A 60,753-nucleotide genomic window follows, 5' to 3' on the forward strand; every position below is an offset into this window, starting at 1 on the left:
ACGGAGCTCGTGAAGAGAAAAAAAAAACCTCTCAAGCCTACTGATGTTTGCCACCGGCGGTGATTATGAGCGACAGACAATAACACCATAAATCTCCCATTGTTTGCTAATACAATCACGACTCTCGTAAAGTTTAATGGCACTTTTTGTTGATAATACCTCTAGATAATGTTCCACTCCGTCCGCGGGACTGAAGAGTGATAAAAAGATGCTGAGTAACATTGTTCATTTTGAATTTTTCATGTTTCGGTGAGTGGCTCTGCGGTAAACGTCCTGCTGGTGTAAGGCGACTCATCGACCCCCCCCCCCCCCCAACCTGACCCTGTGGTCAGTGACAAACACTCCCAATAACTGTTTTCAACCAAACATCTCCCCTCCAGGTGGAAGCCTGGAGCTCCCCCCCCCCCCCCCCCCCCCCAGAACTGTTCCTCCCGTTCAGTAACTGTTCTCGTGACCTGCCAGGATGTAGAGGTTGCTCAGCGCCGTGGGGTTGTCGGTCGGCCGGCTCTCCAGGACCACCACCCTGCAGAGAGAAAGCGATGGGGGGGTTAAGGCTCCGTGCAAGGCGGAGGCGGAAGTGGAGGGGCAGACGGAGCTCTCAGTTCGGGGTCAATCGGGTCACCGGGGACTATTTTCTTCAGCTCGGCTGCTTGAGGTTCACTGAACTGAGCTCCTCTCCTCTTTTTAAAACTACACTGGCTGCAGATCATGATCTCTAAGTGTCATCATGAACGACAGACGACCACGTCGACACAGCAAATTGCGACTGTGTTACAATTATACAAAAAGCACGGCTCCACTTCAGTTTGTACGTCGCCTGATGAGCCGGGAAACTTTCTACTAAGTGAGCTGCTCTGACAGATAACGACACGGCTCGCGGCGTCGGGAGTCGTGCACGTCAAATGTCAAATGTCACGTTGTTGCGACGGTCGGATCGGGACGGCGGCGGCGGCGGCGGGAGCGTCTTCCGACGGCGTCCTGGACCGTCTGGTGGCGGTGACAGGTGAGCCGGGAAGCTGCAGTCTACACTGTCCGTTCCATCAGATGAAATTACAGAGGTGCGGAGAGACACTCAAACCAGGCTGGCAGTGCCTGGGCGGCGGTGAATAAAACATGGAGGAGGTGGGGGGGGTGGGGGTGGGGGGGAGGTGGCCTCGCTCCGGTGCCACAGGCGGGACGGCGACCATCAGGAGTCATCGCCCGGCCGGTGGCACCGCCGGAACACGCTCTGTGTGGGAAGATCCTCCAGTCACTGCATGTTTGTTGAGTTTTTTTTACGAATAAAGTGGCCCCCTGCTCGCCGTTCACTACCAACAGTTAAACTGTCCAATGTGTACCCATCTATACTTAAGAGTAATTTCGCGCTTATTCTATTTATTTATTTATATATATATATACACACATATATTTATATATATACTTGTCTATACACCCGTTTAATTATTATTGTCATTATTATTACTTAGACATTGTTGTGGTTACTGTTATTTTCTAAAATCATTATTGCTATTACTTATCCTATTCATGTTTAATTTAATTTAATTATTATAATTTGTATGTGTACACTATTGTATTTTTCAACCAAAAAAAAGATACATAAAAAATTTAAAAATAAATAAACTGTCCAATGTGGTGTTTCTAGTGTGATTTTCTAACGTTACAGTAATCTATTTGTCTACGACAGCGGTGTACAGCCATTCCTTCTGGAATAAAAGGCTCTGATTTATAAAAAACATTACAGCGGAGGAATAAAGGAGGATATTTCCAGAAGTTTTTTTTTTGACATGTGTAAATCTAATTTAGCAAACAGCAGAGCAGGTGAAGGCTGGAGCCCTGGCGCTCTGCCAAACGAATCCCCGATGTTTGAAAACACTGGCCTATACCGGAGAAATAATCTTTTACTATTAGCTTTAAAAAAAATCAAAAAAAAAATCAAGTATTTCATGTTATTAACTCACAACAGAAAAAGTATCAGATACGCCGTCGTTCTCATTCCAAAGTAATTTCAGGGAAAGTATTATTGGGGCTTCTCATCACTCAAGCAGTACATAATGATTTGTTTTTTTGTTAAATTGTGTGTATATTTGTGGACATGAGTAATTAGTGAATCTCGCCCTTCATTCTGATGCCACCGTTTCGAGTTGGGAGACGGTTGGGAGGGTTTCACAGGACCACGTTCTGAAGCGTTCGCAACGGCAGCACGAGAAAACTGAAATTGGAACCCAGAACCAGACGACGGCGTGGAAAGCCAGCGAGAGGAGGAGGAGAACGTGGCTGCAGGTGGAGGAGAAGCGGAGCGCAGTGAGAGCCCAGAGCTCGGAGCCCAGCGGGTTGCTAGGCGGTTTCCAGGTAATGGCGAAACACCGGAGACATGGAGGGAGGACGGTCACGGTGGAGAGGGGAAGGCTGTCATGGAGATCACGCAACCATATAGTGGTGAGAAGATGAAAAATTTGCCATAAGCTCTAATTTCTCTCTGGAAAGTAATCCTTTGAGATTTGGACGTTCACTCCACCTGCGCCGACGGAGCAGAAATGTACCGACCTGTCGGATCCCAGCAGGCGGAAGACTCTGCTCGGATCAGAAATCTCCTGGGTCACCTGGAAATGAGGAAAACAACGAGTTTTAATAGATGGTTTTTCTATTTCTGTATGTGTGCTGGAGATTGAGGGCACATATATAATAATAATCAGCCTTTAAGACACAGTTTTTTTATTAAGCGGTGCTAAATGACACCAGCTGTCTTCACACTGTGTGGATCATTAACAAGGTCGATCAGGTTTGATCTGGTGCCTTTCCTTTAAAAAAAAAAAAAAAAAAAAAAGTAGATTTCTTCGTGTAATACCAAGAATGACATGATCCGTCCATCTTCCTTTCAGAAAAGTTACGTTTGATAATGACCACAGTAAAGTCAGACAGGCTGTAGTTTTCATGCCAGGTCACAAGTGGCTGTGATTTTTTTGTATTGCGACCGCAGAGAAGAGCAAGTGAACTTCTCAGCTTCTTCTCCGTTGTACAGGCCTGCTCAGGATCAAGTGTCTGTTAGAAGAATTATCTGTGTCTTCGTGTCGGCCATGATGGACCGGTGACTTTTAGGAGCCTTAATTAGGATTTAACAGTAAAAAAGTGAATGAGCGGACAAACACCAAACAAACTGTTGGTTTTGATTCTGATAGATTCTCATTTGACATTAAGTTCAAGCACAAATCTTCATCAGCGTGAATATTATGAATGTTTGGGGCTTTATAAAGTCATTTTCTAACTGGTTTAATTATGGGGAAGGTTAAAACTGTTTACACGGGTTTCTAAATTTGTTGACCATCCAAATGCAAGAAAGTGTTGGAGAGGATGTGGAATGGTTGGCGATCATTCACATATATTCTGGGATTGCCCAGTTTTGACTCCTTTCTGGAGGGGCGTGAAGATAAAAGTTAGATAAGGTTCTGGGAGTCGAGGTACCGTACACGCCAGGCCAGTTTCTTCTTGATGTGACTCCCGAGAACAAGTCTACGAAAAATCAACATACTATTGATGACTGCAAGGAAAATGGTGACAATACAGTGGAGGAATCCACAGCCACCAGCAGTGGGACAATGGAAACACAAAGTGAGAGAGGCGTATGGAATGGAGGCTTTAACGGCAAAACTACAGTGGAAGTCTGAGATCTTCATGAGAAAATGGTTCCCGATAGAAAAACACCTGTCGAACTGAATGGTCACCTACACGACACGGTAATGTCTTAATTGCTCATCTTTTTATGTATTTGTCTCATATCGGTTCAGTTGTCATAGTATTATTATTGTTATTTTTCTTACATTGTCATGTATATGCTGTCTTGCTGTCGAGGAAGGTTCTGTAACGTGATTTCTCAGGTTCATTATTAAAAAATAAATAAAAATAAAGTAAAAAAAAAACAAAAAACTGTTTACACAAGGCTCAATTGCCCCTTGAACCACTAAACCTAACCTGTGGTTTTGTTTTGTTTTGTTTTTTTGAGCGACTGTCTCCGGGGACTTTGTGTGACTGTGTACCGTCACACTGAGGATCGACCCGGCTCTGCTCACAGGGTGTCGCCTGACACTTTGCCGCGTAAAAATCCTCGGGGAAAAAAACCAAACCTCCCCGGCTGACATGTCTTGACGACCTGCTGTTGACAGATGTGAGACAGTCGGTGGGCGACACCTGCGAGGTGTAAGTCCTTGGCCCCCGCGGGAGATCCGATCCGCTTAAGTCTAAACGAGAACAAGGTCTCGGGTGTTCGGGGGGGAGCGCCCACCGAGGCGCGTCAACTCCCCCCCCCCCCTCCCCCCTCCCCCCGTTGAATGCCTCACGCTTTTGAGGGGAATCATAACGAGACAAAGGCTGAATTATTTAGTGCCGATCCCTGTTGTGTGACGGGTTTCGTTTATGATTGAGCATGAATTTTGCATGACCGCTGACATTTCAAAAAAAAAAAAAAAATCCTCGCCACGGCGGTGACTGTCAGGCTGGGCTGGGCACAGACGCCGCAAGCAGACCTTCGGTTCCACCCGAGTGCTGCGGGGGGGGGGGGGCAGAGTCCGACACGGCCCCCCGCTTTCAAAAAGGGCGCCCCCCCCCCCCTGTCGCCATATCACTTTTCGTTCAAACAGAACAGCTTCACCTCCCGGCGATCTCTTGAACTTTTATTGTGTCGCCGCGCGCGACTCGTGATCGGGCGAGCGTGGAATCCCTCCCTGAACGGCGGACAAATTCATTACCTCGGCCCCGACACAAAGACACTTTGTCCGGCTCCACCTGAGGGCTAATCTCCTGAGATCACCGACAGCGTGTAGCAACACACACACACACACACGCGCACATAAACGCACAGGATTTGAGGGGCTTTGTTGACGAGACAGAGGTGTTTGTTCACGTGCGCGGCAAACGTGCGTGCGTTCAGGGAGGCGACACAAAAAACACACTGGCGGTTTCCACTTCAGCGTGTCACGGAGGAACCAGGAGGAACCGACACGGAAATGTTGAGACAAATTTAGCTTCCAGGACGTTTCAGAATGCAGAAGCCAGACAATCACCACGTACGAGTACAAAACCACTCAAACCTGTGTTTAAATGAACATTCACAAACGGTAATTCACACGTTGTCAAGCCGATCAAAGACTTTTTTGTTTGTTCCAACCTGGATAAAACACAACCACACAACCTGCAGCCGTGTTGTTATGTAGATGTGGATGTGTTTCAGTGGAAAGCACTGCCGCCTCGCAGCAAAAACAAGTCGTTTGATTTGGGACTTGGACGTTCCCCCCGTGCCTGTGTGGGTTTTCTCGGTTACTCCAGCGCCTTCTCACCATCCAAAGATATGCTTGGTGCATTAGCTGCAGACTGTAATTCAGAGGGTTTGCTGGTGGGGGGGGGGGGTGAAACCCTCTGCTCTGCATTTCCTCTCATCTGCTAAACTGCTTTAAAGCTTCTTCACTAAATAGTCCAGTCGAGTCCAATGAATGTCTTATAAAGTATAAGGAAAGCAAAGGCGTCACATCTCTAGAGGGACGTTTATGTGATCGTCTCTAAACTCACAAGCAACTCTAAATCCAAGTCGTGGATTTTGTTTTAAACGCCAGATTCTCCGCCAGCTGCTGATCCACATGTTGCACATGACATCTGTTCAGATATCAGTTAGAGGCTGATAGTGTGGAACCCAAGACGACTACATGGTCGTACATTATATTTTTTTCTTAATTACCGCCTTTTGACGTCATCAAATGCCCCCCCCCCTGCGTTCATCACAAATCACACACCCTGTGGTTGTGTCTCTATAATGTCGTGGGTTACAGCGACCTGACCCGGCCTCAGCAACAGCAAATCTTTTTTTCTCCCTTCTTTTTTTTAAACATCTACTCTGAACATGTGCGTTTATGAACCTGACCTGGCAACCATGAACTGGGTGAAGCCGGATATAAGATGGATGTGAACATATGTGTAACAATGGCAAAAAATAAATAATAAATAAATATGAATGGTTCTGATTCGGTCTTTAATGTTAAGGAATGATTTACCTCGTTCGACTTGAAGCTCTTTCCCTGCATGCCATGTTTCCAGAAGGCCAGGACGCTGTCCTGAAGGCACACTGTGACGGGAAAAAGGTGCTGGTGTTACTGCACAGAGCCGTTTATACACACTGCTCAAGGAAATCGACACGATCCAGAGAGCTAAAATAAGACGAACTAACAGTCACAAGTCAGCCCCATTAATCAAGGAAAAGCACTTTGTGAGTCATTGACGGATTACGCATCGCGTTTCCCGCCAGCCTGTTCAGCTGAGGTCTGAGTGCGAACGCGTAGAGCGGCATGTACTGCAGGAGCGCCGGAAGCCTCACCAACGGACGCGATGCAGAAGTCGAAGCTGAGCTCAGAGGCCAGCTTCTTGTTGGACTTCAGTCTGCCCTGGAGGTTAACGATCTTCAGATTTTCTGTGGGAGACATTTGAGAGAGAAACGTGTTGTTCGGAGTGCCGGTAGAGTTTTTTATCTGAACTTGGGGGTGGAAAAGAAGGTTTACGGCTAAACTCACGGTCCAAACACACCAGCACCGTGTCTCTCTCCAGCTGGGTGACATGGATTGCATCCACCTGCTGGTTACCTGCAGGAAGGAGGGGGCAACATCAACGCCTCTGTACATGATCTCATACATACATCGACATTTCATAGTCATTTCTTGTGTAAATTTCAATCTGGGCAATAATCCTCATTTTGACAGTGAAAAATTTAAATGTCAGCTCAATCGCAACAATCCAAAACTAAACGTTTGACTCACTTGTTCCTATTTCCGTGAACCAGGAGGAGCAGGAGTTGAGGTTGATGGTCTCGAAGCGGACCACCTGACCGGGCTCACTGCCTTGGCTGATGGCGACGCACACCAGAGGATACTCCTGCTCCGGCACCACCAGCATCTCGAACACTTTCAGCGGGCTGGGGAGGGGGAAGTCAAAGTGCTGGGGAGGGAGAGCGAGAGACGCTGTGGATTAATGCCTGGTGTTCGGTGAGTCTCGGTTTTGTGTGATGGTGTAAAGCTTCTGGCTCCTTGTTACCAATTCTAAGAGCTCCTAGTAGACTCTTCACATAAAGTGCTTAACAATGAAGAAATAAAAACACTGCATGCATTTGAACTACGTTAGTAGTAGAACAGTGAGGTGAAAACCTCCAACAATACAAAAGTAACAAAAGTGGGTTCATTTAAGCAAGTACATATTCCGTGTGGCACAACTTTTGTCAGAGTCGTCGATATGATCAAATGATGCGTGAGACTAAAGTGGTCCGACTGACCTTGATGAGCATGAACCTCTGCATGGGCTCATACCACTGCAACAGGACGATCCCGGACTGAAGCGCTCCACACAGGTACTTGTGACCCGTGTACGGGTTTCGCACTGGCGGGTGATCAGAGACAAAATCATCCACATGAGTCGCCAGTGTGTTCATGTAGTCAGGTGAAAAACAAAGTAGTAGTTAAAAAAGAAAAAAAAAAAACTAATCCACATTGTAACGATAGAACAAAAGCTTGTCAGTAAAAAAACTTGGCGTAATCTTCGTGTGTTTACACAAACTATTCTGACTGAAGGGTGGGTAAATAAGCCCGAGTCGGTTGGGAGGGAGCGTTCACTCACCGATGCAGCATTTGTGGCAGCCCTTTGTGTCGGGGATTTTAGTCGTCAGGGCAAATCTCCTAAGGAGGAAAAAAAAAAAAAAAACACAGTCAAGCCGTTGTGACGACCGTCTCATTAAGAGGTGATGACGTCCAGAATGAGGGAAGCTGGCCAGTGGTGGTTGTTTTTTATTTCTGTACCACTGCAGCCATTTGTCAGGACGGCGGACAGAGGAGGACGACTAAAGGACTGCACAGCGTGAGCTGGACAGGCTGAGGTGAGACGTTACTACTGGGACATGTGGGACATGCTGAACAATGCAGTCACTACATTTTACACATTCACAATGAGGAATGTAATGAAAAGTACATTTCATGATCAACTTTACCAACATAATGTCAATCATTCATCAACAATACAATGAAATAAATCATTTCAATGATGATTAAAGAGATCAGAGCCTTGTATGTCTATTGCTCCTCACATTAAATGTTTACATTTTACACTGCACCAAATCATGTATCTCTCAACAGCTGCTAAATCGTTGGGAAAAGGCTCTGTGACAAGTCAAGTCTTCGACCCGGGGCTTTATGCAGGAGCCACTTGAAGCCCAGTTTGAGCTTAATGCAGCCGGAGTTTTGGGTGTTAGCGTGTCACAGTACCGTCAAATGTTTCACAAAGAGTTTAAATAATGCAAAGTGAAACACGCTGCTAAAAATGGAGGTATTAACTTTTAAATCCAATATCCCATAGTTCTTTACACGTACAATCAGTCTTTGTACCCTCAGAGAACTCTCATAATGGCTATATAATTAAGCTCATTGTACTGCTGGAACCATTTGATTAGTCATACTTCATGTTTAGTCATATTTCTTTCAGCCATGCCGAAATCTTTTGCACCACTCCCCCCGTGGTGTCGTGGTTAACATTACAGTGTTGTGGTTAACATTATAGTGTTGTGGTTAACATTGTCACTTCATAATGGGAAATGTCTCATTTTGGTGTCCGAGGCCATTTGGGGTGAAATTTTCCATATTTTTCTCTGGGCACTCCACTTTCCTCCCACGAGAGACGGAAACATGAATTTCAAGTGATCTGTGAATCCAAACCGCCCACAAGTATGAATGTGAGTGCATGTGAGAAGTTCGTTTCTCTGGGTGGTATAGAGGATGGAGGGAAACGGAACTTACATTGATTGAGAAACTACAGTTTTTTTTTATATTATTGTGATTTTCAAGCCATCCAAGCCTGGAGTTTGCAGCTTGCTGGTTTTGGTCCAGGAGCCAAAATGTTTGATATCTGCGGTGTATTAGAGTAAAGTCTGACAAATAACTGGGTTAGTTCTAGACAACAACACCATGTGGCTCGAAGAAATATAGATTTATATCGGCAGAACTTGTATTTATCTATTTATTATGTTAATGATAATTTTTTTGTTTGTTTTTGAGGACCACAATGGAAAAAAGTATCTTTTATGACTTCTCTGTGTCACCCTTATGTTGTATATTATGTCATCATCATGGATAATATATATTTGTATGTGTACGTGTGGAAAATCCCAACTAGAGATGTGTTGATCTCACCTGGGTAGAATCTTGTCTGGGAAGCGATGCGTCTGGAACTGGGCGGCGAGGCCGGGCTTCTTCAGCTGCTCAAACAGCCCGATGAGGTTATGAGAGTACAGCTGGAAGGTTTTCCCTAAACCAGAACAGGACGTTCAATCACCCACTTCGTGAAATGAACCAGGAAGTACACGCTGGTCAACAAATTAAAGCTCACTCCTCTCACGAACGGTCGAGCCAAAAATATAATTCAAACAATATTAGAACATTTCTCCATATCCTGGACCCCATGAAGCCGTTTCCCCCCCCCCCTCTCTCCCACAATTGGAAGGGTTAGATGTGAAAAAGCGATAAAACCAGAGGTGTGATGATGATGATGTGAGGCATGATTACCTTCTGATGAAGCCAGTTAGTAGAATGTCAAATCAAGCCAGGCGAGAGGAGGATGGACAGTGTCCAAGGGAAGAGGAGAAGAGAAACAGAGGTTAGGTATATCAGGGAGCAAACTGCCGAGGGTAAAACCGAAAGTAGACCTCTCGCTTTGTAACCCCATCCTCAACCGTTAAACCGAGAAAAGGATAGGACTCTCAGAACAGCCAAATGAAGACGGTCGGGTTTCAAATGGGGGATGATTTGAGTTTTCTGACCACAGGCGACACGGCAAACATCGTAACCTCCGCAGATCAATACATCAGCGGCTCTTCTGCAGTAAAAACGGGCTGTAAAAGCCAGATGTGCCAGTCGTGAATCACTTGAGCTCTTACAGAGGCTCTCTGATGGCAAACAGAAGAGATGTCTATTTTAGGGCTGCAGATATGGAGTGACTGTGTGGCCTTCAGGTGCAGCCAGATAACGCGGGACAAAAGAAGCAGCAGGTTATGACAGTGGGGCGCCGAAACGGGAGGCCGAGGGGTCCGTCACTTACCTGATAGAGACATCAGGTTGTTGTTGATAACGTACAGCCACGTACACTTCCTGGGAAAAAGCTGGACAGGGAATTTAAAGGGAGGGGGAAAAAAATTGATTGGTAAGAAAGACACAAATTCGATTTTTTTCAAAGTATTTTCCAATTGTTTTATTGGCTTTATTTATCAAAACGCTTTCAGCGACGTCCCCTGCCAATCAGTTGATATTGCATCCAGACTGAAGTTGTTGGAGAAGCTTAACAATGAGCTCATGCATGTCGGCTTTATCCTTTGGTTGCCGGGACATTCCCTTCATGAAGGAGATTAATTCAGACTCTCAAGAGTCTGGGAGCCTCAAGACACACGTGGGTCTTTAAATCCCACAACTAAAGTTTGCAGGACAACGGCTAAAGGACTAAGGTTTTCTTAAAAGCGGTTAAAATCACGTGTCTCGTAAAAAGAGGCTACGTGTGCTAACGGCTACCTGTTCCATTGTGGCTTCGTGCAGCTCATTAAGATTCAGCGTGTAGATGCCATCCTCCGTTCCAAAGATTAAGTATTGATCTACAAGAGAAAAAAAAAAAAAATATTAGTCCCAATAAAACCAATAAGTTCTGTGTGTTTTTTTTTCACATGGTAATTCTACCTTTGGTGTCTGGATGAATCCATGACGTGGCACAGTTGATCTTCAGTGGGCAGCCATCGAAGACTTTGGAGAAGCAGGCGCCCATCTAAAGAATCATCACAAGAAAGCAGCACAGCTCTTTAGCGGCCGCCGCTGGCCCAGTGGAAGTGTAAGATGTCAGCCAGACTTTTAATGAGCTGGAGCGGAGCGGGACCACAGAGCACAAAAAGGCTCTGCGGACCCCAAATATCTCCAGAATGTACAGCAACCGCTCACAGGAGCGTTTTAATAACAGCGTCCATGACGGGAGGAGTGAAGGGCCGTGAGAGACGACTCAGACGATTGACTCACCAGCACTTTGGGGGTGGGGGGCAGGCCGTTGATAGCGGGTTTCTGGAGAGGAGCAGAGGAAATGAAAAGCCATTGTTGAAGGCAGGAGAGACAAATCCACAACGGTCGTTTCAAACTCAACGACGAGCTAAACGGACTGGTTTCTCTGTGTCCTGTCAAAGTCCATTACACGACAGGCCGGAATGGATTCCAGGCTTTTCTGGACCGTCGGCGTTTGGATGTGGGAGGTGGAAAACGGCATATTTGAGGTTTTGAGTTGTGGAGTCAGCGAGAAACAATGCAAGCACCACATAGAGGCTCACGACCGCATGATCATTTTTATCCGGAGAAACAAAGTAAAAGATGAGAAGGAGGACTCGTCTCCTGTCGTACGAAATGATTCGATGGATTCTCTTGCGAAATGCGCCGAAACTTACGGGGTACTCCTTCTTCTCCTTCCGGTGCTGCCGGTTGGGCGGCGGTTTGGGGCTGTCTCCATTCACACTGTCGTCTGAGTCGTTATCTGTCACAGAGGAGACGCACAAATCAAAACACACACTTCAACTGGAAACACCAAACACGATTCAGAAACTCAGTTCTCCCAACGTCTGGCGAGGTGGCTACAGTCAATACTGTCGTTTTATTTGATCGTCATTATGGTTGCATCTTTCAAAGAGAACTCTCATTTGCAGTTTAAGGCTTGAAAAAAGAATCATCTTTTTTTTTTAAACGGTGTAGCAAAAGATATTTGTGTCAGATTGTTCTATAGGCCTATATCCCCGCTCCTCCTGCTAGCGTCAGTAGCTTCTAATTCTATAGGTCTAAGGCCTGCGCCGCCTGCTAGCGTCTCTAGCTTCTAGTTCTATGGGTCTATGACCCCGCTCTACTTGCTGCTAGGGTCAGTAGCTTCTAGTTCTATAGGTCTATGACCCCGCTCTACTTGCTGCTAGGGTCAGTAGCTTCTAGTTCTATAGGTCTATGGCCTCGCTACACCTGCTGCTAGCGTTCTGTACCACCATGCCACTAATTAACCTTGACTTTCTGATATTTATTTTCATACTCCTTTTTCTGTCGAAGCTGATTTGATTCAGCATTCGAACATTTCATAACCACAACGACTAGATCTTTGACGATCTGTAGAAAATCCCCAAAAGACCAGAAAGCAGAAATGAGAAGCTGTAGCAACGTTCAGAGGCTTCAAGGACCACAAAAGATTTGTAGACTGCTGTTTTTTTGGCAATTAACTTCAAATTACTGATGTGAAACTAAAGTTTTGGTCTATTTGACAAAAAAACTATACCAAAAAAATGTGACGGGTTTCGGTCGTTATCGTCTTTGAGGAGGTTAAATATTTTGAGGCTTCATCCAAATTTGACTTGGTCGGGACAAAACTATCTGACCTGGATCTACATCCAAAGACCACAAACATTAACGATCAGCGCCTTACCTTTGGGTTTAGCTTTACTGAGAGCTTGCAAAAAGTAAAACACGTGCTCACTTTACAGAACAGAATAACGTGGAAGTCTTAATAAACGTTGAGCTGGGAGGAGGCGCCGAGGCTCACCGGGGTCGGAGGCGTGTGACAAGAGTCCCGGGCTGCTGACGCTGGCGGAGAGATAGTCCGGGGAGGAGCGCTCCGCCTTGTTGCCCTGCTCCGGGGTGCTCTGCCTGCGGACCGCCTGGCTCGGGCCGTTCTCCGAGTTGGGAAACCTCCGGACCGTCAGGCACCTCTCGTCGTTAAGGCCCAGCTCCTCTGACGAGCTGTTCAGTCGAGGCTGAGAGGGAAACAAAAATTTAAAAAAATGCAAAAAAAAAATGTATCTGCACAGATACAAAAAACCCAAAAAGGGTATGAAAGTCTTATTTCACCTTTGGAGGAAGAGGGGGAGGAACACCCGGCTTGAGAGTCGACCTGCAGCGGAAGATGTTTTTTTTAATAATTTAAGGATATTTTACAGGCGTGAGTCGTTTTTACGTTTCACAATTTTAATCAGCTGAACTCACAGCTCCACTTCTTCAAACGCGTCCTCGAGATGAGCGATGTGTCCCCTGCAAGGACACAAACATCACAGTGGGAAGGTGAGACTCGTCGGGGAAAGAGGACGGAGCAAATGTTTTCCTCAAATCTCCCCTTCGAGTAAAAGTCTCACGGGAAGACCGACGGTGGAAACAAGACATGAAATCATCGCTAAATTTATATCAGCCAGTCGATTGTGTTTTGATTTTCCATATAACGCTTAACATTACTCAACACTGACACATATATTTTAGAGATGAAGTAATTTTTTTTAAAGGTTTGCAGCACATTGATTGCAAGAAAAAAATCAATAACAAAAGAAAATCGATGACAATGACAATAAATAATGAGAAAGCAGAATGAAGGGCCCAGATACAAAGGCTTTATAGATAAGAGATTATTGTGGATAATAATTTGTTGCTAACAGATTCTAGAAGAGTTTTAGAGTACGAGTACTGTACCGGTCAGAATATAAAACAACCTAATTTTCACTAGACTCGTGTTTGTATAAATGGTTGTATTGTTCAAATCTTGCATTTATAAATAAAAAATTATGGTGACAACCGTGTGACACTTAATGGCCAAACTTCTCAGACTTTTCCGTGTTTACACAGTTTTGTATTCAGTGTCCGGTGCCGTCGGTTTATCGCAGCATTTTAAAGCCTCTGAGCAGCTTTTAAACAACGCAGTGCAGAACCTTCGCTGGTTTGTCATCCCTGCTATGGACGATCACCGTCCTGCATGCAGAAGTTGGCATAACAGCGGGAGCTTTTCAGTCCTGCTTCCAAAACAAAACTGTGTATTGTGACTAATGTGTCAGATAAATTCCTGGTTTGAACCGACTGTTCTCTCAAATAACTGAGTGTGTGTGGGGGTGACTTGTCCGTCTCGCTGTAACAGACCCTACGACGGCCAGGAAGCACATCCACATCCACCCGTCACCTAATAACAGCAGAGATCTGCTCTGACGCCACTATAATGGGATCGATGGTTCAAATTAATTGTATCCGACGTCACTTGTTTGTGTTTTTGTTCACATATTAAGCGTCACACCTCCGTCCACCCAGACCTAAAGGTTTGATTTAGTCGTCAACGTCACTGACTGTAGGTTTTCACACATCTGTCAGTGGTTCTTCAAACGTTACGTGTGATTTTTCTGTCTGCGTGACGTTGCAGCTGTTAACGTGCCACACGGGGAGAACGGAGGGACGTCAGAGGGGGGTGATCGCTGCAGGACTGGTAGTGAACGAGTGCGAGGTGCATGAGGATGGTGTGGGGTTCTACAGCACACACACACACACACACACACACACACACACACACGCGCACACACACACACACACACACAGTGTTAGGGTTACCGTTGGAACAATTCATCCTCAACGCTTTTGAGAAGGCTCCTTCAGCAGGACAAGACGAGACAAGAGACGAACGGCCATAACAGCACGAAGATAAGTGAGAGAGGGAGAAAGAAAAAAAAACAAACAAAAAGAAAAACAAACAACAAAAACAAACAAAGCACGTCGTGAGGCGGAGCGTAAAGGCTGAAGCAACTTTTTTTTTTTTTCTTTTAAACTGCATTCAGGGGAGAGGGAGTTTTCATGCAGGGGCACAGATTAGATGCACTGAGCGAGCGGGTCAACGTGAGCAACGGTGACAAACGTTCACAAGAATTTCTACACGGGTGATCGAGAGCAGATTGTTAAACTACAGAGTAGCACTAAGGGTGGTTTCACACCTGCGAGTGAGGACCAGTGGGCACAATTTTTGGTGAAAAGCCAAATGTAGATTTGGTCTGCGTGGATATGACTGTAACCATGGTGTCCTTTGCTTCCTGTAGAATTATGTGCATAAAGGTACTTCTATATGCTCTGGGGTGTTTTCATTAAGGTGTTTAATACACAGCATATAACATCCCAGTTTTTATGAGCTGTTGATGCAAACCTTGGTCGGTGGATTACCCCTCCCTACCCTTCAAATTCAACCTTTTTTTTTTTTTTACATGATCTTATCTGGATTATATATTTAGAAGTCAGAAGATGGAGGCATATTCCTTCTTCATCTCTATTATTTTACTGATTATTTTCTCATGGTCAAGCTTTATTTGGTCCCATGTTGCCTTAAAAAAAAAAAGAAAATAGCTTGTGCAATATGGCCATAACCAAGTCGAAGTAAGGTAACTGCTGCACCGAGCGAGCCGCTTGAAAACCAGTTCCTGAAAGCAGCAGACCAAATATAGGGGAAGGGTTTAATGTGTGTTTGCTCGCACGTTTGATTTCTTCTTTTGCTGGTTATGTTTAGGAAATAAGAACACCCACATCTCATTGTGCTACGGGAGACGTGTTGACGGTCCACCTTGTGATTTTAATTAAAGAAGCAGTGAGTTTGGTGTCGACGTCTTACTGGTCGGCCTGAAACCTGCAGGTGTGAAAGCATCCTCAACTTTCTTTGCGACAAAACTTTAGCATCCAGTCTTGACAGATGAGGTTGTTTTTTTTAATAAAAACCAGGTGAAGAGCAACAGACAGGCAGAGAGAGTAAATAGAAGCAGTTTCCATTCTAACAGTTTCCGTGGATTACCTGGTTGTTATTCCTCCCTCTGCGAAGGGACTCCAGGGTGAGGGGAAGTCGTTATCTTTACTCACATCCTGTGGAAAGGGCGGACATGCACAGAAATCGACTTTTTAAAACATCTGAATTTTTACACATAGAGACACTTGAATTATTTATTTTTTCCCCCCCACAAAAAAAGCGGAAGTTCAGTTTTTACGATCAGAAAGTGTCGTGGCTAAAATGAAAAATGAAAGGTGATCATTACCATTTCAGAATGAGCCTCTGTTTCCTTCCGGAGCGGTGGTTCAAACTGGAGCTTGTCAACTGTCGATTGTAAAAATAAATAAATAAATAAATAAATATATTTACACTCCCACCTCTTTGCACACACCTTTGACACTAGAGGGCGTCAGAGCCCAGCGCTTGAAGGCACACAAAGCCTTGAGGGGATCATGTGTATTAGTACCAACCAGGAGTCTTGGGGGGGGGGGGGGGGGGGGGGGGGGGGGGACAACCTCCAAGTTCATTCTTAGCAAGCGATCACGTGTAAGAATGAACCCGTAGCAGATCTATGGCGTACCTGCCAAAATACCGCCGGTGATTTACGACGCTGCCGCGATAAATGTTTGGTCTGCGGCCCCGAGACGAGTCGGTCACCAAAGACAAACACAGATTACACTCGACACTAACCAGGTCTGCTCACTTTGGAGAGGAGGTTGGTGGGGGTGGGTGCTAATAAATGGGGGTGGGGGGGGAGAGAGAGACCGGTTTAGTGTCCAGTATAAACATGATCGGATCCCGAAGGTGAAAGAAATCATCCAACCTGCCAAAAAAATACTCCCACGTAATCAGTTTCCCATTAATAAAGAGACTTTGTACTCAAGAATTCATACGACGGATTTTCTTTTTTTTTTTTTTTTAATCTTGAGGTATGCTGACGTTGGGGAGGCGCTGCAGAGTTTAAGGATGTGTTCACACTTTCTCAGGCCCGAACCAAAACACAAAAACAAGAAGAAAAATAATACTTTGGTTTGGTTTACTTTGTATTTTAACATGAGAGTAATTGACCTAAATAAGCAGCATGTTAAATCTGTTTATGGTCCATATTAACTCTCATGACTTCCAGAAGTCTTGTCCTCTGCGTCTGCGTTTTCTCCTCCGACGACCAAAAATACATGCATCTGAAGTTAAATAGCAACTATTTCTGTGGTTGAGAATGTGAGTGTGTGTGACTGTTTCCCTATGTTCCCTGTGAAGGGATGATGATCTGTCCGAGGGATGCACTGCCTCCACCCACAGTGAGCCGAGAAGGTTTAAAGTCATAGTCTTGTGCAGATTTCCACTTGTGGAACTACGTAAGAACAACAAAAAAAGGATTAGTTTAGTTTTTTTGGAGCTAGAAATCCAGCAAGGTACAGGTTTCTAAGCAGAATTACTCATTTCTATATATTAAAAAAATAAATAAATCACCCATTATTTAAATTCCTGCTAACTAACACATTCTTCATGGGATTCTGAGTCAGCAAGAGCTGAACAGTCATTGATCATCTGTAGTTTTATCTTAGGTTATGCAGTCAGGATGTGTGTGTGTGTGTGTGTGTGTGCCTGACAAATTGACCTGACGTATAAGTCACATGTTAATGACGCACATACAACAGAAGTGATATTTATGTCTCACTCTATGATCGCTTGCAACATCTCAGGGCTTCTACTGAATGTGGTTACAACATGGCTCCGCCTCGTCTTTTATATCTGGTCAAAATGATGCATTGACTTTTTTTTAAAATCTCCTCTGAACTCTTGAACGCTGAAAAAAGATATATATATATATATAAAAAATTTTAAATGCTGCTGCGAGGAAACCAATACTTTTTTTAACTATACTTAAAATATTGCAGAGAGGACCAAGTAATGTCACATCTGCACTCTGTTGATAGGTATGAAGAGCTGCACAGCGGTGCACTTAACACCAAGAGGTCGGGTCTGGGTTGTTTTTATTTATCTGGTTTTCTTCACAGATCAGAATTGGGGAGTTTAAATGATGGTGTGAATGTCAACTCCAGTCTGGGATGCGTTCCAAAATCTAAACATCGATGATCTCTCACATCCCACAAAATCACATCAGTGACTTCATAGACTGTTTCATTATATTTGAATTGAATCCATGTCCAGGTTGCAACGTAAACAATGCAAATGCATTATATGCGTGTTGTTTTTGTTGTTGTTTTTAAGCGAACCAAAGTGTGAACACACCCAAAGCGCAGGTAACAGTGAGAAGGTCAAAACGGTTAAAAGATTGGCTGAAGAGTCTGATTAGTCATCCACATGTAAGTGATTTCAGTCGGTCCAACAGAAGCAGAGACGTCACGGCACCCAAATCAACTGGACCTGGAGTCAAGCCGGCCGCGGTGAGAAACCACCACGACGCCGGAGAACCCAACTTTATTAGTGCCACTCACATCCACGCAGAGGTTTTCTGTGATTCTACACATTAATTGTCTACGTCCCCCGAGGGTCCGAGGGTCTGAGGGAGTGAGCTGGTGGATTAGAAAAACACACACTGTCTCACTACACTGACACTGACCTGCGTCCCCCCTGTGTGCCTCAGAGGAGCGAGGGCCTGAGAGCGGCCCTCCATGGTCTGTTCCATTGTTTGCTTTGCAAAGGAGGGAAGGTCAGATAATAGAAGTGAGAACTTTGGATTCAGAAAAAGGACCAAACAGGACGTGTGTCGGGGGACAGACGATCACAGTGGGAACACTCGGACGACACGATGAGAGACGGCTCACACACTCAACTTTCACCGCGTCGTCCTGAAATTAAAACGACGAGACGACTGCAGACGTCTGACGCCACACGTTCAGCACCACGGAGGACAAGGGGCGTCAAACACAATATAATCACGGTCGACGTCGAGCCTCGCGTCATCTCGAGCAGCGGAATGTACGACGACTCCAAACGTTTCCTTTGGTTAGAATGGAAATGTTCCTCTGTGTCGATATCTTTGGGTTAATGTCGGTAAAGACGTGTATTTATCAGCCACGGGATTGTCTAATCACAAATTTACCCTGACATTATGGAAAAAGCCGTTTCACTAGCGATGAGGTAGCTGCCGGCTGCATCACTGATCTCTCGCCTCATGTGTAGATAAATGAAAAACCGTTTGTACTTTTATTAAAAAGTTGAGGTTTTTTTCCTCGTTGCGAGGTGAATGCACCTTTGTGTCGGCGAGCTGTGTGGCTGGACACACCTGGACTATGACAACACAAACCAAACCCCGGAGAGGATTGCGACGTGAATCACAGTTTGACACTGGATCGGGGAATTCTACCGCGTCTCCGTGAGGCTTCAGACGAGGAGCTCAATAGACAGTTGTTCTAAAGCGACACATGCCACAACAGAAGCATTGTGGAACTCTTCGACGTCCACTTTCCCCTCCCGTGAAATCCCCCCACCGGGGCTATTTTTACACGCACTACCTCACGCTGTGGTCTGGAAAGGTGCCAGTCGGTGCGGCTGCGGGATTAGAGGAGGAGGGACGACCCTCGGACAAGCTATCGGACCTCCTCTGACCCGGGCAGCCGGGATGAGTCGTGATGGAACAGTTGCAGTTGTACGACATAGGGAGGGGGGAGGGGGGAGGGGGAGGGACGGGGACTTTTTGTTCACTTACAGTCAATCTCTGAGCGCGTCCTCTCGGCTCGGGCCTGTTTGTTGGTGGAGCGGATGGTGTGTCTGACTGCAGAGAGCGGCTGGAGCAAAGACACAAACACACCGATTAAAACACCGTTAATGACATTGACCAGTTCTAATACTGGCGGCTGCTATCGCCGCATTATTATGCATCTCAGAGGCTGTTTGTTTGCCACAAGCTCCACTGCTTGCAGTCAATAGCCCTGAGGTTTTTTTTTTTTTTTTTTCACCCATCATGGCCGAGACAGTGCCGCTGCTGTCGGAGGGGGAGAGAGAAAAGCACAATGGCCTCTTAAAAGGCGCTGGTACCACCTCTTTGGCTGCCACATAGATGTGATGTTGATTCCAGTTGGAATAATAATGTCAATGGAGAGAATCAAGAAGAAGGGGTGAGGGGGAGGGAAAGTTTTAAAGGAACATGGAAGAAAAACCTCTTTACAACTTGATGATTTAGACTTCGCAGCCGAGCGGCCAAAAAAACGCCGGCGTTATATTTTTATTCGCTGAAAATAAAAGGTCAGTCGCTGTTTGGAAAGGCTTGAATGTTAATGACAGGAGATGGTTGTTTTTAAAGGGGAATGTTTTAATTATTCATCTGAACTATGACAATCATAAAAATGTAGTTGATGTTGGTGTTTTTCTGTATTTCTCTTCATGAACTTTGACCTTTACAATGACATCCGCTCACTGCCAACATAAATCCTTAAAAATAATAATAGTATAGTTTATGATACCAAATAAAATAAAAAGCTAGCAGAAAGTAGAGAAACAGAGCTTTGTGATTATTAGTCACAGGACTTCCTGCGTGTGAGTTTGCTCACAGACAGGATTCAACCGCGTGTCGCATGTTTGTCTTCTCGGAACCATAAAAACACACAGCAACGTAAATACAGGAAATTTAAGTGAACTTGGGGGGGGGGGGGGGGGGGGGGATAACTTGACAAGTCGACATCAATTGAAACTTGAAGAAATGCAGTCTGTGGAATAACGACTCATCTCGCGACCTGGGCCAAATAATTGTCAAAACTGAAATTATTTTTACATTTCCCTGCATTCACAAGCATTACCTTATTCTGCATCCAATAAAAGTGCTGCAGACGTCTAACCTCTTGAATAATGTAGTATATCTGCACAAAGCTCTTTTCTCTGCTTTCTGGGACTTCATGTCTGTGAATATTCTAAATGCTGTAAACGGCCGAGGAGATATGGTTATGAGAAGTGGTGTGGTATATATATATATATATATATAGGAAAATAAGGTTTAGATGTGTCTTTTGATGATGACATCACATGTGAGGCAGAGTCAGGCGTTTACCTCCAGGTCGTCGTCATCCACTTCGACGTAATGCTGGTGGTTGTCTGGGTTGTTCATCTTATCGAGGAGGTCGAGGGCGAGCCTCCTGGTCAAACCCGTCTGGGCCACGAAGACGTGCTGGAAGCAACAGACGCAGTTTGAAAGAAGCCACAATTTGAGAACGTCACTATCCGCCGTCTCTGCTCTTAAGGTATAGCATGGTGAAATATTTAAAGAAGAGGGTTTTAGTCTCGTGGGGTAAATCGAAAGTGTCTGCAGTCCCTTTCAGGCTCCAGGAGGCCGCTGCATCCAAGTGTGGTGACGACAGACGGAGTGTTTAAGACACTGCAGACGCCCGGAAACTGAAAACAGGAGTGAACTTGGACTCTAATCTCAGTGACCTGATCTGAGACTTTCTCTGCAATATGTAATTTCAAGCTTTTAAAAATCCAAAACTGCTGAAGTTCATTCGTTTAAGCCATTCAGATGCTCGGTGATCTCAAAGGAAGTGACGTAACTATTGGTCTTATGAAAAGCATGTGGACACGTGCAAGTTAATGTGCCTAATCTACTACTTTTGCTTCATTTGCAGTTGCATGTTCCTATATTTCCTCATCGGCTCTTGCATAAATTTCCATTTACTTATTTATTTAAATGTTTCAAGCATTGTTTTGGGTTATTTTTCCTCAAGTTGAAAAAAAGAAAAAGAAAAGAAATACCTGAGCTCACGAAATATTGGAATATTTTGAGGTAATGCATGTTGATTTTACGATCAATAATCAAAAACTAATCAAAAATTGTGGCAGTTTACACTAAAATAGACAAAACCTTCACTGTTTTAATGAAATTGTGGGGAAATTGAAGTCAAATACAATTAATTAGTTATTTTTTTCATATGCACTTGTCATCAAAGTGTTTAGAAAAGTGAGCCATAAATAGATTTGATGATAATACTAATATTAACGCACGAACACACACACGCATGTACACAAAAAAATAAAAAATAAAAAAATAACAAGACTCAGTTATGATCTTCAGACATGAACTCATCCACCACATATTGAAAACGCCTCAGATTCATTACCGAGAGGAGTTTTTCTGCCGTGGGCCGCTTCTTGGGGTTCTTTGTTAGAGACACTTTGACAAAGTTATGGAAGCCAGCGGACCTGAGGGAGAAGACAAGCTTGTTTTGATACCAGGATTATCTCAGCGGAGACCAAAGCATAAACCATCACATCACAACCCCTCTTATACAAACGGCTATTCGGAGACGCTCACCATTTGTTTTTGTCTTTTAGTTTGGGAGGCTGGAAGCTGCTCTTCGACATGAGGAACAGGGCCCTACGGGAGAGAAAGAAGAAAGTGTTAAACGGGCGGAAAAGTGCATCCGCTTAAATGAAACGTCCAAGAACGTGCTCTGATTCAGGCGGTGTCAAACACGAGGATCCAACCCCCCCTGGAGTTGTGTTATGCCTGTGTTCGCTGCAACATTAACTCGACAGTAACACAAGGGCGTTTTCAGAAAACTGAAACCAAACCTGTTAATAAACGAGAAGAAAAGCCTCGGCGGGTTGTTTGAGGCTTGAGGGAGCTGCTGGGGAGCCAAAGTTTAAAGTGAATGCAGGACCGGGCCGTTTTTATTGTGATTTGCCAAAACGGTTTAGTTCCCACTCAATGGCTCTAACAAATAGATTTCACATCATTGCAAATTCATGGTTTTAGGTGTTTCTTTACGAGAAGTTCGCAGTGAGTGGTGATGTTGAAAATATTTGGGAAGCTCCACTTCAAAGTCCTTGACATACTTTGCAAAGAAAGAAAAAAAAAGAAAAGATTTTTCCAATTACTTGGCACATGAAATGAAACGCTCAAGGACACATGAAAACATCCGGGGCCCTGTGCAGGAGGAGGAGGATTGACGACGACGGGGAGGAAACAGACCTCATCGGATGCAGGTCAAACATCGGGGGCTGCAGCTCGGCCAGCTCGATGGACGTGATGCCGACGGCCCAGATGTCACACAGCTGGTTGTAGCCGCCGTTCTTCTCCACCGCGGCCACTTCGGGAGCCATCCTGAACACAGGCGTGACAACGCGTCGGTGGACACTCCAGAATGAAAGGGTGCAGTAAAAAAACCTTTTGTGTGTTTACGACTTGGAAACCATTGAGAAAATAAGAGGTTCTCCGTCGAGCTTTAAGCCTTCAAGGGGCATCAAAAAAGTAAACTGCTTTGCTTTTGGAACATTTATCATTCACAATTTACATATGAGACGACTGCTTGAAAATAGGAACCGACAGAAATCTCATTCACTATTAAACAAGTATAAAAAATGTCTAAACTAAATACATTTCTCGTCATAGTTCTGTCAAATGTACAGTATGTATCTTATTAACATATCGACCAGATATTGGACATACATTTCTTCAAGTCGAAACCATTAATCTTGAAAAGATTAACACTACGACTCCGACACCAGCAACACCTCCGTCAGTGTGAACTGGTGACGCTTGAGACTCAAACATCAAACATCCGCCAGCGTGTTTGTTTGCGGCGCTAATTTAAGTCAGTTAAAACAGTGAATGTTCATTGTGGAGCAGCTGAACTGTCGTGCAGCTACACGCCTCTAGTGGGGGCTCCAGAGCACGGATAAAATAAAAACGAGGCCGCCTGAAGGGTTTTGTCAGGAAAAAGCAAAAAAACCACAAAAAAAAACCACACCGGCATGCCACAGTTACTGAAGTATGTAAATATGAACCTGGATGGAAAGACAGCCGCTGCTGTTGCTCGCGTCACTAAACACACTTGAGCTTATTTCACCCAGAGATGCTGGGAACTCATCACAACTGCAACCTCACAAGATACTCTAAAGCTCCAGGGATTTACAGGGAGAGAAATGTAGAAGCTGCTCAATATGATCAGGTGTGACTCTGTAAGGACACTGAGCTTGTGACGGTCAGGAGTGTGATCACAACGGAAGAAAGAGGTGCAACAGAAAGTGGACCGAATATATTTTTGGTACATAGCTTGAAGTGTTTAATCACAGCTTTTTAAAACAAGGGGGGGGGGGTCAAAGGCTTGTCGAAGGAGGGTGACACTCACCAATACGGTGTTCCGATGAAGGACTTTCTTTTGGCAATGGTGGCGGTGATTTTGGCCGCGACTCCAAAGTCGGCTGTAACGAGGTTTGACAGGGCTTTTCAGATTACGTAACGCGCGGCAGGCTGAAACCTCGCGCCGGGCTAAGAGGCTCAAAGGAAACTTACCTAACTTCACGTCCCCGTTGTCGGTCAGAAGTATGTTCGCTCCCTGTTAATGAAGCACAGGAACATGCATTCAACAGGCGACACTCATTTAGCCGCACGAGTGCAAATGAGCTTGTGTGAATACGTTCGGGTGATCCAATATTCTGGTTAATGCCTTAACAAACGGCCAGTTACTGACTTGACCTCCAGTAAACCGAATCAGCACTGAAGTGTATTCGACAGCCCCACTAAGTGTTTCTGTTGGCTGTGACTGACAGTCTCTCTGGTGGCATCCTGCGGCGAGAGCAGAGGAAACAGGAAGTGCTTGCTGCGTACGGCTGAGAAAAGATAATAGGTCCGGCCCTGACCTCGGTGATAACACATGAGAGTGAAGCTGCTGCCTTTTTTTTTTTTTTTGCATCCAACACCGGCGGCTTCGGCTTTGGCCTTGAAACTGAACCGAGCTGCACCGTCGGTCACGTGCTTCCAAGTGAGCACATCCTCGGCTCGAGTGACTTCACCTCACACCTCGGCTGAGCTGCACATCAGATTGAAATCTGACCTCAAAGCCAAAAAATAAAATAAAAAATGTATTCAAAGTGGCAATGTTTCCGTAAAAGCCGAGATCAAATCAAACATCGGCTTTTTCGTCTTCGTCTTCATGTTTCGGTTGCTTCCTTCATCTGCCTCCGTCTCACCCCGTCCCCCTAATCTCCTGTTACACCAAACGTCTCTACTTCCTCCTTCACTACATCCATCAGCCTCCTCCCAGGTCTTCAGGTCTTCCTCCCTGCCTCCCACCGAGCAGCTTCATTGTCCAAGAATTTAAAGAGACAGGAGCTGAATTGCCTCGATACCAACAGATTCAAATGGGGAGAAGCACTCCTTAAGATTTGAGCTTTAGTTTGTATTGCATGCAAACGTGTGTGTGTGTGTGTGTGTGTGTGTGTGTGTGTGTGTGTGTGTGTGTGTGTGTGTGTGTGTGTGTGTGTGTGTGTGTGTGTGTGTGTGTGTGTGTGTGCTACGAATCAGTGGGCAATCGGAGTCTAAAAGACAATACCTTAATGTCACGGTGCATCTTGGCCTTGGTGTGCAGATATCCCAAACCCTGTGAAAGAACCAAGTATTCACTGATAAGATCAGACTGAAAAAAAAAAATAAAAAAATAAAATGTCAATAACATTTACTTGCCTGTATGGTCTCTCTGGACACGTATGCAATCTGTAGCTCTGATAGTGGTCCGGTCACTATGGCGACACAATATCAATCGGTTGTTTACATGTTATGGACCTTGCAACAGAAAGCCTTTCAGAAGATACTCATTTGCTGTGAAAGGCGGATAAAGACACGCACCATGATAGATGTCCTGCAGTGATCCTCCACCACAGTACTCCATACAGATCCAAAGTTTCTCTCGACTGGAAAAAAACAAACAAACAAAAATCAATAAGTAAGTGATAAACAATTGTGCATATTAATGAGACATCATACAGCCATCCTGACAATATGTGTAAACCCAGTAACAACTCACTAGTCCATCACATGGCAAACACACACACAGTAACACACATCCTCATTCGCATAAAATGGACAATTAGTCCCGCGTTCTTGGACTATGGGCGGGGACACAGGCATCCACATGCACAGCGAGGACATGCAGATTCAACATAGAAGTTCTTGAAGAACCTTGAATCAAACCTGGGATTCATGAACATTTTGTATTGCGACAGGAAATATTTCATATAAAAGGCTTTGAATTCAAAGGAAATTCCAGTTTTGAGTAGCCAGACTTTAACCAACAGCTTTAAAAAAAAAAAGAAGATATTTGGGTGTCAGAAATAGAGTTGAGCAGTGGGTCGCCTGGGGGACTTTGTATGTGCATCTGAAAATAAATAAATAAATAGAAAATATAAATATAGCTATGAAAAAAGCTCCTACTGACTGTTTAAAGCCAGTTTCTGATCTGAGAGGTGAGAAACCTTCCAGCTTGTGGTTTTGTAGCTGTTCATGCAGCATCTGATACAAGAGAAGTGAGAACGGTGAAAAGGTCAAATCAGCCAAAAGTAACTGACTAAAAGTGCACAGATACAAGTTGAGAGCCACAAAAAAGGAAACCGTTCAGTGCGATGAGGCAGTAAACAATTATTAATAATACCTTCCGTCGAGAAACCTCTTCATTTTGAGATATAGGTGAAAGTACAAGATTAGTTTTCACACAAATGGCGAGTCTCCTCATTCTACTATTGTACTTGTGTGTGAATTAATACATGACCGGGTTGCTCATTAACGTTTTCCTGTAACCAGCTGAGCCCGGTGTGGCGGGGCCATACGAGCCAGTCCCGCTGCGACGAGACACAACATCCCTCCGCGCCAACGGCCGCATTAAACAGTTCAGAGGCTCGTATTCCAGTTAAACCTGCTGGAAGTCTGAGGCGGTTGTGGGCGGACCCGGACTTACTTCCTCTGAGTCGTCAGCCCGCAAAACAACGGGTCCCATTAAAGCGTCCTGGCACCGAGGGGCCAACGTCGCCACCAGTCGGCCCGGTTCAGGAGCTCTGACTCACACTTTCGCACGCCGGCGTGACCAAAGTAATTAAACGCGTCATGTGAGCTTCAGGCGGCGGCTTGCTAAAGTCCTTCTGTCAGTTCCATATGAATTCCACAGATGTGATGGCCTGCGTGCATGTGTGCGTGTGTGTGTGTGTGTGAGAAACAAGAAAACGTTGATATTAAAATGACAATGCAGGCGTGTTTTGGAGTCGGGTCTTACCAGAGGTAGCTCCCAAAGTAGGCCACGATATTGTGGTGCATGCATTCCTTCACCATGAAGATTTCCTGCTGTATGATGGAAAAGTCGTCCCCTGGAACGAGGCAGAAATCACAGCAAGATTAAAAAAAGAAATAAGACTGTAAACAGAATTTGATTGTGTGCATCCGACTGAAATAATCAGTTCACATTTTATGTGCCACACCAAGCAGAGAAAACATCATTTTGACTTGGGATTGCTAAAAAAAGAAGAAGCTACAAGCAGCCAGTGAATCCTAAACCTCCTGGTTTACCACACTTAAAAAAAATACAGTGTAATGCCATATTTACTTCAGATGACATGTTTCCATACGGTGTGGGTAAAGGCAGCAGATTACAGAACGAGTAAGAACAACTTGTACTTTAAAGGCCAACATCCAGGCTGCTCTCAGGTTCAGCGACGGACGCGAAGGCATCCGACCCAGTAGGAAGTAAGAGAGGCTGAAGTATGTGAGCCCGGCTGCTCCCCAACTGTGCAAAGACGCAGCGCCGGGATAAACGTTAACAAGAGGCTAAGATCTGCCAGCTCCGGCGCTCTATATCAACACACTGTCATCCTCGGCAAGCGTCCAGATTAAGCTGATTTCATGGATACGGTCGGAGCCAAAATACTTTACAATCATAACAGATCTCTAATAGCCTGCCTTTTTTCTTTTTTTTAAGTGCAGGGTGATAATATTGAGGTGGCACATTAACACGGATCCTCTGAAATCTGTCACATATGAGCCGACAGCTGAAATGTGAAGTACATTTTTGTGACTTTCGCTCCCCGGAAGCGGAGCCAGGTGGCTCGCGAGTTCATCGTACCGTACGTTCTTTAGCAGACACAAACCGTACGAGCCCCCACCCCGCAAATCTGCTGGTTGTTTGCATGACTGAAACACAAGGACTGCTTCCCTGATTGCTTGATTCCATATGAACTCAAACGTGGCCTGAGGTCCTCAGGCAGATTTCCGTGGATTCGACTTGAACTAGTTTAATCATCTTATGACTGGATTGTTCGGATTTATTCAGAGTTTATTGGCTACCGAATTAGGCCACATGGGAGTGTAGCGGTTCGCACCCTGAGCTCATATTGGGGGGCTTTTCTGTGCAGAGTTTGCATGTTTTCCCTCTCTGGGTCCTCCAATATCAAGTCCCAACGGAAAAAAACATCCGTTTGGATTATCGGTGACTCTAAATTGCATGTCGCTGTGGCTCAGTGTTTCATAACCTATCCTATTGTTTAAATTTTATTTGTTTGATCAATTTTGCTTTCATTCGACTGGAATTACATAACAGTGATTATGATTATTTCAATATTTGGTGAGATAAGATTTAGGTTTTCAAGCTACAAGCAGTTCAAACCGTTTAAAGATCTGAGGGAAACATGTAGTGCTGACACCTTTCAATGGAAAACTAAAACCTACATTAACTGCATTAGTTTTTGTTTTTGTTACATACTGTGCAATATTCTCTTTGTTTCCATAATATATGATATTCTTCATCACCAATACCGAGCTGAGACGAGCTCTCCTGTGGGTTTCATACCCAGCAATCTCTGCGGTGACCAAGAACATCCTAAAAAGGGAAACTATTTAATGAGCAGCAGTTTTCTGCAGGAAGATGTCTGGCCAGTGGAGAATGGCCAGTTCAGAATCACTGCTACATTCAGACGTTCAGGCTCCAATAACATGTAGAAACGTAAGCGTCCCGCCTGGGATCAACAGTTTAAGGCAGCTTCTGCTGGTGTGAGGCGTCTTTTAACGGCACACTTTGGACCCTTCAGTCCATTTAAACTGCAAAGCATGCCTGGGTTTGTTTGTTTGTGACGGCCATTTGAAACAAACAAACAGACACCAAACCTTCACAAACCATTTAGGAAGGAAATAGAAAAAAAAAAAGTCGCGTGACGCCAGTTTCCAGCACCTTATTGAATCTATGCAGAAAACAATAAATTTTCCAGAGAATTAATATTCCATTTTGACACAACTGAACTCATTAGTCTCTGGCAATTTCATCATGAATTGAATAAACTATATGTAAATAAACTAAGTGAAAAATTGTTTTTATTGTACAACCCTACCGATAATCAAATTCCACTCATTAATGGTGTTAATCTTCCTTCTTGTCACCGTCTTGCCAGTCATCTCATAAAGTACTGCACTAACCTGTACGAGGGAACATTAGACAAACAGAAGCCGCGTCGTTTTGGCAGCCGCCGTGTTCTTTCACTGTTGTTCTCTGCTCGTCTGGGAGGGTTGAGCCGCTCCCACGTGAGCCTCGCTATTAAAACCTGTTGGTATGCCGACACGTGCCAAAATCCGAGCGACTACACAACACTCCAGTAATTTTCCATTTAAAATTCCTAATTAAATCCTCTTTGTGTGATATTTCCCTCCGTATTCCTGCACACTGTGGCTGCATCAGCTCATGATTCGCTCCTAATCGCTCCCTGTTCTTTTTTCTCTGTAGCTCGTCGTAGATACTTGACGAGACGAAGATTGAGATTGAAACTGGATGTTTGCTCTGTGCTGTCAAACAGGAGGCCGAACATGTGGAAGTGAAGAGCTACTCAAGTCCGGACAACTCCTCTCCTATCGTTTTGATCATACGCTGCAAGAAACAATAAAAAATCTAAAATACCTTGACGTAAATGTCTTGATTCCATCTTTTTTGCAGTTTTCAAACAAAACGTTGATGAGAAAGAAGCAGCGTGAAAATCACTTCACGGTGCATCACAAACACAAAAAGATGAAGCTTTATTTAACAGAGCTGATTAAGTTAGAATTATTTAATTATCTGTAATTACAAAGATATGATCTCCTGTCGATCAGGCGTTCTAATGCATCTGCTCACACAGAGGAAACGGCAACAAAAAATTTGATTTCATGGACAGTTGCTGGCAAAACACATTACAATCCAACCAAATCACTAATGCCACGCTTTGTTTTTGTTTTTTGTGCCTCGGCATATTTGTTCGTGTCACATAAACATGGATCCTCTGAAATCTGTCACATATGAGCCGACGGCTCAAATATGAAGTCGATTTTGAGACTTTCACCCCAGAAACTGAGCCAGGTGGCTCGAGGTATGAAGATCAAGGTATGCGTTTTCAGCAAACCCCCCCAGCCCCTGAAATCCTCTCTTCTGAGGCCAAACAGTGAACCTACTTCCTCTCAGACTGAGACTTCCCTCTGCGCTGGAAACACAACGGTCCTCACCCATCGGGTCAAGTTTCAGATCCGTGTGCTCCTTTTGTTTTGTTTTTAAATCCTAATTCAATTAAATGTCACACCAAGACAATTTCACGGATGAGGGGAAAGTTTAAATGACATTTTTTTTTTCCCAAGGTGGAAGACGACTTGTGGGGGGGGGGGGAAGCGGCGGTGAGATTGGGAAACGTCCGGCTGGCTGCTCACGCTCTGACGTGACGGCTCGTGTGGCCTGCAGCAGAACGTCTGGCGTGCAACAAAACCCACGACTGAAGCGCTTTCTTAAGAGAAACAGAAGTGATAAACGACGAATCTGTAAAAAAGAAAAGCGACTAATCCAAGTGTCGACTGTACAATCTGCTAAGTACCGGGTCATGAGGTCCTGGCGTCTAAACGATGTCGTCAACAGAGCCAACGGAGCCCTGCAGCCGCGACGCTGGAGGGCTCCACCACGCCTAACTCTTTTCTCTCCGTCGCAAACTTCACACGGGCGTCGCTCCTCCTGGTCAAACCAGTTTGCTGCACGGTTCGATTCCACCCACAGCAGTTCACCACCAGCACACAGGAGACACGTTTGTTCCAGTGGAAGGCCTCAGGTACAGACAGAAACAGGGCCATTTTTGAAATGTGCTTCAAACAAAGAACTTGGATTGGGTGTTGTGATTGTTTATTGAAACAGCAACCCTGCGGTACCCCAATATTAACTTTAACCTTAAAGCCAGACCCTGCAGCTCTGCAGCGGCTCGCGGTGGGTGACCTTCACAAAACTAGATTAAAATGTCTCAACTGATTCAAATCAGCACCGATTTAATATTGCGTCACATCGTATTAAATCACCAGTGGGAGTTGTACGTTCGCCATCTCACTGCCGAACTCACTGGGAAGTGAGAAACACCCTGGTCTCATAGTGAGAAGGGTGCCACATTGAACCTGGGCCAGGTCTTTATTTTCCTCTATAGCGTTTACATGTTCTCCCTGTGCACGGCTGTGTTTAATACTTCAGTTTCCTCAGTCAACTAAAAAAAATCCATTTGAGTCAAATTAAAGGTATAAAACTTAAGTTAATGTCGACAGAATGCTTTGCTTGTTTCCATGCATGTTTTAGAACTAAAGTTTACAGAATATATAAAAGCAGTTTGATCATTTTTCTTTTAAATTTGATGTTTTGAGGTTGAAAACAGTTGCTTTTGGCCGAGACGATTGCACACCTCAAGCACAAGCACTTGAGGTGAAGACTTACTGAGACACAGTTTGCACTTAATCCAGTTTGCAGCAGTGAAACTTGCCCGGGTTGTTTTCTCGCCACGACGGAGTCACAACATCAACAACATCAACAACATCCTGCAGCTGCAGCTCATTCGTTTGTCTCACTCTTGATATCCCTGCAGAATACGGCTGAAATATTTTCAACATATTCTCAACTAAATTTGGATAAAATCATGTTATTCAATGAAAACTCCATAAACTACGGAGAATAACACGTCGCTGCCGTCAGATCCGGCTACAACCAGCCTGACGCCCACAGCGACGTGATGAATGAAAAGAGAAAACAAACAAGGGAGTGAATCTCCTCCTTGGCCGGCTGGTAATCAGCTGAGCTCTGTCTGGCTGCTGGTGGCACAAATCCCCTCCCTTGTAATCCCACTAATCTGGATCGCAGCGACTCTGTCACTAGGTCATCAGCGCAGCTCACCAGCATCTCCCACAAACACAACCTCGGGTCAGAGGTTTGTTGAACGGAATCTCATTACGGCAAATTTATGTGAAACAGACAAGAGTGATCTATGATTTGCAGCCATGAGTTACTGAAGACAAGCTGTGTTTTCAAGGAAGATGGACGTGACGTTCACTCTTACCCGGTTCCAACTTTATGATCTTCACCGCGGCGAGCTCTCCTGTTTGGATGTTACGGGCCTGGAAGATAAAACACCACAAGCATGAGCAGCATTTGAGTTAATTTTGCAGACTAAATGTTAAATATGCCCCAAAAAGTCTGTGTTATAGACAAAACATTCAGTACAACCTCCCAGACCAGATCAAACCAGGAGTCTCACCTGTAATAAATATTCTATATCACCTTTTCCTATTTGATCTATCCTCAAAACGTTTGTCCTTCTTCAGTTGGACTTGATACAACAGTACGCAGGGTGTTTTTCTAATCTTAATTCTGACGGTGGCCTCGTTCTTTCTGGACGATTTCATGCATCTTGCAGATCAGATTAAACACCTAAATTATTTGACTGCATTCCTAATTTGTATGAAAATGTCAAAAACTAATATTGTGCAGACGTCAACTCCAGCTCCACTGAACGGGCGTGAGCAGAACTTCCCAAATATGGTCGCTTGCCTGTTAAAGGGTTAACAGAGCGCCGTCACCAGAGGTCACTAGGTCAAACCACAGGCAGCAGGGGAGGCTCCACGCGGCCTTGAAATATTTCATCTTTAAAATGACTTTAGTCATTCGGGCAGATTTTTGTCTATATATTTTGCTGACATAAATCCACTTCTAGTATCACTTAGTGAGATTTTACGACAGACTCCCACATCCGAGCGTGGAAAGACTGGCATGATTCACGGTTGTGAGTGATTCCGGCGCCGCAGCCGGGGGCAGACGTCCACATCCAGGTCAAGACGGGATGCGCTCTAATCCGCGGGAGCGCGGAGGAGACGGGACGATCAAGACGTCAAAAACCCTAAAAACCCTCCGGCACGGCCACCTTTCAACGCCGAGGAGGAGCTGGAAACGCTAAACTCTACCGGCGACATCACACATGCAAACAACTGAACCACAAGATTCATTAAGCAGGGGGTTATTGGGCGTCGTACTGCGGCACGCTGCTCGCAGCTGCTTGCAGCATGTGTCCTTCGCCTCCGTTTAACGTTTCCTGAAGTGGCAAACCTGAGAACTGAACCGAGGAAGAGGAAGTCACCACGAGACTGACGCGGCACACGAGACGGCGTTAAATGTGGGACGTGGAGCGGAGCTCTGAACTGACCTGCCACGCGTTCAGTCGCCCCCCCCGTCAGGTGGACGGGAAAGCAGACGTGCTGGTTTTCTATCTGCGGCGACGTTTTGAAGGAAAGGGAAAGTAAATTTACATGCGTTTGGATTAATGTCTTTGACCTCGCTTGCATGTTGGGGAGTGAATTGGGATTTACTGTTGAAATAATATCACCTCATGACGACGGGAGTCGATGAACTCTGTCGGGGCATTTCTACTGGTATTTTGTACAAGCGGGTTTCGCCGTGTTTACAGTCGGCAGTCAACTGGCGTCTTCTGTTTACCTTTATTTTATTTTTTTTAATGCTGTTTGACCTTTGGGACGAGACACGTGTTCCTTGTCCCACGACAGCGAATATCGCCGAGTATTGTGATAAGATTTCCAATAAATACACCTTTTTTCCCCGTGACATCTCGAGTTCTAACGACTTCAGAACAGAAGCAGCCTATTATTCAGTCTGCAACTTAGAATGTGTAAAGCATGGATCCGAAGTGAGTGGAAACGTGATTTAAAGCGGCTCGGTCAGTTTTATTACACTACTTATATTGCATATGTTGAGTTGTGACATTGATTCATCAAAAAAAAAAAAACATCACATGACAAACGTTGCTCCAAATGGTTGTTTCTGAGAGATTTTAGCAGATGCCGAGTTTCATGAAGGGATAAAAAAAAAAACCTGATTTGTCAAATTGATCTAATCAAAGGTTGAGAGTTGAGGAAGGCCGGGAGCTGTGCAGGGGTGGACTCCCACCCCCACCCCCCCAAACGGAGGTGTTTCCACTGTCAGCGCGGGGCAGGACACACCCACAGTGAAACCAAACGCATGTTTAGACAGGGGCCCGATCATATTTCAGCCCCGCTGCAGCCCTCGCAGCCCGCGAGCTCTGGGAGAATACCAGGCGCAGCATTCCACCGGTGGTCACGTCTGGGGGGTGGTGGTGGTGGTGGGGGGCAGTGAAGGCTTTGTATAGAGGGAGGCCACTGGCAGAGCGGCTGAACCATCGCGTCTGGATCAGATGGTTTGTCCCTGACGGACGGAATGGGGGGGGGTGGGGGGTTGTGGGGGGACATCGGGCCGTTTTAGGAGCTTGGAAGCAAAAAAACAGTGGGAAATTGAACTCCCTTCAGTGACACACGCTTCCCTTCAGGCCTGAAACGAAAACTATTTCCAGTGCCGGCTGGAAATGTCAGAAGATACTAGAAAAAAAGGTCATCCTGAAAACTTTTTAAACGTACTGGCTGATAATGGGCTTCAGGGGCGGCTTCTCCGGTCCGATCGGGACACAAAACACACACACACACACGCACAACTTTCAGTGCAGGGAACAACCTCGAACAATCTGACCCAAACCATTAAAAAAAAAAAACAACAACTAATATTTCCTACTGTTTTTTCCCCCCTCTCATTATACATTATTCACGTTACTGGTTGTTGGGATCCAAATTAAACTGAAACACTGCCGGTGGTTAAATTTGAGAGATCCGTTCTTTCCATAAAATCTCCATTAATCCCCCTGAACCGTTTCCTCATGAAACTCTCTGGTTCTGTCCCAGGAGGTCCGCCTCACCCTTCCAATACAAGTCTGCCTGATTTAAACCGTTAAACTTTCAATCAGTTTCCAAACAGGCACAGGCAGGAATCAATAGTTTATTCGCATCATTGTGCTTAAAATCAGAAGGCTAGGAGGAAGAGTTGATGATTTTTTACCCAGTCCCTCTGTTTACTGCAGGTATTTTAAATCTGGAGTTGATTTTGTTCTGGGAAACTTCAAACTATTTGAATCTGGAATCACAGGTGAAGGAATCTGACAGTGTTTAATCTCATAAATAATCTAAAAAAAAGTTGTCGCTTAATGTGATCAATCTCATATTTACAAGCTTCAATACCGACTCACAGGGCGTCGCTTAAAATCTGGTAACTACTCATTAACTACAAGAAAAACTTTTGATCCACGACGATCAAATGATTTCCTCATAGTTTCTCTTCCAGCTGCAGAAACTCAAACTCTTTCAACCTTCTGTTTCTGTTGACGATATTTCCTCATTGTTATTCTGTGAATACGTGTATTTATTTCATTGTTTTTGTCTCGTCTCTCATCACTGTCACAAATTTGTTCATACGTAATGTATATAAGGTATATTGTGCAATTCTTTGTCAATTCTTTATCATTTGCAGACAGATTTTTGTTGCATCTTATCGAATTTCCTTTATATCTAAACACTTTCTACACAAAAAAGTTTCTAGCCATGATTTGATCTTTTTTTTTTTAGGTCTGCACTGAGCTAAAAACAGAAAGAAATGTGATCAAGATTAAAAAAAAAAAAGGCATGACTTTACAAGCAGTCGCTGTTCCTCTCAGTAGAGCACGAGAGTCAAACGGGTTCAGTTTTCCGTAGGAGGCTGAGCACAATCGAGAAAGCACAAATTACGTTAAGTTAAAAAGATTCGCTGCTTTTTCCCCCCCCTGTATGAGTCGACACAGAATTTGACCTTCATTCCAAAGCTTCCTGTGAAATGTGTCGGCCGCACGCTTGCAGAACAAACAGCGCTCGGGCTGAAAGTACAACCGCGGTTTGATTAGTCATGTGATGGACGAGCCGCGCCATCGCTCGGTCCGGTTGGCACGCTGTGGGAAACTTAACAACTGCGTAAGCCGCCCTACCTTGTACACGTCCCCGTACGTTCCACTTCCCACCCTCTGGATGAGCTCAAAGTCATGCTGAGGGTTCCTCCTCTGGATCCCGTCGCTTGCCCGGGGAAACATGTCCATGGCGCCTTGCGACCCGGAAGGTTCCTTTACATTTAGTTGGCTCGATCGGATCTGGTGTCGGGCGGGGGTGGGGGGTGGGTCAGGTGAAGACGAAAACCCTCCTCGATGTGACTTTATCTGCGGCTACTCAGACGGCCCCTCTATGCGCTCCATGCCCTGGAGGCAACAGACGAAAAAGAAAAAAAATAAAGTGTTAAAACTCAAGAGCAAAGAGACGTCACGTGCATGAAGTGTTTTCTTCAGTCGGCCACAAGATCAGATTTAGCGAGATGAGCAGACTAAAAATCTTTTACCAAACCCTCAAATGTCAAGTTTAATCTAATTTGATTCACATTCATGCAGACGTGTACAAAGGAAAATGGCTGAGCACACTTGAAATGATCAGAGATATGACAGGCGTGAGAAATGCTGGTATGTGTACACATTGATTATCTTTAGCTGGACCGACAGCAAGACCACAGGAAATTACTACATAAATACTCTTCTCTACAACTACCAATACGTCATTAAAGCTGATATACATTCACACGCACAATAATGAGGCACAAGATTTCCATAAAAAGACACAGAAACCTCCTGTAAACACACAAAACAGCCACAAAGTGACCACAACGAAGCACTAAATAACCACTGAGACACAAATGAGACAACGACCGACAGGAAAATACCGACTACCGAGGACTCAGAAGCACCACGGGGCTGCAGAGATGCAAAACAAAAACGATATCAAGCGATCTGCAAAACAGCCACAAAGCCACAGTCTGACTCCGGTGGGTCTTAAAACTCCTATGAAGATGCAAAATTAACACACTGAGACATAAAACTTCAACAAAAAGGCCAAAAAGTTAGATGAACCATCAACAGTGAGTCACAAACCTGCAACATGACGGCCTGAGGCGGCATGGGTAGTGAATAATTCTGTAATAATGCTTAAATAATACTTAATTACAAGTGCAAGAACTGTTGTTTAAAACAATACTCAACCAATTTGAACTGCACTGTGGTGGTAATTAATTCTGCACAAATGTCTACATTAAATTGAACATGAAATTTACTGGATATGCAGCATTGCTTTTGTTTTTTATGTTCATGCATGTATGAGTAGTTGTATCTATCTTTGCAGCATTTAAATATTTAAATAACAGAATCCAGATTTCTAACATGCTGCTTTTTGAATAGGAGATACGTCCACACGTGCATGTAGTGCCAGTTTACTTTATCTTTGTTACAATTACACTGATTAGATATATTTTTAACTGTTTTTGTTATTGTTATTTAACACACACTCTATGTATTGTTCATATTCTTAATCTATTTATTTACTGTCCACTGGCTGGTGTAACAATATTCATTTCGCCAATGTGGGACAAATAAAAGGTTGTGTACATTATTTCGTGATGATGCATGATGTTAAAACGGCAAATGTAAATATCTAAGTGATCAAAATAGTACTGTGTCAATATTTGGAATGTATTACTTGTCTAAAAAAAAAAAAAAAGTAGTTCTCAAAAATGGCTTAAACTACAACAAAAGTGCAAAAATAAAATACAGACCACATCCACAGAGACTGAAAACAAACATAAAGTGACACAAAACAAACAGCAACAACGTGTCTCATATTCCTGCGGTTTTACGACGAGTCTGACTCATTTTAGGGGAAATAAAACACACAGGAAACAGAGATTTATAAAAAAAAAAATTAAAAAAAAGAACACATCTGCCTTTATAAAAAAAAATAAAAACTTTAATTTACTCATCAAATTAAAAAAAATCCGTTCAAACAGCTGCGATGGGAGATTTTGCTTGTGGCATAAAAAAAAGTTCTCCAACAACAAGTTAATGTCTCTCGTTCGCCGGGGACCAGGGCGGAGTGACACGGTCCCTCCTGCAGTAAAGACACGGGGACCAGGGCGGAGTGATGCGGTCACTCCTGCGGTCGAGACCCGGGTCTCCCTCCGCGGAGCTCCGAGCATCCGCGCGGGTCGGGCTAGCGCGAGCTAACCTAGCCGTTAACTTAGCTTCGTGTCCGGTTACTAAACGTCAACGTTACCTTTTTGCAGCGCGGCGAGCGCCTCGCATCCCACGGCTTCTCCCCCACCCCCCCCCCCCTCCCACCCCCACCCGGGGGCCTTTAGCCGAGCTGTGGCGTCGAGTAATGTGGGAAGAATATATATATTTTTCTTTTAAATAAAAGAAATCAGCGTCGAGCTCCTTTGTTGTCGAGGAAACAGTAGTAAAGTTCAGGCTGCTGCTGCGGTTCACTCCGTCTCCTTCACAGCGGCTTCAACCCACCGCAAAAACACCAGCCTTAACTTCTGCCGTTGGCGTGTCATTTCTCCCCCTGGACGGTTTTAGAGAAGAGGAACTCCCGCGTGCAGAAAAAGAGCTTTAAACTGCATAAATCCTCTAATAATGTTGGATTTATTTGGAGGAAGAAGGGGGAAAAAAAAGAAAAGCAACAGTGTGCCGCTAATCTCCGAGAAGTCGCTGCTGTGCTGCTATGGGACTGGTGGTGGTGCGTTCAGGGGCGTGTCGGAAAACTGACACTCTCCGGAGGAAAACGGACGTGCGCTGCCACCGCGCTAGAGGGCGCCAAAGCCACACACATAGTAACCGGTTCAATAAACGACGAACAAGTAAAGAGTTCAAAACAAACACAAGAAAACTGCAATTCGCCACACAGAAATTAGAAACAACAAAATGACGTAAAATACAGGCACAAAATGACCATGAGACTGTAAAACATAACAAAAAAAATAGACTAAATATCCACATGGTTGCAAACTGTCAAGGAAAAAACCCCACAAAATCATAACAAAAACTATAATTGACAAATAACGAAGATATGTACTATAACAAGATGCCATGAAGAGAGATAAAACTAGAAGTTAGACATAAGTTGACCACAATGACAATTAAATTACACAAGAGTTTAAAATGATAACAGGAAAAAACATTACAATCAACACAATAACACACAAACTAGGATGCAAATTATTTGACACAAAATGACAGCAAAAATGAGTGTAAAACAACCAAGAGCAACTCAAATCTCAAGATGTCACAAAAAGATAAAACTACTTATTAGACATAAAGATGAGCACAGTGACTGGACCAAGTGGTCTGGACCATTTTCAAGTGAAGCTGCCATAAGTTTAGACTGTGTGAGTTTGTAAACACATGCACAATTTAACAATTAGCAATTGTGTTTAATATTTCACTGTATGCTACACTAGAATGTTTCATTGAAATTGACTTCAGATATAGTAATTATCTGTAGTAGTTTTTTGGTTTTGTGTAAATATATCCATTTCCATCACGTATACTCTACGACACAACTAATAATAACTTATTGTGGCACTTGTTTAGCAGTCTGGCCCACTCCATGAAATATATGACCACTCAACTAAAATGACCACATGCACAGAAAAGGACAATGTATTAAAATATCTGCATGTTGACTAATTTTATTCGAATACCCGCGCATTTAATTGAAACTAGGAGTCTGACGATAAATATTCCTAAATGCAATCGTCCTTGTGCGTTGTGAAAGGTCTGCAGTGTTCTGTAAACATCCTGCCCCTTTGTTGACAAGTTAAATGTCAAACGTACGACGGTACGCGAACGTAGCACGGGTATGTAATTTCTGTACTACACCGCCCCCTGCCGGCGGCCGCTCGCATTGCAACCTGTGTGTTTCCTTGGACAAGTGGGAGGCGATATAAACGGTCTCGGTCGCCACCGGAAGCGCACATCCACCCTTATTTTGCTGTACATCGTACAAAGAAATTCATTTTTATTCCGTTTCGCTTCGAAGCTGCCTCTGTCGGGGCAAAAAAAAAAAAAAAAAGGGGAGGGAGGGACAACAGACAATAGCGCCCCCTGGCGCCCCGACCTCCGCCGCCCCTCTGCAGCGCTCTGGGAATTTTAAAAAAAAAAAAAAAAAAAAAAAAAAAAGCTCCACCGCCTGGTCGGAGCATCGTTTCGGCGGAGACAGGGCATCCTCACAGCCCCACACCGACACCCATGACTGCCGATTAACGCGCAATCAGAGGGATTTACCGACAGTATCATGGCCAAGCACCGTCCCGACAGAGACAGCTGGGGTGAGTGTGCGTACATTTCATCCCTCACGCTTCTCCTTGACGCTCAAAACGCGTTTTCTTTTCCCCTCTCCCTCGCTCTGGTTCTCTCCATTCCTGTCGGGAGGAGGGTGTAAGCGATGCAGCTAATTAGATGTTTATTTCAGACTCCATCTCGAAAGCCTTGTTTTTTCTCTCTCTCTCTATTCTGCAGTATTGTGCAGTACACTGTATTTTTTTTTTTTTTTGGTATCTAATATTATTAGTGCGTCGTTTTTTCTGCAAGGGGGGGGGGGGAATCGAGCAGAAGAAACACACATCCACACGTTTATTTACAGATGTATATATCACTATACCACACTCAGTGTATTTATTGTGTTTTGGATCCAAGATTCGTTCTGTTTCCCCCAAAAAAGCCTTAATAAAAAACACACACACACACACACACACACACACACACACACACACACACACAACACACCTTATGTGTTTATTGTTTTTTTGCCCCAGCCTCCTCCGGTGCATTTAGCAGAAATATTATGTAATATTGCATCAGTAAACAGCCTGTCATCATCTCCAGGACCATCATCGGCACCCTGCTGTCATCACTATCACCATCACCTTCATCATTATCATCGCATTCCTGACATCCCACTGAGCCTCCGGTTTACTTTGAACCAGGCCTGTTGGAGGGGATTTATAAAAAATGATATTTAAAAAAAAAAAAAGCCTGGATTGACTGAGAGGGGGAAAAAAGGTGGAATTGCTGCTGTTTGTCATGAGATAGCTGATCTGCTCTGACCCACTTTAAGCAGGCTCTGACGTCTTGAGACGTTTTAAGGGCAGCAGCAGCAGCAGCAGCAGCATGATCAGGTTAACCAGGTCCGGGCTGGGCCAGGCCGGGCCGGGCCGGGCTAGGCCAGGCTGAGGCCTGTGCAGGGGGAACCGACTGTCCCCCTCCAGGCCTGGGGAGGAAAAGCCTGAGTGATTCCTGGCTTCAATAATTCACTGTGCATTCATCTTCCAATGCATGCACCCACAATTTTTGTTGTTGTTGTTTTTTGTTGTTGTTTTTTGTCTTGCTTTGTGTTGTGAGAGCTTAAAGGACATGCTTTTAATTTGTTCACGTGTCCTTGAGATCAGCCCAAGTTTGTGCTAACATGACGGGATCTGGTGCTTCCATCAGACAGCAGAGACAGGAAACACACTGAGTCACTGCCAGAAAGAGAAAGAAGAAAAAAAAAAGTGAGCTCACTGGATGAATATCAAGGACGGATTCATTCTAATTATCATTAACAAGCTCGCGAGAGCGACGCTATTGATCCAGGAGGGAATAATGGACCGAACTTTTTCTATTTCCTGGCTTTAATGGGCGGGTGAATGTCCTCCGGTGGCGGCACGGTGGTGTAGCGGTTGGCACTTCGGCCTCGCCGCCTCAGGGAAGAGTCACAGGTGATTTTCCACTAAGCCCCGCCCCCCTCCCCTCCCCTAATTTTCCCACCCCAGGGTCGCTCAGCGACAAGAACGTGTACGACTGGAGCTCGGAGGAGGAGGAGCCGGACGGCCGGGCCCGGCCCATCCAGGTGCTGCTGGTCAAGGACGACCACACCTTCGAGCTGGACGAGGCGGCGCTGAGCCGCATCCTGCTGGCCGAGGAGGTGCGGGACCGCGAGGTGGTGGCCATCTCCGTGGCCGGGGCGTTCCGCAAGGGCAAGTCCTTCCTCATGGACTTCATGCTGCGCTACATGTACAACCACGTAAGTCGGGAGAGCGAGCAGAACTTCACGGAGGGAACGGGTTCTACTGTCTTGGAGCTTTTCCACGGCGGGCGGTCGTGTAGCTGCCGTTGGCTTTTTGTGTTGTATTTGGTGCGGTATAAATAAAGTTGAATTGAATGGAAGTTGAAATAGGGAAATCAAATCTTCTGATTAAGAGACAACCAACCAAGCCAATGATGCCCCAACAGCTGTTTGAAGGGTTCCTCCTTCTTCTTCTTCTTCTTCTTCTTCTTCTTCTTCTTCTTCTGGTTTTAAAGGCGGTTTGCATCCATAACGTTGCAACACCGCCACCTGCTGGTTCTATCGACATTGTTTCCCACCGCTCTCTTCGTCCCTGAAGACTGTTTCCCTCCTTCTTCTTCTTCTTCTTCTTCTTCTTCTTCTTCTTCTTCTTCTTCTTCTTCTCCTTCTTCTTCTTCTTCACTTGGCATCCGTGAAGTTGCACCACTGCCACCTGCTGGTTCCGGCGGGTCCACACCGTTCTCGCGGCTCACAATAATAAAAAAAGAAAGAGGGAAAGAAGAAGAAAGGAATAAAGAAAATTGTGCTGATGTGAAACTTAAAGAGACTCTTAAACCATCTAATTTACATTAAAATTAGATGGTGTAAAAGAAGAACCTGCTTCAAATCAATATATATAATTAAAATTATAATTCATTTTTTATTTTTGCACATGTGCAGCTTTAACCTTTTCCCTGTTCTCACCAGACTTCCTGTTATTATTGTCGTCCTCAGGCGTCTGATACCTGGCTGGGCGTCGCAGACGAGCCTCTGACCGGCTTCTCCTGGAGGGGCGGCTCGGAGAGGGAGACCACCGGGATCCAGATCTGGAGCGAGGTGTTTCTGGTGGACAAGCCAGACGGGAGGAAGGTGAGCCAGTGTGTGTGTGTGTGTGTGTGTGTGTGTGTGTGTGTGTGTGCACTGAGCCGCCTAATTGCACATGACACTGATGCATAATTAACCTTATTTGCTTCATGCTGCAAAAAAACATGTTTCTCGCCTTCATAATTATATCTACTCAATAAACTCGTTCTTAAATGTTGCTGGGATTATCTTTTTTTTTTTTTTTTTTTACATCACAAAGCAGCTTTTTGCAAATGAGTGTCATTTAAAGGTGCAATATGTGTATTAATTTAGATTCTGGCAGGTTTTCAGAGTGTGGGCGCGCTTCGGGGTGCAGCAGATGTGAAAAACAACAACAATGTGGAAAGTGCAAGGAAGTCCGACGTCAAATCAAAAATAATAAAGCAGGTTGTCACATTACTGCCGTTAGTTTATTACGTCGATTGTTAAAATAACTAGAAATATGAAGTTATTGGGAGGAATTATATTTGATCTTATTATGCTGCTGTGTCAAAGACGCCCATTGAAATACTTTAAATTTCTACACCTATGGATTAAACTTTAAAGTTAAAATACCAACAGAGTGGAGTACACATGTACTTTTAATCAATATGTTTCGAGAACGTCTTTACACTGTTTTACGCCGCTGCCGTTATCACCACTAAACTCACTATTTACATACTTGTTTTGTTTTTATCACATGAAAAATTATAATTACAACATTTTAAGTTTTTTAAAGGTGTCATATTATGTACATTTCTAAAGGTTTTCCAACAGTAATAATCGTCCCCAGAAGTTAAAAAGTGTGTCGCTCCAACCAACCAATCAGACATCAAACCCTATATAGCGTCATCAGGGGGTTTAGCCAATCACAATCAAGGTAGGCTCCTCCCCCTTTGACTCCTCCCACAATCAGGCAGCTCTGTTCCATGGGAGGAAGTGCTTCCGACCTCTTCCCATATATGGGCGTGTGTGGGCGGAGCCAGTCCAGCTCACACAGACACAGCAGATTCTGAATGCAGCTCCTAGGATCTGATATTCAAATGGAGGGAAAATCAATAAACTTTGAATAGAATGTTTTTGTAGCAACGAGAGCAGGTGGAAGAGTTGAGAAGCTTTATAATATGAGACCTTTAAAATAGCATTTTTGATTATCCATTTTTTTTCTGATGACTATAAACTGCTCAAAACTGTACATTTCATTTGAGGATAAAAAAATATATAATTTAATCTTATTGAAAAACATTTTGAAAAAACAAAAACACCTTTAAATGTTTTAAAAGCAATGTGAGGAAATGAGGATTTAAAAAAATATATTTTTGCCTTTTTCCTTGTTACCTGCCCTCCTTTACACTGTATTTATACACACACACACACACACACACACACACACACACACGTCTCAATGTGTGTGTTGGTGTTCAGGTGGCCGTGCTGCTGATGGACACTCAGGGCACGTTCGACAGTCAGTCCACGCTGAGAGACTCGGCCACCGTCTTCGCTCTCAGCACCATGATCAGCTCCATGCAGGTACAGACACACACACACACACACACACACACACACACACACACACACACACACACACACACACACACGGAGGTGGAGCTCTTTGAAAGAAGCATGTGGTTCGGAGAATCGATGAGTCAGCAGATTCTTTTCTTTTTTTTTCTTTTTTTCTTTAAGGTAGTGCAGATAAATAATACAAAACAGTAAACAATTCCATATATGTGTGATGATGAACAATACATTCTATATACAAGAGTAATGTATAAATTCTCTGATAAACACTGATAACGTTACAGAAAACCGACACAAAAAATTTAAATAAACAAAAATAATGAATGGATTATGAATAAAACAAATTATATTATGGAATTCTTAAGCTAATTGTCAAAAAAAAAAAGGTGAAATTATCCATTTATCGACTTGAGGAGGTTTTATAGACGGCAGATTTTTCCATTGGTGTTTAACTGATATTATTTTTCGGTTTCCAGTTTGTGAGTTTGGTTGTCGTGGCGACGGTTCGGGCTACAAGCAGTAGTTTAGTATGTGGCGAGTGGAGAGTGATAGTTGAGAAATCTCCCGGAAGGCGGTTTTCTTTTCTCGAGGAACGAGGGAAGATTTGAGCTTCCAGATGTTGATGGATGTTATTTAATTTGAATTCAGTGACGCTGTGAGTCGATCGACTGTTTCAGGTTTACAACATCTCACAGAACGTACAGGAGGACGACCTCCAGCATCTACAGGTGAAATGCTTCCTTCCTTCCTTCCTCCTTTCCTTCCTTCCTTTCATCTTCAATTCTATCTTTCTCTTTTGTTCTTTTCTTCGCATTCTTTCAGACATTACATTTTTCTTTCATCCTTTCCTTTTCATCAGTTCTTTTCTCTCTATTCTATTTGGTTCTTTCTTTCTATTCTATTCTTTATTATATTACTTCTATTGCTGTTTTTTTTCTTTTTCTTTCATTTTTCTATTCAACCCACTTCTTTCCTCTGTAGTTATATATTTAGTTCTTTTATCAATCTTTCTGTTCATTTCTTTGTCTCGTCTCTTTATTCTTTCTATTCAGTTCTTTATCTTCCTTCATATGCTGCTTTTTGCCTCTATTCTGTTCTTTCCCTCTTTTTATTCTGTCCTTTCTCTCTTCAGTCTTTTTTTATCTTCTTCTCTTTTGCTCTTTATACAATTTTCTTTGTCTCTCGTGAGTTTTTTCTTCATTTTCATTCTCTCCATCCACTCCTTCTTTTCAGTCACTTCTTATTATTCTGTTCTTTCTCTCGACTCCACTTTCTTTCTTGTCTTTCTCCTCTCTATTTTTTCAGTCTTCCCTTCTTCAATCCTACACATTGTCTTTCGTTTCCTCTTTCTTTCTCCAAATTAACTTTTATCACTCTTCCTTCTCCTCCTCCTCTCTCCCTCTCCCCCGTTCTCTCCATCCTCCCGTGTTGCAGCTCTTCACTGAATATGGCCGACTAGCGATGGAGGAGACGTTCCTCAAGCCTTTCCAGGTGAGACCAACTAAAAACTCTCCGGATCTCATCGATACGCTGATTTTAGAGAATAGTGACATTTGGATCCCCCCCCCCCCCTTCCCTCCCACCCTCCCCAGTCCATGATCTTCCTGGTCCGGGACTGGAGTTTTCCCTACGAGTTTCCATACGGGCAGGAAGGTGGCATGAAGTTCCTAGAAAAGCGGCTGAAGGTGAGGTTCCGGACGTCGGTTGCGTTTGGACGGCCGAGCGTCCTGGGACTTGAAAGTGACCCCCCGGGTGCTGCTGTCTTTGTGCCCCCCCCCCCCCCCCCCCCCCCCCCAGATCTCAGAGAACCAGCACGAGGAGCTGCAGAACGTCCGCAAGCACATCCACTCCTGCTTCACCAACATCTCCTGCTTCCTCATGCCTCACCCCGGCCTCAAGGTGGCGACCAACCCGCACTTTGACGGGAGGATCAAAGGTCATTTCCTTTGCTTTTTCAGATGAAAGGCCGACAAACCTGTTTTGTTTTTTTTGGGGCTCCAGAGTTGATTTTAATCTTTTTTTGATTCAAGTCTGTTCCATTTTCCAGTATAGTCAGTTTCGGTGATGCTTGTTTTCATAAATTAAATATGATTTTAGCTCCATTTGTTTTTAACCAGCTCACTGGTTTTGTCACAAAACCACACATTTTAATTAAAAAATTGTAAAATGTTCTGAAAAACTAAGATGTAATGTGGCTCATTCTTAATTCGCACCATGTAATCTGCTTCACTATTCATAATTATATGGGGAAACTGATAATAAAATCAAGAGATATTGTTAAAACTCACACATTTACCAAGTGAAACTCAAAATGTAAACTTGTTCAAGTTTTCTGAGATATTTTCAAAATAACACACCTATTTGCAGCAAAATAAGTTCAAATACTTTGGAGATCGTGCTCTAGTTGTCGGAGTCTGGCCTCTTGTACATATCTTTTAAAATAGAGTAGTAACTTTATTTTTATTTATTTATCTCTGTTCACCTCTGTGAACTCGTTTAACTCGCTTTTCCTCGCTTCGCAGAGATCGACGGCGAGTTCATAAACAACCTGAAGGTCCTGGTGCCGTGGCTCCTCAGCCCCCGAAACATCGACGTGAAGGAGATCAACGGCAGCAAAATCACCTGCAGAGGCCTGGTGGAGTATTTCAAGGTGGGAGCGGCGACGTTAATATAAAATATAAAGTATTAAATATTAAACCTCCAGACATTTCTCTGAAAAACAGAAAGCAGTGATGTAACTAACTTGTTGTAAGACATTTAAATCCTTTTAAATACACCGTATCAAGCCTGTTATACTATTGAATGTCTTCCAAAGTGGTGGAAGTTTGACCAAAATCACTCATGTATTCACCATTTTAGCTTTAAAAAAAAAGGTTTTCTCTTCCACTTTTGAAAAATCTACTTTCATTGTTTCTATGTTCAAACATGCACATTTCCAGTTGCAGCAGTTTTTCTGCACATTGCAAGTGTTTTAACACAGTTTTGTAGATTTTTTTAAATTGATCTTTACTTGAACGCATCAATCGGGTAAACATGTCTAGATCAGAAGGTGATTTGCTGAAGTAAAACGAACAAACACTCTGCATTTCTAATTTATTTTTCCAGGCGTATATCAAAATCTACCAGGGTGAGGAGCTGCCGCATCCAAAGTCGATGTTACAGGTACTTTTTATGCCATTTTAACTGTATTTCAGTTTTGTCACAGTTCATTTGCATAAATTAATCGACGTGCGTCTCACTGTACATATTTCTTGCTGCCACTTCGTGCATTTGTAGATTAACACTTTACTGCCACACCCGCTCTCTCTCTCTCTCTCTCTCTGTCTCTCTCTCTCCCTCCCTCTCTCTCTCCCTCTCTCTCTCCCTCTTTCCCCTCTCTCTCTCTCTCCCTCTCGCTCTCCCTCGCTCTCCCTCTCTCTCTCTCTCTCTCTGTCTCTCTCTCTCTCTGTCTCTCTCTCTCCCTCCCTCTCTCTCTCCCTCTCTCTCCCTCTTTCCCCTCTCTCTCTCTGCCTCTCTCTCTCTCTCCCTCTCTCCCTCTCGCTCTCCCTCTCTCTCTCTCCTCTCTCCTCTCTCTCTCTCTCTCCCTCCCTCTCTCTCTCCCTCTCTCTCTCCCTCTTTCCCCTCTCTCTCTCTGCCTCTCTCTCTCTCTCCCTCCCTCTCTCTCCCTCTCTCTCTCTCGCTCTCTCTCTCTCTCTCTCTGTCTCTCTCTCTCTCTGTCTCTCTCTCTCCCTCCATCTCTCTCTCCCTCTTTCCCCTCTCTCTCTCTCTCAGGCCACAGCGGAGGCCAATAATCTAGCAGCCGTGGCGGCGGCGAAGGATCTGTACAACAAAAAGATGGAAGAGGTTGGTCACACTTTTTAACCTCCGACACGGCAGCTCCGTCGTTTCAGGGTCCTCACCCTCCGGTCCCCCCCCCCCCCTCCCCCGCAGGTCTGCGGCGGCGACCGGCCCTTCCTGGCGCCCGGCGAGCTGCAGTCGCGGCACGGCGTCATCCGGGAGGAGGCACTGCAGGTGTTCCGCGGCGTGAAGAAGATGGGCGGCGAGGAGTTCAGCCGGCGCTACCTGCAGCAGCTGGAGGGCGAGGTGGACGAGGTGTTCGTCCAGTACATCAAGCACAATGACTCCAAGAACATTTTCCACGCCGCCCGCACGCCGGCCACGCTCTTCGTGGTCATCTTCGTCATGTACGTGGCGGCGGGCATCACGGGCTTCGTGGGCGTGGACATCATCGCCAGCCTGTGCAACATGGTGCTGGGCCTGGCGCTCATCACGCTCTGCACCTGGGCCTACATCCGCTACTCCGGCGAGTACCGGGAGCTGGGCGCCGTCATCGACCAGGTGGCCGGCGCGCTGTGGGACCAGGTAAATCACAGCCGGGCGCTTTTGGATTGAAGCTTTGCACGGGGATTCTGGGTAAAAATCGGCTAAAAAGTCACTGAAATTAAGAATTTCCGGTGCTTTCTAGGTGAGACGTTTGAGAAATATTGATGTAAATGTGACGTTGATTCCTCCTGACGACAAGTTAAATAGAAATAAAGGAGAAATGTCAGGGTTTCCATGTAATACACCAATATATTTTTTTATCACCAGGCAAACAAAAAAGCTGCAGAAGCTGCTGGATGACGACCAGACTGGAGGCTCATTTCTTATTTATTTCATTTAATAATTCACTGAATTAAAATATGTGAAATGAACTGGAAGTTATTTGCAACACAACTCAGACAAAGACCAAAATCACATGACGAAACCCTTCCAATCTGCGTAAAAATAAAAAAACGTTAAGCTATAATGTAAGATTTTATTTTTATTTTTTAAAGGACAAAATTAGAAGACGAACGTCAGATGAGACTTTATCATTAAACCACTAGAGGGAGACAAAATATCTTGAATCAGTGTAGGAAAATCCATCAGTAACTTTATTCTCTGTACTGATTGTGTTCATTTTATTTGTGTGTTTATGTTTATGTGCTCACATTGTATGTGTATGTTTACTTCTTTTAACGCCGCTGCAGGGGAGCACGAATGAGGTGAGTGGAGCTGAGGTTTACTTTTTTAATGAATGAAAATCTTCAAACTGAAGAAAGAAAAAAAAAAAACTACAAACATGGATGAAAGATGTTGGCAGATATGAAACTTTAGAAATACCTACAACTGCTTGAGGTTGATCCCCGTATTGTGATATTGATTACAGTTACTAGCTACTTCTTCAAGCTGTAGCGGAGGTATTTTATTGGCGGCTGACAAATTGAATGGAATTGAGAAAGTGACTCATAATTGTCAGTTAAACCGGTTTTATATTTCAAATCGCTGAGCTGTGAGGGTTAGTTTGAGGAAGATGCTCTATAATCTGGTGTTAGAGGAGGAAGATGCTCTATAGTCTGATGTTAGAGGAGGAAGATGCTCTATAGTCTGATGTTAGAGGAGGAAGGTGCTCTATAATCTGATGTTAAAGGAGGAAGATGCTCTATAATCTGATGTTAGAGGAGGAAGATGCTCTATAGTCTGATGTTAGAGGAGGAAGATGCTCTATAATCTGATGTTAGAGGAAGATGCTCTATAATCTGATGTTAGAGGAGGAAGATGCTCTATAATCTGATGTTAGAGGAGGAAGATGCTCTATAATCTGGTGTTAGAGGAGAAAGATGCTGTATAATCTGATGTTAGAGGAAGATGCTCTATAATCTGTTAGAGGAGGAAGATGCTCTATAATCTGGTGTTAGAGGAGGAAGATGCTCTATAATCTGGTGTTAGAGGAGGAAGATGCTCTATAATCTGATGTTAGAGGCGGAAGATGCTCTATAATCTGATGTTAGAGGAGGAAGATGCTCTATAATCTGATGTTAGAGGGGGAAGATGCTCTATAATCTGATGTTAGAGGAGGAAGATGCTCTATAATCTGGTGTTAGAGGCGGAAGATGCTCTATAATCTGGTGTTAGAGGCGGAAGATGCTCTATAATCTGGTGTTAGAGGAGGAAGATGCTCTATAATCTGATGTTAGAGGAGGAAGATGCTCTATAATCTGGTGTTAGAGGAGGAAGATGCTCTATAATCTGATGTTAGAGGAGGAAGATGCTCTATAATCTGGTGTTAGAGGAGGAAGATGCTCTATAATCGGGATGTTAGAGGAGGAAGATGCTCTATAATCTGATATTAGAGGAGGAAGATGCTCTATAATCGGGATGTTAGAGGAGAAAGATGCTCTATAATCTGGTGTTAGGGGAGGAAGATGCTCTATAATCTGGATGTTAGAGGAGGAAGATGCTCTATAATCTGATGTTAGAGGAGAAAGATGCTGTATAATATGATGTTAGAAGAGGAAGATGCTCTATAATCTGGGTGTCTTAACAGAACCAGACTTGTGACATAATGACAAAGAGAAAAAACTCACAAAACAGAGGATTTCCCCCCCCAGGCGTTCTACAAGCTGTACAACGTGGCGGCCAACCACCGGCACCTGTACCACCACGCCTTCCCCGGGCCCCGGGAGGACGAGGCCGCCGAGGAGCGGGACACGAGGAAGGACAAGAAGAAGGACTGACGAGAGGGGACACAAGGCAGCGGGGACTTCCCGGTGGACACGAGGACGAAGAGGAGGAGGAGGAGGAGGAGGAGGAGGGGGAGGGGCTTCCTCACCCATCAGACACTTCTTCACTCCGGGGTCGGCTGCACCAGTGCGTTCACTACTTTTAATCTCTTATTACGGACCGTGTAGCGTCTATAAGTAGGTCGGAGCGGACGCAGGGCGACGGACGCTCGTCCTCTCTCACGTCTCGTCTGTGGAAAAAAACAAACAAACAAAACAAAAAAAAACGAAAACAAACCCACCTGTACAGATCCTGTAGACTCTCTGGAGGAGGAGGAGGAGGAGGAGGAGGTCTCCGCGTATCCCGACCTCCAGTCAGCTCCTCCTTTCATTTTCCCTTCCTCCCATCCTTTCTTTCTTTTTCTTTTCATCTGTGAAATCTCACCGTCCGTTCAGAAGCAACGTCACCGATCTGCCACGATACGTCCTGTGTGTTAAATAAGCGTCATCAGCATGGTCGATGGTTAGTGTGTCATCGTTAAGCTCTAAAGTACAGCTGTGCTTTGTATTAAAAAACACAAAAAAACAAAAAAACAAAACAAAAAAAAGAGTTGTAATGGTTGTGATGAAGTGGTTATCGTGCCATAACATGTAAAGATGAGTTTACACCCCCCCCCCCCCCCCAAGAAAGTTCTGTTGTTTGTTGTTTTGGAGGTTGGGAGTTTCAAGGTTTACACACCTCCGGTGTGTGTGTGTGTGTGTGTGTGTGTGTGTGTCTCACAGGAGAGAGATCTTTTCCATTGCGGTGGGTCAAAGCTATTGTTTTTTTTTCTTTCAATGAACGTTCAAGTTGTTGAGGAATCAAAGAGTAGATGTTTTTTTGTTGTTGTTTTTTTTGTTTTTGTTTTTTTTTAGGGGGGGGTGTGGCTGCACTGCTTTGGGAGAAACAATCCTCATTCCACATCTCTGTCATTTTTTTCACACAATTAAGCTGAATCATGTCCACAAACGACAACAAGAGAGAGAGAGACAGAGAGAGAGAGAGAGGGAGGGAGAGAGAGGGAGAGAGAGAGAGAGAGACAGAGAGAGAGACAGAGAGAGAGCACGGGCCCTCGGTTCTTCATTCCAAGCAGCTTGTAAACGAAAAGGAGGGAGGAAGATGCTCTAAAACAAATCTGCCGCTATATTCTCCATAATAGTTCTTCAGGTAAAAAAAAAAAAAACTAGATTGAGATAATAACAGAAAAAAAAGAGACAGTTTACCGTCACTTCTCCGGCGAACAGGAGTTTACCGACATCGTAACCAACGAGGACAAAGAAACAACTAAATTTCAAAATAATTGTCATACAAAACACAGCAGTGTCACACGTCCCTTTAAGAGACGTAAGTTATTATTCCACACGTGCTTCTTGGTGTTTCGTTATTCTGGCTTCGTGGACTGTTACTGTAGATTTGTACAAATGTGTTTGTATTGTTTTTGTTTCAGCCAGAATGCCACCCCCCGCCGTAAACATCACACACACACACACACACACACACATCCAGATGCGACCACTCACACACATTTAGCCAGTTTCCAGCCCACAGATTAGTGACATTATATAACCCCCCCCCCCACTGTGTTTCCAAAACGCACTCCTCCGGGATCGAAGCAGCCGCCTCCCTCATGGAATCGTCCGATGACGCGAGAGGTCAAAGGTCACGCTCCTCCGAGTCCCACCCTGCTGAGTTTCAACACACGTGTTAGAAAAAAAACAAAAAACACATTCAGTTACAAAGAAACGACTAATAAAGTTGGACCAAATTAAGGAAATGTAGACTTGAGTTGTTTATTTGTGATGAAAAAAAAAAAAAAAAAAGTGGTTCCTGGAACAAAATCACATGTTTACACTGGACCAGCCTGGGTAAGTCCATTCAAAACCTCTGAAAAAATTTATTCTCACTTTTAAACTGTTGAATAATGTTTTTAGCTGCAGACACAACTTTTTATAAGTCAGGTTTGTGCTATTGAACAGTCCTGAACTGCAGTTTTTCACAATAAACTCTGATAATCAACCGATTCATTTGAATCTATTGAAGTAGAAATTAATACAGCAAAAAAAAAAATACTGCAAATAAAGTTTCAAGCCCAAAACTCGGTAAACTCGGTCTTCATGTTTAAGTCAGACGCGTGCGGCTCATTAATCTCAACGACGAAATGAGGGGAAAAGAGCCGGTTTTCTTCACGGCAGACTTTATTGTTCATCTCCTGCAGTTGCAATTCACAGAATCAGATATGTACAAACCGCCGACGCGGCTCTGAGAGGAGATGCGACTGAGAGCTGGTTGCATAGCGACGGACTCACCGAGGCGGCGTTCAAAGTGTGGGACGCCGTTTCCCCCGAACCGAGAGGAAATCGGAATTAAAGTCAACATATTGGGGGGGGGGGGGGGGGGGGGGGGGTATAGAAGGAATAAACTGATTTTAGTGTTAAAGAGACAAACATAAATTATAAAACCAAAGCTTTAGTGCAAAAACAAAACTGTAACAGTTAAGATGTTTGCAGAGAAGCAAAAAAAAAGTTGGTTTTTTTACTGTTTCTAAGCTCAATATTTCGTAGTGAAATTTTAAAAAAAAGGTGAGTTTGGGCTCGTTGTCCCACACTTTGAAAATCTGCTCCGCAAACACCCTGTAAAAACCAACAATTTCAAATGTAACTGAGCCAATAAAGTGTTATAAATCGCCAACGGTGTGATAAAATGACACGTGATTGACGGGAGCGTTGAAAAAATAAAATAAAAGAACCTTTAAAAAAAAAAAACTGCAGCCAATAATGTAATAATACAGAAATAAAACTGCATTTCTTGGAAATAACAGCCATTCCTCATGCGGGTTTTTGTGCAGTTTGCTGATGGAAAGCGGCTGCAGTGGATGAGATCGTCGTCACGTTCGTCTTAAATTCATTCACTCGTTCAGTTTTATTGCATTATTGCCAGATGATGAGCCAAAACATTACATTATCGGCCATTTTCATGTAATTGGTTGTTACCCCTCCTCAGATTCCTCTCTTTCTTTTTTATTTATTTTACTGAAGGTACTTTTCTTTGTACCCTTTCAAAGTAAGGCGTTACTGTCGTTGGTTGAGCACCAGTGTCCACTCCATAAAAGAAAAAAAAAGAAAAATAAACTGAATTCTGAGCATCTCAGGAGGAGATAAAGCCGATTGATTAGCGTTCATGGAAGCGGCGCTCACGACAAATAAAAAGGAGAAACTGAACTGCAACGTTTCCACAAGTTTCATAAAAAAAATTAAAATTAAATATCTGTTAAGGTTTTGGTGGATTGTCTTATAAAGTACACAGTATGGCATAAACAATACACACTTGTTTTAAATGTAAAAATAAACAAACAAAAATAAAAGGGCGAGGGTTCAGTTCATGAGGGAAACGAAGCAGCAAAAAACAAAAAATAAAAAAATAGAGGGAGAGAGAAACGTCATGTTTGAAATCAGAAGAAGCTGCCGGGGGCTTTCCTTCCCCACACAGGAAGAGAGGAGCTGGTGTGCCCCCCCCCCCCCCCGCCCCCCCACCAGACTCTTTAAAAACTGTTCTCAGGTCAGTGGCTGTTAAAAAAAAAAAAAAAGGCACCACGAGCCGCCTCCTCTTACAAAGTGAGCGTCACATAAAGTGGGGGGGGGGTATGGGGGTGGGGGGTTGGGGGGGGCGTCTCAGCTTCCTGGTTGGTATATTTGGATGAAGCGAAGGCACACGTGTTTGGTAAAAGAGGCCGATTGAGAGTCGATCGCCATTTCAAAAGGAAAACTCCGACCGCTCCCAAACTGTGGAAACCTCAAGAGAGGCGTGGCTGCCTCGCATCTCACACACACACACACACACCGTACACACACACACACACACACACACAGGCATCACATGTTCCCTATGAAGTTCTTGCCGGGCTGCTGGGCGTACCACTGCTGCCGCTGCTTGCGAGCCTCCACCTCGGAGAGCAGCGCCTGGCGGTACGCCTCGTAGGACTTGACGATGTGCTCCAGCTCCTTCATGAAGAGCAGCTTCAGCATCCCCTGGTACGTGTCCAGGTCGGCCAGCTGGAACAGCTCCCACTTCAGGATGTGGTCGTACCTTACCGGGGTGGAGGGGGGGGGGGGGGAGAGGGGAAACATTAACTGGCAACGGATTTTTTTTTCCCAATCAAAGTTCCTGTCGTTTCTGATTAAAACCAGGGATCACAGGTTGTTTTTTTTTTAAAGTCGGTGTCGCCGCGTTAACTCACTTGAGCGGCGCGCGGGCGTAAACCTGCAGCCAGTCCGGGATCTCGGCCGTGTGGTACGGGTTGGCCGGCACCAGCACCGGCTGGATCCTCTCGGCGGGACGGGGCTGGTAGGTCACCGGGGGCGGGACCGGAGGCGGCTGGTCGTAGCGGGGCACGCTGCAAGAAACAACGGGACGTCGTTTAAAAAAAAAAAAAAAAAAAGATTCATTTTTATTTCTTAATTCTCTTTTCACAGTTTGTAGATTTAATTTGGAACAAACAGGTGTTTGATTAACCCTAACGCCTCTGGTTCAGAGCTGCTATGAGCAGCCGCACCTGCAGGGGGCAGTGTAACAGGAAGCATGAAGCGTAGCCTCAATCCCCAGCAGGCGAAGACTTTGTTTGTTTTTAAAAAAAAATTATTTCTAACCAGAGCTCACTGGGTTCAGTTGTTGTTGCTCAGATGGAGGATGTGTAGCAGAATCAAGAGGAGCCGCCCACCACAGTGTAAACTGTGTCAATTACTTTCACGTTTTCTAAACAACCTCCAGTCCGCGGATAGTAAACACACCGGATCCCTGGAGGGCCGTTTATCCCACACAAAGCTTATTCGTGGAAGTCATGAAAGCTCTGGCACATTCTGACTATTATTCAATGATGTGTTTACATTTTTTTTTTTTAGTGTGGTGTTAAAAATATCAGCAACGACACAAAGAAAAGTGGACTGAAATGGGGTTTTTATCTCTTATGTTAAAGGTCGACGTGAGGAAACGGCCCCACATGTTTGAATAGTTTTTGAATAGTCGCAACTTTTTAAGGTCAAGTCGCAACTTTTTACCGTCAAGTCGCGACTTTTTCTGATCATGTCGCAACTTTTTCTGGTCAAGGTGCAACTTTTTACCATCATGTCGCAACTTTTTACCGTCAAGTCGCGGCTTTTTAAGGTCAAGTCGCAACTTTTTCTGGTCAAGTCGCAACTTTTTCTGGTCAAGTCGCAACTTTTTCTGGTCAAGTCGCAACTTTTTATGTTCAAGTCGCAACTTTTAATTGTCAAGTCGCAACTTTTTACCGTCGAGTCGCAACTTTTTCACGTCGAGTCGCAACTTTTTACCGTCGAGTCGCAACTTTTTGTCATTGAGTCAACTTTTCACCGTCGAGTCGCAACTTTTCACGTCGAGTCGCAACTTTTTACCGTCGAGTCGCAACTTTTTACCGTCGAGTCGCAACTTTTTACCGTCGAGCTGTGACTTTTTATCATTGAGTAGCAACTTTTCATTGTCGAGTCGCAACTTTTTGCCATTGAGTCGCAACTTTTTACCGCAGAGTCGCAACTTTCTACTTTTGTGTGGTGCGGTTGGCCCCTCTGGGCCACCGTACTTCCGCTCACCTGGGAGCACACGGGTGGCGGTACTGCGCCCTCTTGTTGATGTGGTCCACGTAGTAGACGCCGAACTCGGCGGACTCCACCTTCTCCCAGCCCGGCGGCAGCCCCTCCCTCTCCAGCGGGTGGCTCCAGTGCGTGGTGTTGGTGTTGTGGTCGATGTAGTACTTCCGGCCCCGGATGGTCCAGTCCACGGTCCAGCCGCCCGGAAGGGGGAGGTCCTCGGCCGTCAGACTGGACAGGTTCCCCAGAGACTTGGCCTGTATTCGACCTATGCCTGAAGTAAAAACAAATATGTGGTTTTAGAGGGAGACATGTATGACCAATCGCACAGCGCCTCTGGGAAACAGGAAGTACGCTGGAGAAGCTTCTCCAGAAAACCTCCCCCGTGGGAAGATGCCGTTTTCACGGAGGTTCGGAATGCAGCCGCAGCGTTGGAAAGGTCGCCCTGACGAGGCGACTGAACGCCATCGCGAGACTGAGAACCGGGACGGTTTTCATGGCCTCCGTGACGAAGACTCTCGTTCTGAGCGGCTTATTCCGTCTGATGAATGGTAGGAAATGGGAGTGTTGCTGCTTTCAGACGGGAAGAAGGCCAGAAGGCGGCTGGAGGAAAGTGCTGAGCAGAGAGAGTGTGTGGGAGCAGAGAGGGCTCATGCAGCAGGCCTGTACTTTTACTGTCGGCTGACGTCAGCGAGGAATGTCCAGCCGACAGCTGCGTGGACGAGGGAGAAGTTTCGAAAGGGGGGGGACTGGGGGGGGGGGATTCGAGGAAAAGACAAAGCTCAAAATGCAACGAATGAAGTATTTTTGGTTAAAATGGCGGCTGAGATCTGAGAAATTCTGCAGGAGAGTGACGGCGACGGAGCAGGAGCTGCTGAGTGAGGAGCTGGAATGTGTGAGTGGCCACAGAAATGCACTCCTCCTCCTCCTCCTCCTCATCATCATCACTACGGAACTTTTCTTCAGAAAAATACTTTAAAGCTCAAGGCATCACAGGAATGTCGCTGGGTCCAGTCGGGAAGAGTCTCCACTTGCGCCTCGTAAATAAACGGAGTGGAAAACTCAAATTGATGAAACTCGACCTCCTAAATTTTGTGTTTGAGATCATGAAGCATCAGAAAAGGTGAATTAAACAATGACTTGAACCTCTGAGCTCTTTCTACGCCACCACTTACTTTGAAACTGAAGGAATAGGATCTGAAAGTGACCAAAAAAAAGAAGTCTATAACCTGAAAAACAGGATTCCAATGTGGAAAAAAACAAAGAAAAAAGATCCTAATCTTGAAAACATCAAACCTGAAAAAAATTCCAGAGCGGAATGCAAATTATATTCAAGTAGAGTACAAAAACCTTTCATACACTTTTATTTTGAAAAGTGTTTTTCCATTTCTCATCAGTTTGAAACTAGATCTGTTTTTCTCATATTTTGAAATTTAGCTCCATATATGCAGCCGCTGAACTCAAATCTGCCGTAAATCTCCTGAGAGGTTTCCCATCAATTCAACAGAATAAAAATAAATGAATAAATAAATAATCTGCTGAGTGCATAAACAATGACCCTGAGCAGCGACGCGTTATTGTCCTCGTACGAATGTCAGCAAACAACACAATGATCCTTCAATGCAGCTTCTCCATAAATATCGTTTTTAAATTAGCTTTACTACGAAGAAAAACAACTCCATTCTATCCTCATTCACGCCAAAAGATGACGTTTCAGAAGAACTTTTGAGGAGCTGCAGAGAGGAAGAGGCTCCGACGCGGCGATGATTCACTGCAGAGGCAGCTTCAGGCCGAGATGTTTGACCGGAGGCGGTCGGCTAAATTACTACTTTGCCATCATTGGAGAGATTCAGCAAACAAGAGAGAGGTGAAAAAAATGCGGAGCCTCTAATGTTTGTTCAACATGGCATCCAGACAAGCCCGGGTGACACGAGAGGGGGCGGGGCCGACGCCGGGACCAAAACAAAGGCTTCGCCGGCGTTTTAATAAAAGGAAGGAAAATCCTTCTGACCAACTTTCTGGACGTCTTAAAGCTGTTTTTCCTTCCTGTCTGTTCTCAAGGTTGCCATCTTTTTATAGCCATTTATATTGTACAGAGATGCATGCTGCAGCACCCACTAGTGGCCCGGCATGCAAACTACACTATTTTTTTGCCGATTGGTGTGTTCGGCTACCGTTATCAAACAATTCCCTGGTTAATGTGAAACTTTTCTTAAAACAGTAACAGAAAATTAACCGATTTCCATCTGACGGTTCTTTAATAAACATAAAGCAACATTAGACATTGATTAACGGACAAACGCAATTTTTTTAAGACCTTTGTCAAGGAAAAAAACCCCAATGCAGGATTATAATCATGGTCTTTGACTCGTAAGTCATTTCTGTTGTAACCAACCAAGATGAAACATCATGACCCTGATTTTATTTGATATTCTTTTTATTTTCAAGTCCAGATTTCTAAGAGTTCCTTTACCTGTCGCTGTGTGACGGAAACACTGCCGTTTGAAGACACCTGTATTCTTATATATTCCAAACGGTGAAGCTTTTCTTTGTTTTGTTATGCTTTGTTTTGTTTCCATCACACGTAGAAAAAGCAAAGATATTAAGGCCCTGCGGCCCTTAAAATTGTGGTCATTAACCCTTTAAGGAACGAACAGCAGAGAAGTGCAAAGCATTTGTGGTTTTACCTGAGGGGGGTCTGCTCGGGGCGGGGGGAGTGTGTTGTCGGGGGACTCTTTGGAAGTTGTGTTCATTGTGCTCATAGTATCTATAGTCCTCAGGAAAGCGCTCGGGGACTCTCCTGGGCTGCTGCTGCTGCTGCCGCTGCTGCTGCTGCTGCTGCTGCTGCTGCTGCTGGTGTTGCTGGTTGTCATAATAAGGTTCGGAGGGGTAGTAATAGCGGGCAGCGTCTCCGTTCTCGGACATGGGGCTCACGTCTGTGAGGAAGGACTGCGACGAGCCCCCGTACTCGCGGGACAGGTCTCCCAGGCTGCGGGGCAGGTAGGGCGGGGCGGACAGGCGGTGGCTCTCCCGGCGGGCCACCTCGTGGGGGGGCCGCTGCACCGGGGCGCGCAGCACGCTCTTGTTCCGGGACACCGCGGGCTCTCGGCTGGGGGCCGCCGGGTAGGCGGAGGGGCCCATCTCCGGCAGGGGGACCTCGTTGCGTCTAGGAATGGTGGGTCCATGACGGATGAACGAGGGCATAAGATCTGCGGGCAGAAACGGCAGGAAACTTGAGAGATGCTTGTCAAGAACGCCGCGCTGTGTCCTGATCCATAGTGGAACCAGAAGATATTCACTCATATGACTTTTAGGAGAATTTCACGCTCAACACAATGATCCGCTTGTATGGAGTTCATTCACACGTTCATTGTGTCACAAATAAAGGAGGAAAGAAAGTGCACAGTGACTCTACAGGAAGAATTGACGATCAATCGTCTGACTGATTAGTTGTGTGGATATCTAAAGTGTTTGGGAGCATAAATATTGTCATTGTGGCCCAATTGGCTGCTCACAAATAATAAAATCTTCTGCCGGTATGATTCATACTTACTAAGCTATAATAAGCATTTCACCCATAAAGTCATGTAAAATGAGTGACTGGTTACACAGTTGGATGCAATTAACTTCTAATCAATCAACGAATTGATCAATCAATTACTAAAATGCTAATTAAATGTCTGAGAACGAGAACTGATAGTTTGATTGAAACTAAACCCACAACAACAACATTACATTATTGAAAGTTAAAAAGTTTCTACATGTGTTTGAACTATAAATAGCACGCATTCATAAAGTACGCAAATCATAAATGAGTAATTAGTTTCATTGCGGAGAAAAATCTAATATAAACCAGGATTATTCAGTTACAAATGATGAATTATAATTTCAAATTGGGGCGGTAAAAGTAGATTACATGCCGTGACGTGTAAAGAACGAGTAAACGTACATATTTGCTCACAAAAGCAAATAAATTACTACTTATTTGCACTAATGTGTAACGCGTTACTTCCACCCCTGTTTAAAGGGTTATAGCACTGGTTTTTTTTAAACTCAGTCTGCATTAATATCGAATTTATAAGTACACTAAACCACACAATACTATTTTAAAGTAATCCAACTAAAGCTGCGACTTTAATTTATTGGATACGTTTAGTATATTTCGCTTTTGTAACCGTTATCCGGACACTTTAATCTCAGCAGCTGACGTCCTGGTAGCGTTCGGTTAGCACCGCGTTAGCATCCGGCTTGGTTGCAAGTTTACAGGATTAACTGGTTCTAAACAAGCTCACGGTCACCAACAAGTTGACACACTTCTGGTTTTAATCCGTTTGAGGTTGCCGGTTAGTGGTAACTGGCTGCGGCGTGCCGGTGGTTAACTTTAAACTAAGTTTTAGGCGACGCTAGCCCGAACTAGCCGGTGTTTCGGATTAACTGGTCCCCCTGTTAACTGGTGACAGAATTCCTTTGGCGTCCATTGTTATTCCCATCAGCAGCAGATGTTAAAAAACAAACAAACAAACAAACAAAAAACCCGAGACTGTTCACTTTGAAAGAGTGGGGGGAAAAAAACCTAGAAACTAGAGACAAATTCACTCCGGGTTATTTACATCTTAACAGCAACAGCTGGTAAGGAACAGAGGAAGCGGGTCACCAGATAACAAGGAAGCCAGCTCAGCCGAAACAGCGGCTAAAACTTGTTGCGCTTACTTCTGAGGAGCGGCGACGTTTCCTTCTTCACATACTTCCCGTGGA

General features: G+C 44.5%; 3 protein-coding genes across 6 annotated transcripts in view; 1 reads left to right on the forward strand and 2 right to left on the reverse strand.

Moving 5' to 3' along the window:
• Positions 1-427: 427 nt before the first annotated feature.
• Positions 428-38,105, reverse strand: map4k5 (mitogen-activated protein kinase kinase kinase kinase 5). 3 transcript variants are annotated; one of them, XM_080513022.1, is made up of 34 exons: positions 37,906-38,105; positions 35,506-35,769; positions 31,696-31,753; positions 26,610-26,700; positions 25,193-25,257; positions 25,031-25,086; positions 24,900-24,947; positions 23,861-23,903; positions 23,697-23,769; positions 22,538-22,669; positions 21,878-21,940; positions 21,684-21,765; positions 20,621-20,737; positions 19,286-19,364; positions 18,197-18,268; positions 15,878-15,936; positions 15,640-15,707; positions 13,047-13,091; positions 12,912-12,954; positions 12,607-12,817; positions 11,480-11,565; positions 11,064-11,105; positions 10,734-10,818; positions 10,572-10,651; positions 10,108-10,168; positions 9,204-9,318; positions 7,642-7,700; positions 7,301-7,404; positions 6,792-6,969; positions 6,549-6,617; positions 6,356-6,448; positions 6,036-6,106; positions 2,545-2,600; positions 428-523 (listed from the first exon to the last, which is right to left on the reverse strand). In XM_080513022.1, the coding sequence occupies exons 2-34, from the start codon at positions 35,611-35,613 to the stop codon at positions 436-438; spliced, it is 2,700 nt and encodes an 899-aa protein (XP_080369148.1). In that variant the 5' UTR covers positions 35,614-35,769; positions 37,906-38,105; the 3' UTR covers positions 428-435. The 3 variants fall into 3 exon arrangements, with proteins under 3 accessions (XP_080369148.1, XP_080369149.1, XP_080369150.1); XM_080513023.1 differs by lacking the exon at positions 37,906-38,105 and adding an exon at positions 37,664-37,776; XM_080513024.1 differs by lacking the exon at positions 18,197-18,268.
• Positions 38,106-39,685: 1,580 nt separating this feature from the next.
• atl1 (atlastin GTPase 1) lies at positions 39,686-50,376 on the forward strand (the record flags this gene model as incomplete). Its single annotated transcript, XM_080512578.1, has 14 exons — positions 39,686-39,719; positions 41,202-41,452; positions 42,209-42,343; positions 43,742-43,846; positions 44,515-44,565; positions 45,272-45,328; positions 45,430-45,522; positions 45,635-45,773; positions 46,360-46,487; positions 46,943-46,999; positions 47,609-47,680; positions 47,768-48,199; positions 48,850-48,864; positions 50,251-50,376. 14 exons carry the CDS (start codon positions 39,686-39,688, stop codon positions 50,374-50,376), a joined length of 1,695 nt encoding a protein of 564 aa, XP_080368704.1.
• Positions 50,377-51,992: 1,616 nt separating this feature from the next.
• The window catches only part of sav1 (salvador family WW domain containing protein 1), a 9,011-nt gene continuing 250 nt past the window's right edge, over positions 51,993-60,753 (reverse strand). The window contains exons 1-6 of one of the 2 annotated variants that reach the window (XM_080513035.1): positions 60,709-60,753; positions 58,686-59,207; positions 56,002-56,272; positions 54,636-54,791; positions 54,314-54,484; positions 51,993-52,083 (exon numbers count right to left, since the gene is read on the reverse strand). The exon at positions 60,709-60,753 is cut by the window's right edge and continues 250 nt beyond it. In XM_080513035.1, the coding sequence (XP_080369161.1) occupies positions 52,062-52,083; positions 54,314-54,484; positions 54,636-54,791; positions 56,002-56,272; positions 58,686-59,207; positions 60,709-60,753 (1,187 nt within the window). In that variant the 3' untranslated portion in view covers positions 51,993-52,061. Of the gene's footprint in view, positions 52,084-53,975; positions 54,485-54,635; positions 54,792-56,001; positions 56,273-58,685; positions 59,208-60,708 lie in introns of those variants that run through there. The other variant, XM_080513034.1, reaches the window with a different exon arrangement.

This window comes from Blennius ocellaris (genome assembly GCF_963422515.1).
Source record: "Blennius ocellaris genome assembly, chromosome: 17".
Taxonomy (NCBI): Eukaryota; Metazoa; Chordata; class Actinopteri; order Blenniiformes; family Blenniidae; genus Blennius; species Blennius ocellaris.

Bases quoted from the DNA above. Each gene is read 5' to 3' on its own strand.
- map4k5 (XM_080513022.1), bottom strand. From the start codon at position 35,613: ATGGACATGTTTCCCCGGGCAAGCGACGGGATCCAGAGGAGGAACCCT. The intron at 22,670-23,696 runs GTGAGTGTCACC...GCCTGTGTTCAG, and splicing joins TTCATCGGAACACCGTATTG to GATGGCTCCCGAAGTGGCCG. The intron at 10,169-10,571 runs GTAGCCGTTAGC...TTCCCTGTCCAG, and splicing joins ACGAAGCCACAATGGAACAG to CTTTTTCCCAGGAAGTGTAC.